Genomic DNA, 72,089 nt, shown 5'->3' with positions numbered 1-72,089 from the left:
GAACAAGGGATAGGCTATTTTCCTCTGTCTGAAATTATGCTTCTCTTGTCAGTGACCAGGAAGGCTGAAATATAAGCCAAATGTGATGACGGCATTAGGGCAAACAAGTATACATCATAAGCATCTGGCTTCCTGAGAAAACTGAGGAGATTCCAGCAGCTACTTTGACTACACTGGGTTAAATCAGATTTCAGTAAGTACAGGGTTTTCTGATTTGTGGGGATTGTGAGGGCTTGCAGGGTATAGATCATATTGAAGCAATTTGCAGATTGTGTTGACCAGCCACCCAGAATTCTGCCAAGACAGACAAAGATATAGGACAGAAGTTAAAGAAATTATATAATCTTATACAATTAGAGTATCGCATTCAGGGAAAGGCAATATTTCAGACCTGCCAAGACATATATACACTGAAATCTTCGGTCTTTATATAAAATGTACCTATGTCATTTTCTAAGTAAAACCATGTGTTATAAGTTTTAAGTCAGCTTTTTTACAGACTTTATGTATTTTAAATTTAAACAATAAACTTATAAATTGTGAGATACAGAGTTCATATAATAGTCTCATAAATTTTGAGATGAGGTTTATATCTTAGCACAATTCTAGATGACTAAATGAAATCAATGTTCTAATATTTGGGCTTCTCTGCTCAATTCTCTTTTCCTACCACAAAGTCATGTGGCTTCTGATATAGGGCAGAAACTATACAACTTTACAATACGGTAGAACAACATAGAAAACTATTTCCACATTGCCCATCTAGCAGACATTTGAATCACAGCTAAACTGAAGCTAGTAACCGTAAAAATGTTGGTCTTTGTATATTGAAGTAGCCACATCAAGAGTTGGTAGAGCATTTGACCCTGGGTCATGGGGAATACACAAAGCTTCCCCTGGTGGTATACTGTGTAGGAGCGTTTCTGAATTACTCCATCCCTGTCGTGTGTCAGTGATGGCAGCCAGAGCTTGGTCTGGCTCCAAATCTGCCTATATCACAAAAAAAAACAAGTGACAGAGATAGCAAAAGCTAAACCAATATACTAATTTTCCAAAACATGTTGTCAGGGAAAACAAAATCAATACATCAATAGGGACTATGACACCAATCATGGGAGACCTTCAGAGTTTCACCATTCGACAAAGAGGTTCTTTTTTTAAGAAATAGGAGACATTTTCTCAGTTGTTTCCTTGCACAACCCAGGCAGTGACCCACCATAGGCTTCCAAGTGTTGGGTTTCCTGGTTCTATTAGGCCAGGCCGCTCTACTTTCTGTCTCAGCTGTGAGTAATGACTGACATTCTGTGTTGTACATATCCAATCACTTGGTTCCCTGTATTACAGAGGCTCCTCAGTGCTACTGGCTGTTTTGTATGGTGTAGGCATTGAAATCCTGCCAATGCTTGCTCATATAGAAGGCTTCTATGATTTCTTGGGTCCCGACCACACAGAGGCATGCTCAGAGACACTGATCAAGTCAAAAAAAGAGCTTGTCATTCAGAATGAACTCACAAGTCACCAGAAATCATAAGATGGGCTTGAAGTATCTCGCTTGACTCCCTGACTGGAGAAATATTTCATCTCATCAGACATGTGCTTTCACATTTTACCTGATCCTGTTTCCACAGAACCAGAGCCAGAACAGAGACAGAACCAGGCTTCACAAAGAGTTAGAACATTCCCATGACTGCCAGAGTAATCTCCATGAAAAAGAAAAGAAGGTGCTTGCTCTTTTCCTTTTTTTATGGTGCTGCCATTTTTCCAGGCATTATGACAAACTGAAGGGAAGGCTAAGGAGCTTCAGATGTCCAAGGTGTGCCTGGCTGGGAGCAGCACTTCAGTCCTGATGAGACAGAGTACTCCTAAATTGTCCTAAAAGTTTTTATAGCTCAGGGGCTGGGGCTTTCTAAATGGGGTATTAGGCAGTGCAACATCATGGGGTTACAAAGACAGAACATAAGCAGAATACAAGGATAAGTCAAAAAGACCTTCTGAAACAAAGGCATGAGTACAAAGTGGTCATCAGGTAGTCCTAACAAAAGTTAGTAATAAGAATATTTTGAAACTAAAGTAGGTTTTGTGAGATGCATATAACTTTTCAATACAAATTCAAAGTTACCACTTTCTAAAAGAAGCAACACATGACCATGTTTTAGTTAAGATTGTAGGTGGGGTATAAGCCAATCTTTGAGAAGCGTATGTTTCAACATAAACAGGAATTAACCTAGTTTGTCTGAATCATAAGATGACTTTTGAACCTAAGAAGGAGGCACACCGCTTAATCATCTAATTTGCTATGGTAATTTGAACAGCTCCTGTAAACCTGAGGATTTTGCCCGACAAACCTCAAATCAGAAACCTCACTCTTAGAAACAGAAACCTTATCTTGCTGATATCCAAGGCTAAACTATTAAAACCCAACATGGTAGAAGGAAGCCTGTCCAAATAAGTCAAAAATCTCGGAAATGATTTGTTTTGCTTTCATTATTTTGGCTATGATGACTTAGGTCAGTTGTAGGTCTCTTTCCAACTTCAGGTTTAGAAATCCTTAGTAAGTGTGATTATTTTCTTTCTGACTTCTGTTAATGTAATTCAATTACTTTCATTCTCTTGTGCCTTTATTAAGAATTTGTAACAAAATACCTACTGTGTCTGTCTACTCCCCAGTATTTTTTCTGTTCGTTTTACATAGCAACCACAGTTTCCTTCCACAATTGTCCCCCCTCCCCTTGATCTACCCCTTACCTGCCCCATCCACTCTTCTAAAAGGGTAAGGCCTTCCATGGGCAGTCAGCAAAGCCTGGCACATCAAGTTGATGCAGGACCAAGGCCCCAACCACATCCTCATCAGGACTGAGCAAAACATCCATCCATATAAAATGTGCTTCAAAAAGCAAGCTCATGAATCAGGAATAGATCCTAGTCCATCTACCAGATGTCCCACAAACATCGCAGGATACAAAATTAGCACCCCAATGCAGAGAGCCTGGTTGGATGCCATGCAGGCCCCCAAGCTATTGCTGTAGAATTCATGACTTCCCAATAAAACAGATGAAGGAAACAGTACCCCCCAGCTTTTTACATGAGTGAAAAAGTGTGCATACCTATATCTGTGTCTCTTTCAATAATATTTGATACATACTGCTTTGCCAATTTCTCTTCTGACACTTAACCTTTATGGTTATTGCGTTTTCACTGTATAATAAAGCATTTTCTTATGGAAGAACAGAAATATGCTCATAGTTGTGGAGATACATATTCATTTTTGTTAATTTGAGAAATTCATGGGTTTCCTTCTTGCTGAAGAGGGAGCTTAAATTTGTTTTATCTTCAAGATGACTTTGAATTAAAAATTCATTTTAAATATAGAACCCAGCATCCATTCCATTTGCACTCTCTGCTCACTGTTTTTACAACAGCAACTTGGACTTGCTTCTAAAACTGTTAATTCACAGCAAAGTTCTGCAAGTACTTTCAGTAAAAATGCAACTTTGAAGATGTCAGCAGTCTGATTGCCAAAATATTTTTTAAATATTGTTCATGATATATTGGTGTGAGTTGAGGTCCTTTTTGTTGCTCATAGTATCTTTTCAGTCTTGAGAACACATGATATTTCTCACACCAATAATCAGACTTCATGATTTCAATTCAACTTTTTACTCAGGGAAGTGATTTTTTCAACTGTTTAAGGGAAGAAGTTTTAAATGACAGGATGAACCTCAATGATTTGACGATAGGAATAGTGTTCTTACTTCAGAGTGCAGTTGGAATTGTGGGGAATTTCTCTGTTCTTTCCTGCTACCTCATCCATTACTACAATGAACAGACATTAAAGACCACAGATTTGATTCTCACACACATGTTCACAGCCAACATCTTGATCATTCTCTCTAAAGGATTACTCCATACAATGAGAGCTTTTGGGATGAAAGGGTTCATCACTCATTTTGGATGTGAATTACTTTTGTATATTCAAAGACTAGGCAGGAGCATGTCCATTGTCACCACCTGCTTCTTGAGTGTTTTCCAGGCTATCACAATCAACCCTGGGAACTCTTTTGGTTTGATCCTTAAAGTCAAAGCTCCAAAGCATATTGTTCTGCTCACCTCCCTCTTCTGGAAGCTGTACATGTCAGGAAATATGATTTTTCCTTTGTATATGTATACTAAGCAGAACAGGAACATCTTGGCACATGAGAGTGATATGAAATACTGCTCCATTTCAGGTAACGATGCCCTTGGAAGCTTATTATATACAGTGTTGTTTGTTCTTCCTGAAATTTTGCTTTCTGTCATCATTGTTTGGTCTAGCTGTTCCATGGTTGTCACTTTGTATAGGCACAACCAACGGGTTCAACATATCCGCAGCTCCAGTGTTTCCTTCAGAACATCTCCTGAGTACAGAGCCACCCACCGCATACTGACCTTTGTGTCAACCTTTATAGGTTTCCATGCCCTCTCTTCCATCTTACAAGGTTGCATTGCTCTCATACACAATCCTCATTTGTGGCTGCTGAATATTAATGCAATTATTTCTATGTGTTTTCCTACTTTGGGGCCCTTCTTAATGAGCCGTGACTACACATTGCAAAGATTGTGCTTTACTGAGTAAGACCCAGTAGTAAAGCCCCAAATCCTGTAGTTTTACCACATCTGTAATGATTGCATGGTCTCTTTCCCTTAGTATTTACGTTACAGACTCTTTTTTATATAAAACATAAACATAAAACTAATGTCATTGTCACTTGTCTTTCTAAGGGAAGCTACTTAAAGTTTGGGTTTTATACTTTTGAAACAACTATTTATTTTATATTGTCATAGCACAGGTCAATGAAATGCGCTGTACTTTTGTGAGAAAATAGTACCATTTTTTACCAATCATATATCCACTTTCTTGTAGCAAATCGAAAAACTTAGACTTCGATACATTATTATCAGTTCTGGAGACTGAGTGACTCAGTAATATAGTCAATGAAAAACTTTTCCAGGAGGAAACAATAAAAATAATTGTGCATGTGTTGTAAGATAATTTTACAAAGGCATAGAGTATGTATATTTATTTACTTTCCCACATTTTTCTTACTACTGCCTGGAGAAAGCTTTGTTGTCACCCCTGGAAATGAAGCACAAATATTTTGTGAATGGAGCTCCTTCATGGAAGGTCCTTTGGAGAATCAAATCCCGCTGTCAAGGATCTCTGGAAGAGATACTGTAGACCTCTGTGCTGGTCCTAGTGAACTCATGGGCTTCAAGTCTCTATAACTTTTGCTAAGCTTAGTCTTATGGTAGTTCTTAGTTTTCCTGTGTCAGTTGTGATTTTATCTAAGTTTACTGGCAACAAAAGCTGATAATTTTTCTAAAACTTTCTGCAAAAAAATAAGCCTTTCTGCTGTCATTCACAAAATCCAATTTCTCCAATAACTACTGGCAGCCTTTGTCATCATTCTGAGTAAGCAAGAGGAACTCACCTAGGTTGATGATTCCTCCTTACTTAACTATTCTAAAACAAAAAGATAAGTATATTCCAAAGAACTTAAGAATGTCAGAGACAGCTTCTTAAATGATGTCATTAAAAATTTTAGCAATATATAAGGAAAGTATAAAGGATAGGAAATATCAGACATCTCTCTTAAAACTCCCAGTTGGAAATTGCCAGGAAAACTGGACTTAGTCCAAAAAGATAGGGTACAAGTTACTCATTCCCATTATGAGAATTTATAAAGAATAGTATTACAGTGGTTGTCCCCATAAAAGTGATATATGGTTTTTTATATAAAATGACTTACAGCTGCAAATAATATCCTAGATGTCATAGCATACCTTCAGCTGATTACAAACTATATAAGTATCACATTGTTAAGGACCATTCAGTGTGCTTGAATACTGGTTTTTCATAACTGCATGTTTGCTGCTGTCTAGAACACAACATTTATGAGATGTGCCTGGCTTGCAATAGAAAAGTTAATACTATGGGATAAAGGTCAATGATTCCAAGGGAGTGGGGACATGAAAAAGAAACTGAAATGGGTAAATGTCAATGAGTCTTGGCAAAAGATTATAGAGAAATTGTATTGAAACAGCTCATGCTTGAAATGCATTAGAACTTGTATAAACAAAAACACATTGAGTTACTCGATGCCATGTGTTTGAGAGACAACCAGTGATCATACTCTTCAGTATTCACAGGCTTCACACCTTTGTCATGTGGCTCAGAACCTGACTGGAGTTGGACTTGTGAAACAGTCTTTATGACATTCATGAACAAATTCATTAGAACACCGGTTCAATGTGAATTTCAGAAGTAGGGGTAAATATTCTTCTGCAGGTATATAAAATAAAACTCACATTTCCATATCAATCAGTATGTGTTAATTTTGCTTTTTCTTGGCTTTAAATGTTTGAATTTTTTGGAGATCCTCAAGTGAAGAGTACTTTCAATTGCAGGTACCCACAGCCAGGATTGAAAACAGCGATTAAAGAAATAATCAACATTAGAGTATTTGTGTTTCCAGGATTTCCCTGAATAGTAAACACCTTTGTTTGTCTTTTAAGCATCTTATGATTCCAAGCAAATATGTTGAAGACTTGAGAAATAATTTCAAAATTTCATGGTCTTGAAAATAATTACAGTTCCTATTCAAAAAAAGGAGCAGGCGTTAAATCTTTACATCTCTATATATTTGAAATTAATATAGGTCTCAGTCAGTATAGATCTTTAGGCTAGTCTGTCATCTAGAGAGAATCAGTTAATCTGTCTCACAATGCAAAATATTTCAGTTATTTGGAGACTTGGGATTCTGACAGGGTAAAGGATTTGATTATTGCAATAAAAATCGGTGAAATTTAGTAAGTAAATAATGTATAATTGGTACATTAAGGGGGAGATAGTCTGGTATTCCATCTTGAAACATCTGTGCTGTTTTATAAATAGAGTCGTGTTTTAAAGGAGGAAAAATTTCTATGTGATGATAAAATAGATACAAAGAAGAGAATCCATACATGAGTAAAGTGGCTACTATGGTCACAATGGAATGCAATTTCTCATATTAGAAAGTGGGTATGAATTGTGAATACCATTCTCATCAATATGGATTTCGAACACAGTGCATGCATGAAATGAGGGTGCATTGAGACCCTGCATATACTATGTTTATAGCTATACACACATAACTAGTTATGAGACAGTTTGTAGGATAGGCCTATAAAATAATGACACAAAGACCTTTTGGTAGTATAGAAGTTTAATAATTATATGAAAATCCCAAATGTTATGTAAGTGTAAAACCTATCTAGAAATTACAGTTCCATAAAATAGACAGAGGCAGCTGACATAATTCCCAATATTCTTCTGATGTGGTCTCTAGTCTAAATTGCTGTGAACTCACATATTATAACTGATCCAGTTGATCTGTCTAGAAAGCAAGCATGTCCTCTATCAGAAAAACCAAGCAAGCTGTTGTATTTTGTATTTTCACAACCCAACCCCAAATCTTCTGCCATAAGATGTCATGAAAAGCAACAATTTTAAAGGGAAACTACAGATCAACACCTTAACAGGCACAAAAGGAACAAAAATGAAGCTGGGCATTTGTGGCACATGCCTTCAATCCCAGCACTTGGGAAGCAGAGGCATGTGGGTCTCTGTGAGTTCAAGGCCAGCCTGTTCTACAGAGTGAGTTTCAGGACATGTGGCAAAGCAATACAGAGAAAGCCTATCTCAAAAAACAAACGAAAAGGAATCAAAATTATTGACAATACTACCAAACCCATCCACTGATCATTTTCTCTTATCACTCTGATAAGTAGGTGAAAATAATTACCTTGTTCTATGTTCTTCTTAGAACTTGCTTTATGTAATGATGATATTCACAACATCTGCAAAACATACACTGACAATCATTTTAAACTTGGAGACTGAGAGCCAAAACACAGGTTTGTGGCTAGAGGTCTGAGTGGGAGAGCAGCTTGAGGAATCAGGGAAGTTGAGGTTGAGGTGCTGTGCAGTGTCTGAAATTTTATTAACAAGTGGTCAAATAAGAAGAAAAATAACAGAAAGTGAGAAAGTATATTTCAAGTTTTCACACAGTTCAACATGACGTGTCTGAATGAGGAACATACTGAAGAACAGCAAATATGGTACATGAATAGAGTCACTGTCACAAGTATGACAGTCATGCCACACTATTGGGTTTTTCCAATGAATGAAGTGTTAGAGTGTGGGATAAATTTAATGGTGTAGTAAAAAGAATCTAGAAATGCAGAGAGACATCAAATGGGTGTATTCAGACTCAAGATTTAAAGAAAGTTTGAATAAAGCTATCTGAGGTTAATGTTATTAAGAGAATTTTATGGAAAGCAAATGTTTGCTATAGCTTTTCTTTCAATAAGCTGCTGAGTAATATGTCCCTTGGATCTACAACTGACAAACACTTGTCATTTCACACATTTGTGAGGTGTTGTCATTCAGTGGGTTCCCTGTCTATAAGAGGAATGTAATTGTGGATCCAGAATGCTTCAGCAATTTCACAGATATCTTGAGAAATATCTTCCAGCTTGAAATGCCAGTTGCACTATGACTGCTAAAGAGTCCACAGTATTCTCCTTCAAGAGGCCTTGTGCCATATCAAATCCACAGCCTGGAGGTTGTAAGAAATACCACTTCATCTGTGAACTAACATGACACTGCCTGCAACTGAAGTTACACCCTGTACATCATCTTCTTTGAATCTTGTCATAGGTGTCATTGGCATGGTGGTCTGTGAACCAAAAGTGCAACTCTCCTAGTGAACCACCAAAAAGTTTCTGATCCAAAGAAAGGCACATCATCATATAGGAACCTTGTATTTTGTTCTTATGTGAAGCTGGTTAAATAAATGTTAGCCAGGACATAGTTGCACAATCCTTTAATCCCAGAGTAAGGAGGAAGAGACAGGTTGATGTTGATGAGTTCATTGCTAACTTGATCTACAGAGATAGTTCAAGGACATCCAGCACTACACACAAACATGCATAACACACACACACACACACACACACAAACACACACACACACACACACACACACACACACACACTGTTGTATGAAGGAATATGAGTTACAACATTTACTAATCATGACCTAACAGGTTATTGCAATTACAGCTGTGTAATCACACTCTTTGTCTTGGTTTTTCTAATAAACATTCTTTATTGTTTTGTTTTGTTTTTGTCTTGCAATTGTTTTCTTGGCTGTCCTCTCATTGGTGTACAGAATGTTTCCTGAAGAACAGAAAATAATCTATAGCTCATGGCTGCAATAACATCAGCAAGGCTAATGGCAGCAAAAATTGAAGGGTTCATGTTGTAAAGCCACTTAGATGATACTGAGGAAAAGGGAACATGGCACAGATCCAATCTTTGAACTCAAATCATTGTGGAAGGTGAAAAGAGCTCAAGTGTTTGAAGCTAATGTTATCCCAACTTAAATCTAGATATCATAATTTATTCTATTTTCAGGTCCCACCTACTAATAATTCCACAGCTTTCTTAACTGTGTTATTATTGAGGAAACATTGGCTGAAAAAATGAAATTCTATGGTACATACGTGCAATCTACCTATATTCATGAAGGTTAACGACTGCTTAAGGAAGGAAAAATTTAGAACTGTAAGGAAATACAAAGGGAAGTGAAATGAACTAGAGGGACAGTGAGCATCAGATGGATTAAGGAATCAGGGCAAAACAAGGATTCACTCATTATTGCTGAATACTGAGATGTTTAGGGCAGTGATATAGAGTAGCTGTTGATGCTTAAAATGAGAGTGTGGTGCAGTGAAACAAAGAGGAGGCATGGGGTGTTGTGCAAAGCCTGGACCATTAAGATGAATTGTAAAAGGAAAGAGGAAATCTAAGAGAGACAAGTGCGTAATCATAATGAAAAGAGGATAAGGTGTCTGGAATTAAGGAACAGGGGCATTCATTACTTTCATCAGGAATTGGAGTGCCTGAAAGCTGATCATCAAGACATTCAAGGCTGTTTGACATAGAGAATAAAGGGGATTATATGGGTTGAGATAATTGAATTGGTAGTATACACAGGAGAGGAGCAGAAACCATGCTTGCCTACTTTGTAAGAGTTACTGACGATGAAGAAGTTCAAGACAGTAGTTCCAGGAAAAGTGATTCTGCACAAGTACTTGAGAAGATGACATGATGAAGTGTTCACACAAACTAAAGGAGTCTTCCGAATCATGGCAGTATTTGAATTTCTGAACTGGAATAAATGATCATATACCATGAGCCATTTGTAGGAAGAGATTGTTACTTACCTGTGGAACTGACCATGCCAGATTGGGCGTGGTCACAGGTACGTAGAAGGCCTGTGGAATAAAGGACTAGAGAGAGGGAACTCGTTCTTTTTTCGGGTCTGTCTGGTCCTGGAATGTAGCTGAGATTGTACTGACAATCTGGTTATCAGCTTCTCACGTGAGTAGTTCTTCTCAACAAGTTGACCATTAGTAACCATATCCTGTGTACTGTTGTGTTTCCTTAAAAACCATTTATTCCACATGACACTGAATCTCTTGGACAGGACAATTGCTAAGTTGACAAACACTGGTTTGTGCTACCTGAACCCAGATTAAGGACCTGACTAGAAACCAAGTAACTCCAATAATTGATCACCCAATGGAACTCAAAGGCACTAATGAGTTCTGCCATTAATATCATTCTAATCCTACAACAATATCTCTCATCTGAGGTTTCACTGAATGCAACATTTTTGCCATTACAGAAACTGGAGAAAATCAGCCTCTAGAAGGCACTAGTGGGCCAACCATAGCTTTGAAAACCTTGGAGAACAATTCCTGATAAAATTGTTTTGATTGGTCTGGTATCACAAAGAAAAATTTTGCTTTTTGTTCTACTCATAGATTCATTGATAATTGCTGAATACTGAGATGTTTTGGACAGTGACATAGAGTAGCTGTGAATGCTTACAATGAGAGTGTGGAAATTGAGCCACAAAGGGATAATTCCTCACTCTCACAGGTCAGTAGGCAATGTAGGTAAAATGTTACTCTAAGACCAGAATAAGGTCCACTCAAAGTATGGAATGAACTCTATGGTGTAGTGAAAAGAGACCCATAATCTAGAGCAGCACCCTAGGAAGTCATCTCTTCCTAGGTTTTAGATGAAAAGTTGAACATTGATAAATTGTTATGATGTTGAGACCTACTTGAGCTGTGAAAATTTTAGCATTTATTCAACAAAGGTGCTGAAAGATTTTGAATTTTTTGTTTTGTCTGTTTTAACTGTTCTTTTTATCTTCCCAGCACAAAGAACCTGGAGCTTCTAGGCATAGTGCCAACAGTAGTGCCACTGCCAGCATATATTGAAGAGTTTCTGATGAATGAACACACATCTTAGACTGGAAGGAGGGAGCTAGCAAATAGTCTGATACTGAAAACAGGTGGGTAAAAGGGACCATTGTAAAAAGGCAGTGATACAGAGTCATAAGATATGAGTCACAGTCACAGGCTAATGAACAGTGGCATTAAGTTTTTTACAAGGACCTAAAAATTCAGCATAATAGTGTTTGACGTTGTGGTCCATTTGAAACACATAGGACTGTTAAAGACTACAGTATTCTATGTGGGGGTTGGTGCAGGATGAAGGGGAAGGAAGACAAAGTTTATGGGTGCTGATAATTGGAAAAGTAACTGAAGATAAGGAAAATCCTTATCTTCAGAGAGACTGAAGATCCTGTGATAAAGAAAATGAAGGTACACCTCAGAAGAAAGAGAAGTAAATGGGCACATCACAGTGTTGCATATTTGTATTTAAGTCAAGAATGGCAGATTCATTAGAAACATAATAATACCATGACTCAGGAATTAGATTGTTCATTTAAGCTCATCATAATGAAACCTGACACCATTGAACAAGACACAAATTAAGTTTCCAAATGTGGAGAAGGATGGTGTAGAAGTTAATGGGACTCTATGTTGGTTGCTGATCTTGCAAGGTATTCTGGATACTGGGGATCAATGCTCCTACAAACTGTGCTTTTCCTCTTGACACAGATGTCCTTTGCATAGTCTAGGAGGCTGAAGAGATCCTCTGTGACCCACAAAAGTATTTCATCAACAAAAGTAACAGCAGAGCAACTGAAGGAAACCAGAGCTAAGAAGTTGTGTTTATTCCTCCACATTTAAAGGGAATTTTGAGGAAAACATCACTAAAAGCATGGAATAAAGTCTACAGTATGGGGAAAAGACATCTAGATGGGATAGAAAAAGATCAGAAGGATACAAGTGGCCCTAGGATAGTGGGTGAATAGTTGAACACATTCAAGTGGTATTAGAAAAGTTTGTGTTAGTTTAAAATCTTAATGGAGAGCAAACTTTAGTGTTTAGTTTTCTTCAATTAATCTACTAGGGAACTTGACCTTTTGATTTTATACTGTCAAAATGTTTCCTTGTGTCTCTCAGCCCAGAAAAAGTGTGAAAAGAATGAGGAAAAACAGAGAGACAGAGATAGATATAGAAAGGAAGGTAGGGAAGGAGGAAGGAAGGAAGAAGAAAATAGAAAGAAAGGAAGAAAGAAAGAAATAAAAAAAGAAAGAAAGAAAGAAAGAGGAAGGAAGGAAGGAGAGAGAGAAGAGAAGAGAAGAGAAGAGAAGAGAAGAGAAGAGAAGAGAAGAGAAGAGAAGAGAAGAGAAGAGAAGAGAAGAGAAATCAGACATCTATATATTGTAAGGACAGTCATAGTGGTATCCTTGACACCTAAAGGGTTTTTCAAAAATCTTGCAAAAAAATGAGCCTTGCTATAAATGTTCTGTGTATTGTCTATATGAAAGAAGTTTGATCAACAATAGACTGACCTTCATCAGCCTTGTGAATGTATCTTATGTAAAGCTTATAATTGGGCCAATAATAAGACTGGGAGGCCATGTGTATAGACTTGGAAGCCAAGAGTATACAGGAATATGACTGGAAAAATGTAAATTATATAACGGTGGATGACCTGTATGCTGTTAATATATGTTTATCATATTGGTTGTTGAATAAAACACGAGTTGGCAGGATAGCCAAAACAATTCTTTACAATAAAGGATCTCTGGAGGCATCACCATTCCTGACTTCAAGCTCTATTATAGAGCCATACTTCTGAAAACAGCTTGGTATTGGCACAAGAATAGACAGATAGACCAATGGAATCTAATTGAAAACCCTGATATTAACCCATGCACCTATGAACACCTTATTTTTGACAAAGGTGCTAAATATATACAATGGAAAAAATAACATCTTCAACAAATGGTGCTGGCACATTGGATTCGGACATGCAGAAGATTGATCCATACCTGTCACCATGCACAAAACTTAAGTGCAAATGGATCAAAGATCTCACCATAAATCCAGACACACTGAATCTTCTAGAAGAGAAAGTGGGAATTACCCTTGAACAAATTGGCACAGGAGACCGCTTCCTGAACAATACGCCAGTAGCACAGACATTGAGGTCTGCAATTAATAAATGGGACCTCCTGAAACTTAGAAGCTTCTGCAAGGCAAAGGATACAGTTAGTAAGACAAAATGACTGCCCACAGAAAAGATCTTCACTGATCCCACATCTGACAGAGGGCTGATTCACAAAATATATAAGGAGCTCAAGAAGCTAGCCACCAAAACACCAAACAATGAAATTAAAAAGTGGGGTGCAGAACTAAATAGAGAATTCTCAACAGAGGAATCTGAAATGGCTGAAAGACACTTAAGAAAGTGCTCAAAATCCTTGGCTATGAGAGAAATGCAGCTCAAAACAACTCTGAGATACCACCTCACACCTGTCAGAATGACAACCTATGCTGGAGAGGATGTGGAGAAAAAGGAACACTCATCCATTGCTGGTGGGACTGCAAACTTGTAAGACCACTCTGGAAATCATTATGGCGTTTGCTCAGAAAAATGGGAATCAGTCTACCTCAAGATCCAGCCATTCCTCTCTTGGGTATATACCCCAATAGTGCATGTTCATACAACAAGGACATATGTTCAACCATGTTCATAGCAGCATTGTTTGTAATAGCCAGAACCTGGAAACAACCTAGATGCCCATCAACTGAAGAACGGATAGAGAAAATGTGGTACATTTATACAATGGGGTACTACTCAGCAGAAAAAAGCAATGGAACCTTGAAATTCGCAGGCAAATGGATGGAATTAGAAGAAACCATCCTGAGTGAGGTAACCTAGTCACAAAAGTCACAAAAAGCAACCATGGTATGTACTCACTCATATATGAATTTTAGACATGGAGCAAAGGATTACCAGCCTATAATCCTTTTCAGCAAAGAAACTAGGAAACACAAAGGACCCCAAGGTATAAAATGGACCCCAGGAATGGGAAGTGGCATGAACTCCTGAGCTAATTGGGAACATGAGGGTTGGGAGAGGGAGCTGCCACAATAATAGCAGGAGGAGTGGAGGAGAGGAAATGGAGGAGCACAAATATTGAGTTGGGGGAAGAATAGAGGAGAGAGAGCAGGATGAGAGATACCACATTAGAGGGAGCCACTATAGGTCCGAGGAGAGATCTGGCACTAGGGAGATTTCCAGAGACCTACAAGGATAACACGATCTGACAATCCAGGCAATGGTGGAGAGGATAACCTAAATGACCTTCCCCTAAAGTGAGATTGATGACTACTCTTTATGCCATCCTAGAGCCCTCACCCAGTGGCTGATGGAAGCAGAGACCGACATCCACAGATATACACTGAGCTGAAATCTGGAACTTAGTTGAAGAGAGGGAGGAATGAAGATTGAAGGGGTCAGTACCAGGTTGGAGAAACCACAGAAACAGTTGGCCTGAACAAGGGGGAGCACATCGACCCCAGACGCTGTCTGGGAAGCCAGTACAGGACTGATCCAGACCCCTGAACATGGATGTCAATAAGGAGGCCTCTGCACTCCAGGGAGCCCCTGGTAGTGGATTAGTATTTTTCCCTGGAATAAGAAGGGACTTTGAGAGCACATTCCACGTGAAGGGTTACACTCTGGCCCTGGACACGTGGGGAAGGGACCAGGCCCAGCCCAAGAAGATTTGGTGGACTTTTCAGGGCCCTTGTTGAGGGCCCTACCCTGCCTGGGGAGTGGAGAGTGGATGGGGTGGGGGGTAGTTGGTGGTGGGGGAGGAGGGATGGGAGTGGGAGAGGGAGAAGGGATTTACATGTGAAACAAGGTTGTTCCCAACTTGAACTAATAAAAAAAATTAAAAAAACACGGGTTGGACATTAGTCAGGCAGGAAGTATAGGTGGGCCACCAGAGGAGGAGAATTCTGGGGATAGGACGTATAGAGGAGCAGAAAGAGAGATGACATGTAGCCACTGGTAAGACAGGATGCTCTGGGCATTCTCCATTAAGATAACATCATGTAAAAATACATTGATTAATAGTCATGAGTTAATAATTGAGAGAGAGCTAGCCAATAAGAAACTTGAGCAATGGACCAAACAGTGTAAAATTTATATAAGACTCTGTGAGTTTATTTGGGGCTAAATGGCTGTGGGACCAGGTGAGACAGAAATCAGTGTCTACATTTGTGTGTGCCAGGTTATGTCTTAATGATAGACAAACAGGCTAATATCAATGGGTTTGGCTTGGTCAAAAAAACCTCTCTCTCCAATCTCTGGTGAGTTTCATCATACCATGTTGTAAGAGAGTTTTCACACATTAAAAGCCAGGATCTACCTTCAAGAATACCACTGACCCAGAACCATCACCTCAAGCTATCTCCCACCTATGAAGTTCCTAAATCTCCACAAAAATGGGCAGCTACTTGGTGACAAGGATCCAAAACTTGAACCTTGCGGGGGAGGGATATTTGATGTTTAAATTGTAGTAGTAAAGATAGTGGCTTGCTGGAATATTTAGAAATGAAGAATGCAGAAAAAAGAGAACAGGAAATTGAAGGAGTTTAAGGAGAACAAGAGGTAGTAGAGGATTTAAAGAGGCCAGGGGAAATGTCACAAACTCTATGCACCTGGAGGCATGGTCAAGGACTCGGGCAGCCATTAAAGTCATGAGCAATTGAAAATTCCTGAAAGTTAAACAGAGTTATAGTCTATATTTTCAAGCCAAAAGGACATGGTTGGTAGGATGAGATATCTATGCTGAGGGCAGATACAGAGTAAGAAGAAGACAACTCAAATTGGCATGAATGGAGTTGACTGGAGGAAGTGAACAAAGATGCATCTCAGAAGGACAGCACAATGGAAGGTAGGTATTAGAGTAGAATAGCTATAGGGAAGTCTGGAGTGTTGGGTTGTCTGAATTTCTTTTTTTAATTCATTTACTTAATTTAGAAGCAAGCATATTTCACGTATCAATCCCAGTTGCCTCTCCCTACCATCCTCCCATGCCCCCAACCGACCCCCAATCCAACCTCCCATCCACTCCCCATGTAGTGTGGGGTCTTCCGTGAGGGATCATCAATGTCTGTCACATCATTTGTGGAATGACCTAGGCCCTCCTCTGTGTATCTGGGCTGAGAGATTATCCCTCCATGGGGAATGGGCTCCCAAAGTCCTGTCCAGTATATATCCTAGGGATATATACTGGTTCCACTGTGAGAGCTCTGATGGACTGCCCAGGCCTCCTAACTGGCACCCACATTCAGAAGGTTTCTTTCAGTCCAATGCTGATTCCTGATGGTCAAAGGCCTAGGGTGATGGGAAATTCAGGAAGTTGTCTCCCAGCAAAATGTCTACATAAGGACTATGAACCATCAGGCTGGCGTTGCTGCCTAACTTTTCTGAACACGGTCATCATAAATGACCTGTCACATTATCTTATGCAGCATGTCTTGAGTTTCTTTTCTGACCTCTGCTCTCTCTATATGGAGTAATGAGTGCTGAAAATTGAGGTTTTTATTATACATGATACCTGTTGGTTGAGGTTGTGCCATGAAATGCTCAGCTTGCTGCTGTAAACAGTCCATTAAGCACAGCACCAAATAACAAACCCATAATTCAACTAAAAATAAATAATAAAATTGCTCAAAAAACCACAGCATAATTTGGCCAAAATCCTTTTTTGTAATTTTTGTTATAAGAAGTTGTAGATAGCTGAATACAGACAAGATTCGTATTCGGCATATAGAAAATTTTCAAAGAATACATAAAAATACCATTATTAAAAGTTCAACGCTTAAGTTGGCAATTAAACATAAATAGAGGACACAGAATGTTTCAGAAGACCAATGTAAAAAAATTTAAGAAAAGGCCAATGTAGTTTGGCAGCATGTAGTGGTGGTTGACATGTAGGATACTTGTTTCATTCTTGGTTAGTTCAAAAGTATCACTGCAGTTCATCAAGCAGCTTGTTAGATGATCCAGTCTGAAAGAAACAAGAGATACAAATGACTTCAGCCTATAATTTCTTAATTTATTTAAAGTTGATACTTACACTAAGGTAGGCCATATAAAGAAGTATTATAAACACTGCTAAGCTCACCTCTGTGTCCCTCAGATTTATAGAATTCTTCTAATACTTCTCAGTGCATCTGATGGAAACCAAATTTTTGGATGCTCTTAGCCCTGTGTACCCACTATGGATAATACACCACACTCTATGCTTTATCTGTAATACTAGATGCTCTTACTGAAAGCTAGTCAACAGAGATTGGGACCTTTCCTTTCAAATCTAGCAAGATCCACACCACCAGGAAGATGTTATAGCTCTTGGTACCAAATAGCTGCATCTGAGATAAACCATAATCATGTAAGGTTAAAGAACTACTGGCAGAGGGCCCCTGGTACCAACTTAGAAAACCTTGTCAAGAGTTAGTCATAGAGTTGAAATAGGACAATGGCATACATCCTGGTTCACTGTTTTTCAATTTTCCAACTAACAATGTGCTGCATATTTCCAAAGCTCAGAAGGCTTTGGGTGACTTCAGTGATAGTAGAGTCTCCTTTAAGTGGTCTATTTCCATTCATTTGTTAAGGACTGTAGAGCTGATGGTATTTAATTTATCTTTTAGTGTCATTCCCAGTACATAAAGTCATGATGTACTAGGGTGGCACAGTCTGAGATGAGAATAACAATTAAGGCTCAAAAACAGTCTAGCAATATGTCTTGCTTATATATGACATGTTCTAAGCTGATGCCAATGATGATGTGTGGAAAATGGAATAATTGCCCATTACTAGTCAGCAAGCAATCTGGTAGAATCAGTACCAATCAATGTGGAGGTTCCTTAAACCCTGAAAATTGATTTACTATAAGATCAAGTTATCTGGTTATTGATAAGCAAAGCATGTAAGCAAAGCATCCTAAACAATACTATAGAAGTTGTGCTTATTCTATGCCAAGCAATGTCAAAAGAATAAGAACTCACGTTTCAAAAATTTTACATTATTCTTAAAAGCCCTATAAACACTTACCTATGAACACAACACTTGCAATATTATAGGGTGTGTTAATCCACAAAGGACTTTGTGCTATCCTAATTGACTCTGATGTGGTTCACATACCTTCCCTTGAATGTCCACCATCTACTCTTAGGACCCATTTCGTAAACAGACTCAGAATAAGAATTCCCCCCCCCAAGATGGAGGTTGGTGGCTCATACCTTTAATCCCAGCACTGAAGAGGTAGAGGCAGGAAGATCTCTGTGAGTTCACAGCCAGCCTGATCTGCAGACTGAGTTCCACTACAGGCTCCATAACAATACAGAGAAACACTGTCTCAGAAAAGAAGACAAGAAAATAGAATTTCCCCCAAAAAATCAAATGCCTTAAATGTTGTGATGCTGTCATCTTGAGCCTTCATCCAGTTGCTGAAAGAAGCAGAAGAGATTCACAGCTAACTCCTGGAATGCCATTGTAGAGAGGGTGGAATAATGAGCAAAGGAGACAAGACTATGCTATGGAAACCCACAGAAACAGCACACCTCTGTAAGGGGAATCTTACAAAACCCCAGCCAGACAGCTTGAGAATCAGCATAGTGTAAGGAGAAAGCATGATTAGTGGTACCGCTGACCACGCCCACCCAAGTGGGCATGGTCAGAGACGTGGGAAAGGTTTAAAGGGTTCTGGGGTGCGCATATGCTTCCCTTCTTCCCTTACTGCCTGCCACCTGGCTAAGCGGTCTGTGTAAGTATTATTTCTTAATGAACTACCCCTTATCAATCTATATGTGGCTCCACATTGTGTTCCCCATTAAGCATAGGACAGAACCTGGATCTCTGAATGTGTTTGTCTCTTGGGGAATCTGGATAGTCAATGGGGCCTCCAGCAGTGGATCCAGTATTTATCCCTAGTGCACGAATGGGCTTTTGGAGACCATCCCTATGGAGGGACACTCTTTCAGCCTAGATAGATGGGGGAGGGCCAAGGCCCTGCCCCAAATGATGTGGCAGACTAGGATGATCCACCGTGGGAGTGGATGGGACTGGGATGGTGGGTTGAGTGGAAATGAAAGTACTGGAGGGAGAGGGAACTGGGATTGGTGTTTAAAATAAGATCGTTTTTAATTTTAAATTAAAAACGTTGGAGTGCGAATGTTTAGGATATAATGGGAATATCAGAAAGTAGAATGGAATTAGAAGAAATGGAACATCACTGTGTCTTTGTATGTTAGACTATTAGCTATCTAACACCTTTCAGAACTCTTTTTTACATATATTATTAATTATGTATTTTATATTTTATATTCTTCTACTTTATAATTCACATGTTATAAATTTATGTTTCATAGCAAACTTGTATTATTTTATTTTTGCTATAATTTTTTATTTTAATTGCAAACAAGATTGTATTACATGTTAATTCCAGTTCTCACTCACTCCCCTCCTCCCCTACCACCGTGCAACTAAAACCCTACCTATCACATATACTTCCTGTTCCCCATGGAGGGTGAGGCCTTCCATAAGGGGTCATCAGAGACTATCATATCCTTTAGGATAGGGCCTAGGCCCACCCAGGTATGTCTTGGCTCAGGGAGTATCCCTGTATGTGGAATGGGCTCTCAAAATCCACACCTATGCTAGGGATAAATACTGAAATACTAAAGGAGGTCCCATAGATTTCTGAGGGCTTCTCACTGACACCCATGTTCCTGGAGTCTGGATCAGTCCCATACTGGCATCCCAGCTATCAGTCTGGGAACCAAGAGCTCCCCGTTGTTCATGACAGCTGTTTCTGTGGGTTTCACCTGCCTGGTCTGGACCCCTTTGTTCATTGCTCCTTCTTCTCTGCAACTGGATTCCAGTTCAGTTCAGTGATTAGTTGTGGGTGTCTTCTACTTCCACCAGATGCTGGATGAAGGCTATAGGATGGCATATAACAGAGTCATCCATCTCATTATCAGGGGAGGGCATTTAAGGTAGCCTCTCCTCTGTTGTTTAGATTGTTAGTTGGTGTCATCTTTGTAGACTCCCTGAGCCAAGACATACCTGGGTGGGCCTAGGCCCTATCCTAAAGGATATGATAGTCTCTGATGACTCCTTATGGAAGGCCTCACCCTCCATGGGGAACAGGAAGTATATGTGATAGGGTTTTAGTTGCATGGTGGTAGGGGAGGAGGGGAGTGAGTGAGAACTGGAATTAACATGTAATACAATCTTGTTTGCAATTAAAATAAAAAATTATAGCAAAAATAAAATAATACAGACCTTTCTTTAGTGCCTGATTTCTCTGTAAATGTAAAATGTCTCCCTCTATTATGGTATCTCCTTTCTTGTTTTCTTCTATTCTTCCCCCAACTCCAACTTTTTGCTCCCTCATGTCCTCCTCACCCTTCCTATTCTCCCCTTCTCATTCTCCTAGCTCCCTCCCTCTCCTCCCATGCTCCCAATTTGCTCAGGAGGTCTTGTCCCTTTCCCCTTCTCCAGGGGAACATGTATGTCTCTCTTAGGGTCCTCCATGTTTACTAGCTTCTCTGGCAGTGTGGATTGTAGGCTGGTAATCCTTTACTCTATGTCTAAAATCTACAAATGAGTGAGTACATACCACGTTTGTCTTTTTGTGATTGGGTTACTTTTCTTAGAATGGTTTCTTCTAGTTTCATCCATTTTCCTGCAAATGTCAAGATTCCAGTTTGTTTTTCTGCTGAGTAGTACTCCATCACCACATTTTCTCTATCCATTCTTCAGTTGAGGGGCATCTAGGTTGCTTCAAGGTTCTGGCTATTACAAATAGTGCTGCTATGAACATCACATCGTTGTACAGATTTCCTTGTATGAATGTGCTTCTTTTATGTATATGCCTAAGAGTGGAATTGCTGGATCTTGTGGTAGACTGATTCCCATTTTCCTGAGGAATCGCCATACTAATTTTCAAAGTGGCTGTACAAGTTGGCACTCCCACTAGCAGTGGAGCAATCCCATAGTAATGCAGGAATAATCTCACTTCTTTGCAATGTCTTCTCCCATTGACTCAAGTACCTGCTATTCATGGTCACACTCTTTCTATCTTCACCCACAGTCAGACACTTCCTTCTGTAATTACTGACATTGTTGTTAATCTGAGACACTATAGGAAACTCCAAAGAATTGTCTACTCATTGTGGAAACAGCTCAACCTTGTCCATTGATGATGATAAGGCAGCATCTTCCAAAAGTTGGAATGTCACATCATTGGTGTGTGGAGGAACATAGGATAAAAGCAGGCTTGATTAACCTAAAAAGAGTGCAAAATAGATTGCTGCATATAGCTTGAACTGTTATTATAAATCTCTATCAACCCTTGTGAAGACAACCTTACTCTTTCTCAATACTGTGTCTTTCCTTAGTCTCATGAGAAGAATGATTCCAACTTTCACATGTGGTAGAATGTAGCTAATACCTGGCTCATGGCAGACAATGGCTCCTACATCTGTATCAGCTGCAGGAAAGGTAATCAGGAGCTTATATATAACATGTTTTGGGGGCAGTTAGGTTATGGAAAACATGTGAACTAAATGAGTTTTCTGTGTGAAATTTTACAGCATAAATAGTAGCAGGTTCAGGTCCCTTCTTGGTTGCCACAGTCCTGAAGGGTTTTGGCTTCATGGAGATGTCTACCAGACACAGTGTGGACTATAGGCTGAAGATGGATGCCCCAAAGTTACAGAGGAATTTTGTGTGACTGTCCAGGTAGTGAGATGTCTCTGTAAGATCTAGAGTTTATATATTTTCCTTCTCTGTTCTTTGATGGAGTTGAAGACAGATAGTTATGGTTGTAGTTTTCTTTAGTTACTATAAAAGATAAGTTACATATAAGACCTTTGACTCACAAAGATAGGATAGATAATAGAATACTTTCCTTAAATCTTGCTAAATGTTAATGGACTAAATATTTTAACTATATTTGATAACATTTTGTTATATATTTTACTATGTTAATGTTAAAACCCTTCTTTTTATTTAGACAGAAAAGAGGAGATTGTAGGGAAAGCTGTAGCCATGCCTTCTTATATAGAATTGCCTGGACTGGAGAGATGGCTCAGCCGTTAAAGGCTAGGCTCACAACCAAAAATATAAGAATTGCCATATTCTTTAATAACTGAATAGAACCCAGAATAATCTAGTTGGTTTTGTTAACTAATCAGATAAGGAATATTCATTCCTTATCATCTAATGAAAGACCATAAAATTATGCATTAAAAACATATCTTCTATCAATGAAGCATCTGGCTTTCAGTGTTTTGGGCCAACAATGAAGTGAGAGAAATAAAAGATCAACATCAATTCTAACACACAAAATATCTTTGGTTTGCAGTTTTCTGTGGGCTTCAGTAATTCTTTAGAATAAATTAGGATCACAGAAAACTTGTGTAGTTGTTATGGGGAAAGAATAGATTTCAAAGTATCCCAAGTATGAGAAGATAGAGTAAAAATCAGGATAAAAATTCATGCATAACATGTTCTTGCCCGTTTGGACTATGCTCTACTACATGTCCAACAAGGACATGCCTCCTGATGTTTCTAATTCTTTAAAATTGTACCATATGCATTCAAATATATGAGCCTCTGGGAACCATTCTTTTTCAACCTGCCATACTCTGTGAATAGAAATATTTACACAAAGTGAATTCTGATTAACACAAATAGAGAAAAAGAGAATTGTTGTTTTCATCACACTACCAGTGGGGTTAGAACAATTTCTCTGGAGACACATTTTGAGCTTCCCCTAATGGCTGTTAGCAGATATGTCAAGCTGTAAACAGGATGATTGCAATGACTCCTGAGAGAAGACAATTTGGGGTGGGTTGGGCATGAGAACAGCAGAGCTAACTCCTGGCTGTCGTTTCCCTTGGCTCCTTAGCCAGAGAAAGTTCTGGATTTCTTCCCATGTTCATAATCCTGGATCCTGGCAGCATAAGGCAGTGTATATCACTCAGACCATATCAACACAGTAATATAGCAAGTGTGGTTGGTTAACAGTGATATCACCTTCTGAATGGAACATTCTAGACATCGTGATATTTATAGGATATGTATTTTGATATGTCATTATTATCCTTCTATTTTGTTACCAAATGGTTGTGTTAATCTCTCACCTGTCTAGTTTATATAATGTCTTATTCATACTATGTTTCGATAGTAAAAATCATAGTATATATGAGGTTCTACTTTGTCCTTGGTGTCAATCATCTGTTGTGATTTTTAATATATTCCCTACTGAAAGATGAGGGTCTAGTAAGTTTCTATGCAATGTAAAACAGTCACAAGTTCCAGCCTTTTGAGATCAGCTTAAGGACATTTTTCTTTGGCTACTCTTTTAAAATATTTTCTACCATGTAGAAGAGATTCTGTTTTTAAAAAATGTATTCTACACACAAAACATCTGCACAAATAGTCTATATTCAACACTGAATATCTTTCTTTTACCATTGCATCTCCATATCCTTCAGATGTTATTACTTAACAGTAATTTATTTCATTTTATTTTATATCAGAGTCATAACTGTGTATAAATAAATGCAATCTTTTGCACTGCAATGTAAATTAACTGGCTGTCTCAAGAAGAGACTCATTCTAAAAACCTACAATGACTATAACCTAGAGAGAATTATGCCCCAATATCTAGAAGACTGAGGATTTATCAAACCAGTTTGTTTGAAACTGCAGCTTTAATTATTTTTACTTGTTGAACATTTGATATTATTCTACAAATCTTTAACACAACTTGATTGGAAGTGTAAGATTCTTAAAAGAGAAAAAGAGGTGTTGGCTATTTGTGGAGGAATTCCCAACAAAAACTGCCTGATGAGAACTGTTCCTTTTCTCCAAAATCTCCCATCCTAGCAGAGTGGAGTGGGCAAAGTGGAGACATGAGGTTATGGATTCCTTCCATTAGGGTCCCTGAGAAAAACGTGTTATAAAGATAAAGTGCAGGAATACTGTCATAACCCTTGCCTTGGGAGAGATGGGAAACTTATTACCTTTAGTGTTAAAAATCATTTTGTCCTTAATTCTAGAGATGGACATAGATACTATCTTCCACTGATCTTGCTTATACCATAACAATGAAGTAGACAGGAGAATATTGTATAAGTAATAACAGGAATGATAGGGTCAACTCAATTTATTGGTAGCAGCTTGTATCACTCCACAGCATTGTGTTTCCTACTGACAATGTTTTTAATTCATATACTGCTGAGGTCTGCTTATTGCACAGGCCTGTGGGGGTACATACAGGTGAAAACTGGTGTTCATCAAGCTGGCAGACCAGATGAGTGATTCTGTGATGGAGAGTTCCACCTGGAAATGCCGAAAGCTCACTCGCTGTAGATAACTGTTTGCCTTGGTCTGTAATTTCTCTCATGAGTCACTTCATCTCTTCCCTAAGGATATCTTTCAGTGCATTCCCACTGCTTGTATGTTTATCTCATGAAAATGTTCCATCTATTGTCCGTACCTATATCTTTCAATGGTCAGGAAGATGATTACAGCTTCAGCTACATAAATTTGATGAATACAAATAATGCTAGGATATTTTACACTACTCAGAATGAAATAGGATTCTCAGTCACAAAGACAGACTTTACACAGAGAGGTAATTTTAGACTCCAGAAAAATTCAGAGCAGTCTGGTGGCCCCTGGATACTAATATCTGGATGCTCCTAGAGATAAAAACATAAGGTCATTTCCCAGGTGTTTCACAGATTCAAGGTCAGGATAGATGCAATTTTAGTAGACATAACTTTCTCAGTAATCAAATTGTTTACTGTCTGGGAACCTTTACCCACTTAGGTTATGTGCATTGCCACAAGTTACTCACTGAATGATCATTGTGTCACATTTAGCTTAAGAGCAACTCTGTGATATATTTGTTTTATGAAAATGGGTCAGGCATGGAAAATGTACATTGTAATTGTCCAGAGTTTTGCTGTGAGAGGAACAGTGGCATTGGTGAGAAGGTGGATGTTTTGAGCTTGTACACAGCTGCTGAATAAGAGCTGTGCAGAATGTGGGTGATGTGTGTGAGTGAGTGTGTGTGTGTGTGTGTGTGTGTGTGAGAGAGAGAGAGAGAGAGAGAGAGAGAGAGAGAGAGAGAGAGAGGCGTAAAAGATCTTTGGCTCCAAAGAAGAGCTGTGCCTAGCAACTGTGTAAAGTGCTGCACAGTGAGAGTGCAATGTAAAACAAATGTAAAGCTGTTGCTGTGTGGGTATTTGTAATAACTGTCTGGAGGTTAGGAAGGTGAAACTGTATAAAAAGAGATGTAGAAGAGAAATGTATGTAAAAAATGTGTAGCCATGTGAAGATACATATAACTGTGTATGTATCTTGGCCATGTAGGAGAGTGATGTATGTATGTAAAGAGTGATATGTGACTGTATGTAAATAATATAGCCAGGTAAAGACAGATTTTCAGGGAGCATTTTTAAGCATGAAGTAAAGAGGAAGTTACCATCAGAATGCCCATGTTTCCTTATATGCCCCTCAGATCAAAAAGTGTACCCCTCACACCACTTGTGGATTTGTTTTTAGAGGCTGGGGCCCAGTTAGCAATAATATACTACTACTCTAACATACAGAATGCCTGAGTTCTAATTCATTTAGTTGACTTAAACAGCAGTGTTTATGATTTCTATCAGAAACAGAACACATTTTCTCCCAGACAGGTCAATATGTTTCACTTACTTCTTATATGATCCCATAGTTGTCAATATAAACAAGATGAGACCAAACATACATTACATTTTATGTAGAAATGAAAAGTGTTTTCTCTACTAATTTGTATGTTGATATTTGAAGGAGATTAATGAATAGATACAAATCTTTGTTCCTATGATGCAATTATGTGATGTTTTGGTTCCTCATGCAGAAAAAGTGGAATTTGAATAAAGTGGAGGTATGACTCACAATAAAAGGTCCTAAGGTGGGAAAGCACATAGAAATGACAGCTGTGATGTTCATTAGCCACCATCCACTATTATATACAAGAGCATTCCAACCCTGTAAGATGGAGGAGAGAGCATAAAAACCTAGAAAAGTGAACACCAGGACAACAATGCTCCGGGAGGCTCTGGACACAGGGGATGTAATATTTGAAACATGAGTACTTCGGATATGTTGAACTCTTTGCTTGTGCCTGTACAAAGTGATAAACATGGCTCCACCCATCCAGGCAATGATGACAGAAAGCAAAATTTCAGGGAATACACAGAAAGCCATATACAATGAACCTCTGACTGCATTATATCCTGGAGTGGAGCAATGTATCAAATTTTGTTTAAGTGTCATGTTTTTGCTGCTTTCCATTGCATATGTATGCACAGGGTAAATCATATTTATTCCCATGCACAGAACCCAGCAGAGGGAAATGGAGAGTCCAGTATACTTTGCAGCTTTTATTTTCAGATCCTTCCAACGAGAGACACTGGGACTGATGGTGATGGCCTGAAAGACACTCAAAACACAGATGGTGCCAATGGACATGTTCCTGCCAAGTCTTTCAATATACAAAAGAAATTTGCAGCCAATATCACTGACAAACCATTTCATCTCAAAAGCATGTGTTATCTCTAGCACTCCTTTAGAAAGAATGATCAAGGAATTGGCTGTGAACAGGTGTGTGAGAATCAAATCCTTGGTCATTAACTTCTGTGCAGTGCAGTAGTGAAGGAGGTAGTAGGAAAGAAAAGAGACATTCCCCAGAATTCCAAATGTGCTCTGAAATAAGAACACTATTCCTATTGCCACACCCCTGAAGTCCATTCTTTCATTTAGAACTGATTAATTGTACAAATTATTGCAAAATTCCCTTGGTTAAGAAAAGTGATTAAATGAAATTTCCATATCTGTAATATGGGTGTGCCAGAATAGTGGGCTTCATATCGAAAAGTCAGTATATACCACACACCAAGTCATTGCCTTAAATAATATTTATTTTGGCAACAATAATAACACTTTGTAGGACTGCTAAAGTATCCACATGTGCACACTCAGTAAGGAATCCACAGAATGATAATATCTGTGCTTTCAATACCTGGCTCACGATGCCAGGGCAGATGTAAAGCAGGATACAGCAAGTATGTGTAATCATTGGGACAAGCAGGCATCTTACAGAATAGAAACATTGATCATATTGTAGCCAATATTTAGGGATCTTGGAAGTATCTGAATTAGGAAAGAAAAGAAATTTACATGTCAATCTAAGGCTTTGCCTTCAAAGTTCACAATTCATTCCTAAAAGACAGTATGTGACTTTAGATTCCCCCACACTTTCTTTAACAGCAGATAATCAGACGATGCTGTCCTCTGCAGGAGTATAAATGAATGACCAAAGAATTCAAAAATTTCATATGTAGTGAAATACCAATAAAATAGGAAGAATAGTTTTTTCATTGTGGCACAATTAGGCAAAGCACAACACAGTTCGCAGTTACCTAGTTTGTAACAGTCCAAAATAGATATGAACTCATCTTCCCACACTCCCCATACAGTAATACAACAGAACACTTCTTATTGACAACGTTTTGGATTGTACAAGGGTAAATGGCAATTTCATATTTCTATTTATTGATGTAGGGCTTTAGTAATGGACATACCCTATAATGTATGATGTCCACGAACTTTCAACAAATCTCCAAATAAGCTCCTGGATCCCCAGGTTTATCATTCATCATGAATTTTTGTTTGCTTGATCTATATTGAATTTATTTGTGAGTTCCACTGAGAAGGCTATTTATGTGTTCTATGTGAATTTTTGTTTCTTTGTTATTGTTATTAGAATATCATCTATCACAAAACATGAGGAGATTTTTGGAAGAATTGTTGGGATGTGATTGATACGAATTGGGATTATCTACAATACAAACATCATGTAAACACTGAAACATAACATGACTTAACTAAGAAAGATCCATGGATATAGATGTGATACAAATTGTGACTTCAGATTCCGGCCCCCACAGAGTGCGGAGAGTCCAGAGATGAGCTGATTCGGCTCCTATCTTGGGCCCAACTTCCACCTGCCTGCCCTGGCAAATCTGGCCACGGGAAAGAATCGGTCCCTGAGATCCTGTCTCTGCTGAGATCGCTGGGCCATTCCGGCCCCCACAGAGTCCTGAGAGTCCAGAGGTGAGCTGATTCGGCCCCTAACTTGGGCCCAACTTCCAGCTGCCCACCCTGGCAAACCCTCCCCAGGAATCTTTGACAGGACGACTCAAACACTGAGGTCCAAGTAACCCAGAATCTGCTGACATCTCTGAGCCAGTGCTGCTCTCACCCACCTGGGGAGCGAGTGCCTCAGACCTGCCTGCACCCAACTTGAAACCCATCAGAGTATCAAAGTCAATTGCACACACCTGAAGAGAACACCAGAACCATGCACACCAGGAAAGGAACTGACACCAACGGCACCCACTGGAACAAGAGATGGGAAGAAGACAATATAAGAACACATCCAACTACAGGAAAACCAATATGATACCACCAGAACCTAGGGACTCTACACTAGCAAGACATGAACATCCAAACACAGAAGAAGCAGAAGAGAGCAACCTTAAAAACAACTTCATGGAAATGATAGAGAATCTAAGAGAGGAAATGAGAAAATCCTTCAGAGAAATGGAAGAAAAGACAAACCAAGGATGCAAGAAATCAAGGAAAGCCAAGAAAATACAATTAAACAGCTGAAGGAAACAGTTCAGGACCTGAAAACTGAAATAGATACAATAAAGAAAACACAGGGAATGCTGGAAGTGGAAAAGCTGAGTAAACAATCAGGAACCACAGATGCAAGCATAACCAATAGAATACAAGAGCTGGAAGACAGAATCTCAGACGCTGAAGACAAACTAGAGGAAATAAACTCATCAAGCAAAGAAAATCTGGTCTAACAAAACCATAACACAAAATATTCAGGAATATTGGGACACCATGAAAAGACCAAACCTAAGGATAATAGGTAAAGAAGAAGGTAAAGAAACCCAACTCAAAGGTGCAGAAAACATATTCAACAAAATCATAGAAGAAAACTTTCCCAACCTAAAGAAAGAAATGCCAATGAAAGTACAAGAAGCCTACAGAACACCAAATAGAGTGGACCACAAAAGAAAGTCCCCTCATCACATAATAATTAAAACACCAAATGTACAGAATAAAGAAAAATATTAAGAGCAGCAAGGGAAAAAGGCCAAGTAACATATAAAGGCAAACCTATAAGAATTACACCAGACTTCTCCATGGAACTCTGAAAGCTAGAAGGACCTGGATAGATATTCTACCAACTCTGAGAGAACATGGATGCCAGCCAAGACTACTATACCCAGCAAAGCTTTCAATCATTATAAATGGAGAAAACAAGATATTCCATGACAAAACCAGATTTAAACAATATGTAACCACTAATCCAGCCTTACATAGAGTACTGGAAGGAAAACTCCAACCTAAGGAAATTAACTACACTCACATAAACATAGGCAATAGATAATCCCACTCTACAAGAACACAAAATAAAAGGCAGGATAAATCCACATACAATACCAGTACCAAAAACAAACCAAAAACAAACAAGAATAAACACTGAATGGAACTTAATTTCCCTCAATATTAATGGTCTTAACTCCCCTATAAAAAGACAAAGGCTAACAGATTGGATACGAAGACAGAATCCATCCTTCTGCTGCATACAAGAAACACCTCGAATTCAAAGACAAACATTACCTCATAGTAAAGGGTTGGGATAAGATACTCCAATCAAATGGACCCAAGAAAAGAGCTGGGGTAGCTATCCTTATATCTAAAAAGACAAACTTCAAACTAAAATCAATCAAAAGAGATGAAGAAGGTCATTTCATATTCATCACAGGAAAAATCCATCAGGAAGAAGTCTCAATTCTAAACATCTATGCCCCAAATACAAAGGCACCAACATTCGTAAAAGAAACATTATTAAAACTCAAATCACAAATAAGGCCTCACACAGTTATAGTGACTTCAACACCCCAATCTCACCACTGGACAGGACCACCAGACAGAAACTTAACAAAGAGACAAGGAACTAACAGAAGTTATGACCCAATTGGGATTAACAGACATTTATAGAACTTTCTATCCAAACACAAAAGAATATACCTTGTTTTCAGCATCACATGGAACCTTCTCAAAAATCGACCACATTCTCAGCAACATAGCAAATGTCAACAGGTACAAAAAAAATTGGAATAATCTCCTGTGTCTTATCAGACCACCATGCTTTAAAGATAGAAATCAAAAACAAATCAAAGTGCAAAAAAACTATCAACTCATGGAAATTGAACAACACACATTTGCAACATTCCTTGGTCAAGGAAGAAATAAAGAAAGAAATTAAAGACTTCTTAGAATTCAATGAAAATGTTGACAAAACATACCCAAACTTATGGGACACTTTGAAAGCAGTACTAAGAGGAAAGTTCATAGCTCTAAGTGCTCACATGAAGAAACTAGAGAATACCCACACCAGAGATCTGACATAACAGCTGAAAGCTCTAGAAAAAATGGAAGGAAATTCACCCTGGAGGAGCAGACACCGGGAAATAATCAAACTGAGGGCAGAAATCAATAAAGTCAAAACAAAGAAAACAATTCAAAGAATCAATATAACAAACAGTTGGTTTCTTGAGAAAATCAACAAAATAAACAAACCGTTATCCAAATTAACCAAAAGGCAGAGAGAGATCATGAAAATAGACAAAATCAGAAATGAAAAGGAGGATGTAACAACAAACACTGAAGAAATCCAGAGAATCTTCAGGTCATACTTTGAAAACCTGTACTCCACAAAATTGGAAAATTTAAAGGAAATGGACAGTTTTCTGGACAGTTATCACTTGACAAAATTGAATCAAGAACAGATAAGCAACTTAAACAGACCTATAACCTCTAAGGAAATAGAAGCAGTCATCAAAAGTCTCCCAACCAAAAAAAGTCCAGGGGCAGATGGATTCACTGCAGAATTCTACCAGAAATTCAAAGAAGTGCTAATACCAATACTCCTCAAATTGTTCCACACAATAGAAGCAGAAAGGACATTGCCAAACTCTTTTTACGAGGCTACAATAACCTTGATACCCAAGCCACACAAAGACACAACTAAGAAAGAGAACTACAGACCAATATCCCTCATGAATATCGATGCAAAAATTCTCAATAAAATCCTAGCAAATCGAATGCAAGATCATATTAGAGAAATCATCCAACATGATCAAGTAGGCTTCATCCCAAGGATGCAAGGATGGATCAACATATGAAAATCTATCAATGTAATCCACCATATAAACAGACTGAGGAAAAAAAACCACATGATCATCTCACTAGATGCCAAAAAAGCCTTTGACAAAATCTAACACCCCTTCATGATAAAGGTCTTGGAGAAATCAGGGATAACAGAGACATACCTCAACATAATAAAAGCAATATACAGCAAGCCAACAGCCAACATCAAATTAAATGGAGAGAAACTTGATCCAATTCCTCTAAAGTCGGGGACAAGACAAGGCTGTCCACTCTCTCCATACCTCTTCAATATTGTCCTTGAAGTCCTAGCTAGAGCAATAAGACAACAAAAGGAGATCAAGGGAATACAAATCGGAAAGAAAGAAGTCAAACTCTCACTATTTGCAGACGATAAGACAGTCTACATTGGTGACCCGAAAAACTCTACCAGGGAACTCCTACAGCTGATAAACACCTTCAGCAAAGTGGCAGGATACAAGATCAACTCAAAAAAAAAAAAATCCGTAGACCTACTATACACCGATGACACATTGGTGGAGAAAGAAATCAGAGAAACATCACCCTTTACAATTGCCACAAACAACATAAAATACCTTGGGATAACACTAACCAAAAATGTGAAAGACCTGTGCCATAAGAATGTTGAGTCTCTAAAGAAAGAAATTAAAGAAGATACCAGAAAATGGAAATATCTCCCATGCTCTTGGATAGGTAGGATCAACATAGTAAAAATGGCAATCTTGCCAAAAGCAATTTACAGATTCAATGCAATCCCCATCAAAATCCCAACCCAATTCTTCACAGACCTTGAAAGAACAATTCTCAACTTTATATGGAGATACATAAGACCTAGGATAGCCAAAACATCCCTATACAATAAAGGAACTTCTGGAGGCATCACCATCCCTGACTTGAAGCTCTACTACAGAGCCACAGTCCTGAAAACAGCTTGGTATTGGCACAAAAATAGACAGGTAGACCAATGGAATAGAATTGAAAACCCTGATATTACCCCACACACCTATGAACACCTGATTTTTGACAAACAATCCAAATTTATACAATGGAACAAAGAGAACATCTTCAACAAATGGTGCTGGCATAACTGGCTGCAGACATGTAGAAGACTGCAGTTAGACCCAAACCTATCTCCTTGTGCAAAACTTAAGTCAAAATGGATCAAAGATCTCAACATAAATCCAGCTACACTGAACCTATTAGAAGATACCCTTGAATTATTCGGTACAGGAGACCGCTCCTTGAACATTACACCAGTAGCACAGACACTGAGGTCAACAATTGATAAATGGGACCTCCGAAACTGAGAAGCTTCTGTAAGGCAAAGGAGATAGTCATCAAGACAAAACGGCAGCCCACAGACTGGGAAAAGATATTCAACAACCCCACATCTGACAGAGGGCTGATCTCCAAAATATACAAAGAACTCAAGAAACCAGTCCCCCAAACACCAAACAATCCAGTTAAAAAGTGGGATACAGAACTAAATAGACAATTCTCAATAGAGGAATCTAAAATGGCTGAAAGACACATGAGAAAGTGTTCAACATCTTTAGTCATCAGGGAAATGCAAATCAAAACAACTCTGAGATACCATCTTACTCCTGTCAGAATGGCTAAAATCAAAAATACCGATGACAGTTTATGCTGGAGAGGATGCAGAGAAAGAGGAACACTCCTCCACTACTAGTGGGAGTGCCAACTTGTACAGCCACTGTGGAAATCAGTATGGTAACTCCTCAAGAAAATGGGAATGAGTCTACCACAAGATCCAGCAATTCCACTCCTAGGCATATACCCAAAAGAAGCACATTCATATAACAAGGACATATGTTCAACCATGTTCATAGCAGCATTATTTGTAATAGCCAGAAACTGGAAGCAGCCTAGATGCCCCTCAACCAAAGAATGGATAGAGAAAATGTGGTACATTTACACAATGGAGTACTAATCAGCAGAAAAAAACAATGGAATCTTGAAATTTGCAGGAAAATGGATGGAACGTGAAGAAACCATTCTGAGTGAGGTAACCCAATCACAAAAAGACAAACATGATATGTACTCACTCATATGTGGACCTGGTTTATGATACATAGTAGTGACCATGCTTTATCAGAGCTGTTTTTAATGATGTTGTTCAGAATGGTTTCCTCCCATATGATGACTGAGAAGCTAATTTTAAAAAAAATGGTGTCAAGTACCACAAGAGTAACAGAACTGCGCTGTTTTCTGGAATTTTGTTTTTTTGTTGTTGTTTGGTTGGTTGGTTGGTTTTTTGTTTTGGTTTTGGTTTTTGGTTTTTGGTTTTTAAATGGAGTGTGCTGGACATCTCTACAATTTTGTTCAAATGACTGCAGAACCTGGAAAAACTGTTGCTGCTATTGATGTATAACATATTGCCATTATTGCTCTCTCTCTCTCATATATATATGCTAATTGAAACTCAAATATGTGGTGAATCCAAGGTGTTTCAGAGAGTGCTCATCTGTGCATGCAAATTTGATTTCATTTTTAGTAAGTAGTAAAGTTATATGCTTGCCAAAAAAAAAAATAAGTGACACACTGGAAGACAAATGTCACACAATTTCAATTTTATGTGTAACCTAGAAATGATGAACTTATGGGAACAGAGAGCAGAATTGTGGCTATTAGGCTTCAATGTAGGTCTTTTAACAATGGGGAAACGATTGGTTTAAGGATATAAAACTGCAGTTGGACAAGAGGCATAGACTCTGTGAAGTCTTTGAGGTCTACTGAGAGCATGATAAATTTGGTTGATAACAATATGCTGTATTTTAAAAGTTGTGAGATAGTATACTTTAAGTGTTCTCAAAACAAAAATGATGAATATGTGTGATATAATATGTTAATTGGTTTAATTTAGCCATGCCATTGTGAACATACTGTATTGTGTATCATAATTGTGCATGGCTTTATTTATGAACTAAATAAATGAATGAAAAAATAGAAATAGAATATATGTAGTACAATATCCCTGAATTAGCATGTGTCTCCCAGGCAATCTTTTATAGTTCCAGCCTCAATGTGACCGAATAATAAAAGGCACCAATTTTTGTAAAAAAAAAAAAAAAATTGTGACTTCATTATGATGCTCATTGGAATGGCATCCAGAGACTTCTTTATACTTTTTTGGCAGCACATAGGCCTTTGCAACCCTAGATCTCCAGGGAAACTAGGCACACTAAGAAAACAGGTTTGTATTTTAATTGTAAAGATATGAAACATATTCTTCCATCCAGAAAGCTGGAAATTGGAGGTGATTAATAACCTGGTGAATTACATTATCAGTTGAACCATGCCTTACAACCAGAACCAGAGATACCTAATAGTCAGACAACTTACATTATCTGTACAGCCAGAAGCTCGCCAAACTCCCCCAACAAGAAACAAAATGGGACTAGTAGACCAAATGTCCTCTATGCTATCTGTGTGACTGATTCCAGCCCAGATACTTCCTAAGGTACCTGAACTAATGGAGTCAGAATGTCTCCAGAAGCCATCATCTTGGAAGAAATGACATGTAAAATTAGTTTCAATCCAATTAAGTTTCTTTCTGCACCAGGAATTGTGTTACACCAGGAAATGTTTTACTAAATCATATTGTGTTTGAATACACCTGAAATAAGGCATCTGATACCAGTCTTTCCAAGGTTTGTTCCAAGATGGCTAATTCAATCTAAACTGAGATTTATTTCTCACCTGCTTGTATATGGCTGCCTGCATTGATACCTGAAGATAATCCTTTGTTGATTGATGCTTTATGAATTTTATGATGTTTGATAATGAAATCAAACAAGAATATTCACCAGAGTACAAAGTTGTAACAAGGACAATTTAAAACTCAATATATTTGTGAGCTTCTTAGGTTTACCTTCCTGGAGTATTTGGCTGGACACACTAACAAGACAATAATGACAATGTTTGAGGACAGAAATGAATGCTTACCATCACAAAAATTACTCCAACACGTGAACGTAGAGTCAACTGAAATCAATGGTGATATGGAAAGAAGAGTCCATTTGAAAGTCTGGTGGAAGAACCATAAACTGTAGAACCATAAATTGAAGAACCATAAACTCTACTCATTGTAGAGAATGAAGAGACAATGGGAAGAGAGAATTGTCTGGATCAAAATAGATATGTTCAGCATCCATAGTTACAATATCTGGAGTCAATCCTTCAGATTTCAGTGCCTAAAACTTCCTTCCAATTACATGGGATTATTTACAAAGACACAGAGTGTGGCCACATTGGTCACAATAACTGAAAACATATTATAAATAATGAGTAATTACTAAAGATTTCACTGAGCTTAGAGACTTCCTGGAGTTAAATTGAAAACTGCAAACAGAGTAGAAACTAGAAATCACTGCATAAACTTACTCATTTTGCAACTAACTATTTGGGGTGGACAATGGCATTGTCTTCTTTGTTAGGATAAGACCTGAGGAAAAGCTTAGCAAATGACCCACCAGGTTTAAAAGGTTATGGCATGGAGACCACTTAAAATGTAAACATCTATAGGCTGCTTATACATCATTGAAGTTCAGCTTGATTTCATAATTGGCAATTGTAAACAAATATACAAATATCCTGGAATTATATTAAAATGTCAAGTTCAAAGTATAGTCTGTGAAACATAAACTGCCTGTGGTCAAGTAGGGTGAATTAAGGCATGACAGGCTCAATATCCATTTTGGCATCACACATGTTTCTGAGGGACCACACACTACTACCTATCAAATTAAATATTGAAATACATTACACTGACACTCTCTTACTGTGTACAAAAATGATATTCAATATAACAGTGCATTATCAATACTACCAGGTTAAGGAGATAGCTCTGGTGCTGATGAGCTTACATTTTACATGTAAGAGCCTTAGTCCTACCTACACAAGTAATAAAAAGAATACGGTGGCAAAACGGTTATTCTTGATGTCCAGTTTCAGGTATCCTCGAACATTCAGAGTGTTAAGAGATATCTCAACAAAATTCAAACAAAAACATAAAATAAAAATCTGAGCTAAAACATCTGAGTTTCTCCTCTGACTGCTCCCAGAGAGATTCACAAGATAATCAACAGACAGACATATGCTAATGCACATGAGCAGATACATACTCATAAACACAAACACACAGACACATGATCCCACAATCACAAACACATAAATATTCATACACTTGCACACAAAAATCCTCTGTATCACACTCATACACTCAGCCCCCAACACAGATTCTCACATAGTCTCTCTCACACAAACTCAAAAATACAATGAGAACTCACTGAAAATCACATATGTACCTTCACAGAAGTGCACATATACACAGAGGAAATTTCATTATGAATTTCAAATTACAAGCCTATTTGCTATTAATTCTGTGATCAAGTCAAGGAATTTATAACTTACCAAGATTTTATAAACACACTGAAGTAAAATAAATTCAGGGAGTATCATCTGAACACAATGAATTGTCATATAGTGTATTAATTTAATTTAAAAAGACAGCTTACAGGATTGGTGGAGCACCGTGGTGGCATCGTTTTCTGTCAGGTTCAATTCTCTCCATTGCCTCAATATCCACCACTGAAAACTGAAAACCTCATCCTGATGTTGCAGTGACAGAAGAATGTTTCTAAAGAAGAAATAAGAACATACATTTGTCCCTGATGAAGGATTACAAGAATCATAAATACAATATCAGTTTTCACACAACATTGTGTTCCTAAGCTCAAGAGAAAAAGCAGAAGGCAGTCATGATTAGAGACTCTGAGAAGCACAGCTCATGCCTAAGTAGTGTTGCCTAGAAACAAGTTTTTCACCACAAGCAGGTCCACACTGAGTAGTTTTCCAGTGTCTATTCTGTTGTCCCAATAAAATCTATGTTATTCAAATTAATCTGTTATACTAGAATCTATGATTGCCATAGTGAAAAGTATTAGTCTTTGATTCATGTAAATGGTGGATAAATGCAGACTTCAGTGAAAGTAACGATCTATAATGCATTAACACCTTCTTAGTCAGATTTCTATTATTAATTAGATTATTAATAATAGTCAATAATCACCTGAGGTTTTGTTTTATTATACTTGGTAGATTGAGGATTTATTTTAGTGGGGAGGTAGATCTAATTAGTTGCTTCTTACAGTACAGAAAGTCTTCCAACCTGCTGAATGAAGTTTCACTGCATCTGTTTCTGCCCCAGAAATACTTTTGCAGACATGATAGGATATCCACCTTCATCATTGGCTCTGCTTCATATAGGGCATAGCAAAAGCTCACCTGAATCATCTAGGCTGAACTCCCTGCTCCTTTGCAGCTTCTGACATCCAGAAATCCAGTCCTGGATGATAGGTAGGCAGCACAGCTCTGAGATAAATGTCTGAGGCTCTGTGACTCACCTCCCTTCTGAACTGCAGTTTTCTTTTAAACAACAGTGGTAATGACAGTCCTCACTTTGGGAAAATTACCAAAGCTTATTAGAAGTTTCTTCTAAGTGTCCTCAAAGAGGAGGTTTTTACATTCCCATGACAGCTGAAAGAACACAGTAATACGGATGGTAAGGAATGCCAAAGTTTCACGTGTGAGAATTTGCAAAGAGGTTTGGGTGTTTCCCTGACTCCAGCTTTCTCTGAGTTCTCATATACAAAAAGAAATGGATAATTAATCATCAGATCTATGTTTTGTCTTACTTTGCAGCACTCACCAGAACAGACTTGGTAATTCAAGAATACCTACTGAAGTGTCTGCTAAAGGAATACTCAATGTCACAATATTCACTAGAAATAATCACAATCTTTCTAAACTGCACACGAACTAACACCAAATAATGATATTCAAATACACTAGGAAATTTTACAAATATCACCCCAGCAATGACACAACTCCTGAACACAGTCTTCTTCATCATAGAATTTACTTGCACTGTTATTCACAAATGTAATCCATAGTTTTCATTAAGTATGCTGTAACGAGGTGATATCTTTTCAATGTAAAAGCATTGAGTGGAAACTAGAATCTCCCAGCACTATCTTTGCTAGGAAAATGCAGAGCTATTATTTTAGTAGTCAGTGAAGAAACTGAAAAACTAGAAAAACCTTTACTATCTGGCCAGAAAGCATACATCTTTGGTCAATTTAGGACAATAGAGACACAGAGACTTACAATTCACACAAGATATTATTTCTTGTTCATTTACAATATTTCAGTTCCCAGAACTTGCTGTGTGATGATAATTAGACTCAATGAAGTACAAAAAAACATGTTCTGCTTATGGCAAGGGTTTATTAGATGAAAGTCAATATGTTTTGAATGAAAATTATCCTTCACAGGCTTAGGTATTTGAGTACATGGTGCCCAGTATTTAAGGAAGGATTGGAAGGTTGAGGCTTGCTGGAGAAAGTGATTTTCTGGACAGGGATTTGACATGAAATGCTTATACATGCCCTGGATGCTCTCTATTTCATTTTCATCATAAGATGTGATCCACCCAATCTTAATTGGATTATTTGACGCTGTGGTGACTACCTTCTTGAGTTCTTTGCATATGTCTGTCAGATGTGCGGTTGGTGAAGATCATTTCCCATTAAGGGGGCTGCTGTTTTGTCTTGTTGATGTTGTCTTTAACCTTACAAAAGCTTCTCAGTTTCAGGAGGTCCTATTTATTAATTGTTGAACTCAGTGTCTGTGCTACTGGTAATATGTTCAGGAAGCAGTCTCCTGTGTCAAATCATTCAAGGGTACTTCCCACTTTCTCTTCTAAGAGGTTCAGTGTGGCTGAATTTATGTTGAGTTCTTTTCTACATTTGGACTTAAGTTTTGTGCATGACAATAGATTGGGATCTATCTGAAATTTTCTACTTGTCAGCATTGATGGCAGCATTATTTGTAATATCCAGAACTTGGAAGTAACCTTGAGACCCCTCAGCCAAAAAATGGATAAAGAAAATGTGGTACATTTCCAAAATGGAGTACTACTTAGTAGAAAAGAAAATGAAATATTGAAATTCACAGGCAAATACATGGAACTAGATTGAACCAACCTGAGTGAGGTAACCCAGACATAGAAAGTCAAACATGGTATGTACACTGTCATAAGTGAAGAGTAGACATAGAACAAGTATAACCAGCTCAAGACCAAAAATGGGAGAGATGCTAGGAAACAAGTAACTAAGAGTAACTATATGGGCCCCCAGAGAAGGCAAAATGGATAAGAATTTTAAGTAAACTTGGAGCATGGCAGGGGAGGTAGGAGAAGGAGCAGGTGAGAATGGGAAAGGGCAGGAGAACATGAGGGATCAGGAAGGTCCAGTTGGGGGAAGAACAGAGTAGTAGAACAAGTAAAGAGATATCTTAAAAGAGAGAGTCATTATGGGCTTAGTGATAATTGTGGCAATAGGGAAATCTACAGGGATCCACAAAGATGACCTCAACTAAGAATCTAAGCTATAGTGCAGAAGCTACCTTAGATGATCTTCCCCTATAGTAAGATTGGTGACTACCTTTAATGCAATCATCCAGTAGCTGATGGAAATAGACTCATACACAAAGTGAAAAGCACTGAGATGAACTCCTAGAATCCAGTTGTAGAGAGTGAGGAGTGATGAGCAAAGGGGTCAAGACACTGCTGAAGAAACCCACAGAAACAGCAGACATGAGCAAGTGGGAGTTCTTAGATACCAGTCTGACACCTGGGGAATCAGAATATGAAAAAATCAGGGCCCATGAATGTGTGTGTCAGTTGGAGGGCCTGGGCAGTCTATGGGGTCTCTGGCAGTGGAACAGTATTTATCCCTAGTTAATGAATGAATATTGGCAGCCCATTCCCCAGGGAGGGATACTCTCTCAAACTGGATAAACAGAGGGGGGCCTAGATCCTGCCCCAAAGATGTGACAGACTTTGATGATCCCCATGGGAGGCCTCCCACTCCTTGAAGAGTGGGTGGGTTAGGATGAGGGTTCGTGTGGGAAATTGGAGTTCAGGAGGGAGAAGGAATTGCGATTGCTATCTAAAATAAGGTTGTTTTTGATTTAAATAAAATTAATTTTAAAAAAGGATCTAATATCTGGGACAGGTAGATGCAAGCCAGAGGTCAGTCCAGAGCCTTGAGACCTGGGAAGTGTTGTGCCTCTAACATCAACAGGTATGTGTGGAGAAATGGGAGAGAATGAGAAGCAGAGAAGTCCATGTGCTGGCGAGAGAAACAGGACTGAAAAAAGGGATGAGAAACTGGCTGATATGAGTGCCCTAGCTGCTACCTTGGACTATTGGATGTTATAGCCTGTTCTGCCAACTAGAGCCAAATGTGGGTCCATGACTCTAACACATCTGGAATCTAGGTTGATATCATGTTAGGTATAGTGATGGGAAATATACAGTGCATGTTCATCTTATTGATTATTGAATAAAGTACCTGTTTGGCCAATGAGGCAACAAGTCAAAGAGGATTCTGGGAAATGTAGTAAAGAAGTGGTGATTCAGGCAGGAAGTGACATAGCAAGGAGACTCATATTTAAGCAAGGAGAAACAGGAAGTGTTCTTTTTCCCCTTGGCACCTCCTCCAGCAGCGCAATGTGAGCCATCGACAAGAGAGGGCGCCAGCAGAAGGCATCCTCTATAAGATAAGTCTTATAAAATATATAGATTTATGATAATTAAGACTGAGCTAACAGATGAGAATCCTAGTCATTGGCCAAGCAGCATTTGTACCTATTATGTCTCTGTATTATTTTGTCCATCCACGCAGCGGGCAGAACTTGGGTGGCTGACAGAGACCACCCACGTGGCAGTAGCGCTCGGGCTGCTTTGGCGGAAAGATTTATCATAACAGTATAGGGCCATTTAGAGGCCCTTGTTCTGGGCTCCCACGTGAGGCCATATTGGTGTACAAGTGCCAAGCTGACAACAGGGCCTTGGTGACATCAGAATCAAACTGCAGCCAAGGGTATTTATAGTGGGAAATTACCAATATGGAGCCAGGTAGAAATATAAGGGTATTTAATAGGGAAAAGCCTTACTTACAGAGTGACCTAGCCAGCCGGCACAGCAGCAGTCTGTACAGCAAGAAGCAAAGAGAAACCGAAAGCGCAAAACGCAGTCACACTAGGTCACTCTGACCACACCCTCACAAGCGTGGTCAGGCACACCTGTAGCCAGCCCCTAAGTAGGCGTGGCTACAGCTTCCCCTACAGGTATTGTCTGGATCCATTGCCCTACTACATCCAGGTTTGTGATGATGTGTGGCTGTGTTACCACCACAAGATTAACAAATGTCTGAAGTCTGAACCTCCACCTGAGACCCTGATGGTGTCCAACAGCCACAATGACACCAGAGCCACACAGATCTGAGGAGCCTGTGCTGCCACTTAGGCCATGGTAATATCTGGGGCTGGCCTGCAGCAGAAGGCCATGTCTGAGTCCATGATTCTACTGAAACTGGGATTTGTGTTGTTTTCAACAGCCCATGTTACCATCAGGCATTGACAGAGCTGACCCCATTGGCCTGATCCACAGGAATGTGGTCCCACCCCTCCCAGGCAAGTTCAAGGGAGAACTGCCTCCATGCTGAGAAGAGGCACCTATCCTCCATGTCGCTGGAATAAATTTTTTCTTTCCAGTTGCCATAATAAGAAATATGGCCCCACATATTAGTTACATATCCATCCTTTCTCATGTGTATAACAGGTCTTGTCCCAATGGTGTGGACATGGGATAGTGGGCCTCCTCCCTAATCTCACAGGGTGGTCCCAATGCAGAACTGAAATGACTATCTCAGCTAACCCCCAGGCCCACATCCAATGCTTTGAGTTGGCCCAACACAACACCTACTGCATCTATGACCTACTGCAATAAGTGAAGAGACAAATCCTGCAGAATATAGCCAAAGGATCTCTATGACTAGGGATCACAGCAGGATATCCTAGAGAAGTTTTGGTGAGGATTCAATATTGATGGTACATTAAAAGATATAGGCCTTTAAACAGCCTGATACAACATTACAATGATCATTTTCAAGTAAAGCTGTATGAGTAATAGGGCACATTGCATGACACATCCTGCTCCCAAAGGTGATAAAAGAAATGGATATGTGATAGAAAATCAAGATAGACAGGGGTTTTGTTTATTCATATTATTTAATTTTATTTTGGGGGAGGAGGCTACAAGGTTTGATGGCAGGCTTGGAAAGAATTGGAAACAAGTGGGGTTAGGGTCCATAATGTGAAATACTCAGAGACAAAATCTAAGAATTAGGTTGAAAAAGGATAAAAAAGAATCTGATGTGTTACCCTGAATGAACACTACTGAAGATTTCTGCACATAAGATATGCTTACACAGGGTAGAACACCATGTTGCATTCACCTCTACTTTGCTGCTGTAAGTGCCCAAACCCCTAGGGAGTACCTTGAAAAGACAAGTGGCCAATATCACAAATTTAATATTCTTTTTGAAACATTGAGAAGTTCATGCAAAGTATTTTGATCACATTCAACATCTCTCCACCAAAATTCTATGAGGTTCATCCCTACCCACCTACTAACAAAATTTCAAGATATTTTATTTGTAAAACTGTCACATACATTTTTAGTTCAACTAGTATTGTTGAGTGTAGGATGTATCCCTGAATGTGCAAAACCTGCAAAGCAACAACACTGTTTAAGGAAACTGACACGCCCCTTTCCCTAGCAGTTGTCAAATGCCAATTGTACTTCATGGAGTGATTGGACTTAATGTGTACTTCCCCCCTGCCCATAAGTCTGGTGTATTTTCAGACTTGAAAGTGTCTGTGTATGCTGTCACAAAATGACTATGAGTTCAAATTTATGACTGCATAGTACTCAAGACATAAAATATGGAAACCAGCAGATACTGACATGGAAGTTTCATCTCAATTGTGTGAACTTTCCTACTGCTACAAGGAGCTATGCTCTCTACTGGAGGAAAGCAGTAATCAATATTACCCAGCAATTAATAACGTGAGCTACAAAGGAAAGAATGGCCTGGCAAGATAGGCTCACCTATGAAACAGTGGAAGAAACATGACGTAAGTAACCTACAATATTATGATAGTATATACCACTTAATGAAGTGTCCAGATCTACAGTAGTTAATGTGGATAAGAACCTGTGGATACCCTGGCTTTATGCTACAATGAAGAATATACCACTCTTATTCTGTGAAATGATCTTACACTTAAAATAATGCATACCATTTTAGATTGATATTTGACAAATACAATGATAAGTAAGATGATGAAATGATAAATTATTACACTGATATATTTAAGGACATGAGTGTATAAGTTTTATATACACAATATTACAATGGTGCAATCTATTCAATTATTATGAAATTATTTCCCTTTCCTATTCCTTATACAGGAAAAGCAAAATCCAGAAATAATAGATTCATGACTCATCACAAAGGGGCTTAAAGTAGGAAAACACATAGAAATGATGCCTGTGATATTCACAAGCCATGAATTGAGATTAAAAGAAAGAGCCATGTAGCCTTGCAAAATGGAGGAGATGGTGTAAAAAGCTAAAAAGGTGCAAACCAACACCAGGATGTTCTGTGTGGCTCTGGATTCAGGGGAAATTCTGGTGGATGCATGAGTGCTGAGGATGCACTGAACCCTCTTCTTGTGTTCATAGAGTATGACAATCATGGAGATGCTGGAACAAACAATGAGTATGGAAAATAAGACTTCAGGGAACACCCAAAATACTGTATACAGTGACTCTACTATCTTGTCTTGATTGAGAGCAGGACAAAATTCAAAATTTCTCATTTTTGTCTTGTTTTTGCTATTACTTTTGGTAGCCGTATACATGGGGAAAACCATATTCACTATCATGTACAGGATCCAGAGGAAGGAAATGGAGAGGTGAACATATTTTGGTAATTTGATTTTCAGTTCTTTACAATAGGAGACATTAGGACTGATGGTGATGGCCTGGAAAACACTCAAGAGGCAGGTGGAGGTGATGGACAGGCTCCTGCAAAGTCTCTGAATATATAAAATAAGTTTGCATTCAACATCATTGAAGAACCTTTTCCACTCAAACATTCTCATTATCTGAGGCACTCCTGTAGAGAGAATGATTAAGGAATTTGATGTGAAAACATGTATAAGAATTAAGTCTACAGTCTTTAATGTGTGTTCATTGTAGTAAACAAGTAGATACTGGAAAAGAAAAGATACATTTCCCAGAATTCCAAGTGCACTCTGAAGTGAGATCAATATTCCTATAGCTAAGTTTCTGGACTCCATTCTGTCAGTCAGCACTTTTTCTTTAAAATTATTACAACAACTATGTTTCTGAGCCAAATCATGCATTGAAAATTTCTGTCCTTTTATGCATGTGAAGGACATTCATTTGAGTCCAAGATTGCAGAACCAGAGTGAATACATTTACAAGACTGTCTCAAAACAAATATTTTGCCAGCAGTAATAACTTTCAATGAAATTGTTTGTCTGTAATTGTCCACATTTAAGGTGTGCATTCCTAGTACATCTCTATACTTCTCAAACTCTTCAGCACAAAAATAGCATTGATTTTACTGAAGAAGCAATAACCAGTTGAGTTCAAGATGAAAGATGAACATTCCAGAATGAATTGTTCTTACACAATAAATTGCTGGAAAACAGACTTCGTTCTGTAGCTTCAGAGTGAAAGGCCTTCATGCTGTCTTCACCCAAAATTTAAGCTTAAACAATGTACATTTTACCACAGCAAAGTGAATATGTTTATGTCCTAATATGAGAAAATACATGTAAAATAACATAAAAGACTCTAATATAATGAAGTTCACATGATGAGCTAGATAAAGTTAAATTCAGAGATAAACACATTATATTTCATACACACACATTATTATTGTGCTATTGTGGAGCAGATAATAAACAGATGCATTCATGTGAAATGTACAGCAACCACATTCAGTGTGGAATAAACAGGGTAAGGATGTTGAATATTCTAAATAGATCCACTGCCATATGTCATAATGCAGTAGGGGAAATATAAAGTAAATCTAGTATGACACACCAGCCCTTAGTAAGAATAAGGATAAGGTAGGTATGTGACACCAAGTCAAAAGTATTCCAATTGAATTAAATGTTTAACTGGAGTAGCTGTGCATCTATTTGTTCACAATTTCACTCCTGTGGAAATGTTTGTAAGAAAAAATTTAAATATGTGTGCAATAAATAGCTTCTAATTGAGGACCTCCCAATTCATGCTTTAAGAACTGACTCCCTCAATTAGAAATGGTGTCATGTGCACCTCCTTCTTGCACCTAGGAGGGAGAAATAGACAGGGCATTGTGGGTTCAAGGCCAGGCTAGTCTACTTAGTAAATTCTAGGACATTCAGAATTACATAGTGATACCCTAAATCAAAGCAAACAACAAACAAAAGGAATGTACTGCTTCTGCTTATCTTCACAGTGCTGTCCTCTGTAGCAGCAGAAATAAGTAGGGAATGCATTAACAAAGACCAAATGCATAAGATATATGAGAGTTCATATATCATTTGTCTCTTGAGGCCTATCCCAATACAAGTTAGCAGTGATCCATTCTCTCACAGGATAATACAAATATGAACCTATGTTCCCAAAGTCCTATCCTACCAAGACCCCTAAAGGGTGTACAGTGGACTTATTAACTAAAATTGTAACAAATATAGTTTTCACTGTGTTAATTCTATTTCATAGAACATAGGAGTTCAGACTGGGGTTCACTCTATAATCTAGGCTGACATGAAACTTCTGGTACCTCATTCCTTGACCAGTGGATTCCTGGGATTTCCATATTCATCCAAGCATCTTTTTCTTCATATATGTGTTATATACTAAGTGGACTTTTATTTGTTAATTCCAGTGAACATTGTGTGTTCTACTTACTTTCTTTTATAGAAAAAAAGTCTGAACACCTTTCACAAAAACAGAAAGTGACTTTGTTGTAAGGGTTTCTTACATATTATTGATATGTAATATATCCTCTACAGTAGGAACTTCATAGAGCTATAGGTCCAGGTCATGATCCGAGCCAAGCCACTCATGAATATTCACTTGCTGAATATTGAAAGTTCATCATGACACACATTGGAACACTATCCTAAATCTTATTGTGGTTTATGATATTTTAGTTTTTATTTTAGATAAGAAAACCACACAAAGAATGTCATTTTTTTTAGAATAAACCAAGCCTTGAAGAAAGGAGTTTTAAAAACAGTACACTGGACAACATCTTAAATTCCACTTGCCTGGAGGAATTGGTTTGCTGAGGCTCTGGACATACTGTCTGAGGACGGTGTTTTAAGATGGCAGGTCTGTCAGGACATAAAGTAATTCAAAGTCACAGATATTTCTCCAAAGGAACTGCCAAATACTTAAAGAAAATTATTAGGAGTGGTGTACACCGAATTTAAGAATCATGTATAAGAATCTGAGTGGTGTTTCAGTGTACAGAAGAAATAGGACAGAAAGAGAGAGAACACACAGGAAACAAATGTCATCTAGACAGGTGTGAGGATCCCTATTTTAGAATTACTGCAGATACCCTGCCAGTTTCCGGTGATTTCAATTTGTCTTCAAAGCCAAGAAGGTGTATGCATTATAATCAAATTTATTAAATCAACTGAAATCAATTTTTCTCATAGAGCAGTACTTACTGAAAATTTTATTGCCTTGAATCTCCCTGAAGCTAGACTGAAAACTATAAACAGAGGTGAGAATGTATGAATCATTGTTACAATACTTTTTCCCTACCACCTACTGTGATTTCCATAGAGCATTGATTTGGACATCATTGTTTCCTATACAGTCAATACAAATCCGAAGTTAAAACCTTGCAGATGATTGTGGGGAAAAAAGGTCATCCTGAGGAGTTTGGACATTTATAAAATGCAAACATGGCTGGGTGATTTCCACTCAGTCACTTAAATTTTTAATCAAGTACCACATTTTTTAACTTACTAATAAAAATTTTATTTCTATTCTAACCTAAATTACATCATGTAAAAATGAAATTTGTTCCTATAGAAACTGCCTGTGTAGTCAGCAAGACGAAACGGCAGCCCACAGACTGGGAAAATATATTCAAAAACCCCACATCTGACAGAGGGCTGATCTCCAAAATATACAAAGAACTCAGGAAGCTAGTCTCCAAAACACCAAACAATCCAGTTAAAAAGTGGGGTACAGAACTAGATAGACAATTCTCAATAAAGGAATCTAAAATGGCTGAAAGACACATAAGAAAGTGTTCAACATCCTTAGCCATCAGGGAAGTGCAAATCAAAACAACTCTGAGATACCATCTTATTCCTGTCAGAATGGCCATTTGAATATCACCAAACCAGAAGAAATAGCAGAAGATGTATTCTATGGATCTGGAAATGAGTGTCATTCAAGATACACAATTATAGTGTCAACTTCCATTCAGTACCATGTTCCCAAGTTCAAAAAACAAAGCAGCATCAATCAAACAAAGGTCATCAGCACTGAGTGTCAGGACACACCCAGCACCTGAGCCATCATAGACGGAGTGCTGCACTGAAATGTGTTACACCCAGAGGCAGAACCAGATCTCAACTCCTCACCAGGATGAGATTATTTTGATAATATTCATCACACCCTTTAATCTTTTATGCCAGCATCTACGTTTGTCACCTTGAGATGTTATCATATGGTTCATGTATAATATGAAGAGTTGGAAGTGGGAAAAACATAATCACTGCCATCCCTCATCACCTTTGAGTCAGATTCATTATCACTGAAATGATTCATCAGTGGTCTGGCAGGGATTTTGTTACATTATTTTTATACATCAGAGATTATCACAAATTCAGTGAAGTTGCTGGCCTCAGCAATTTTGTTCATATCCCCGGAATCCTTTCTCTTAATTTGATAGAATTCACACTCTTCTGTTTCTAACTAGAATACATTTCCAGACATGAGTGCTTACCAGGTTTCCCATCTTTGGTTGCCCTGCCTTCCATACTCAGGTACACAATGATCACTTGACACATTCCCTCTGCACACCATCAATTCAGGATGCAGCTCCTGACCTAAGAAGCAGCACCATGGAAGCAGGAATCAGCTTAACCATAAGATAAAGGATCACAGCTCCATGACCTCACCTCCCTTCAGAACCACAAACCTCTGACCTGTATTTGAAATGATTTCTCTGACTTTGGGAGTCAGGGGATTTGCTGAAACATTTCTTTTTTCCATTTGCTAATTAACAGTGATGAATGTCCATTTTCCAAACGGAAAAGGTGTTTGGGGAGGCTGCAACTTTTTCATTATCCCTAAAGGCAGTGTGTGAGGGATTGTTCAAGGACTATTAAGCTCTCATTTGATATTTCTCATTGGACATGATTTCTCTGGGTTCTGTCACACAAAGAGACATCAATTATTAGTTTTCAGTTCCCAGTGCTGACCCATTTTCAACTCTCAGCAGGGCAGAATCAGTCAAGAATTTGGGGAGATCTAATGGGGTATCAATAAGAAAAAAACATGATAGTATAATTTGCACTAAAACTCACTGCAATATTGGTATAATTCTGTGCAAATTAACTAGAAGTGATGGTAGGAAATAGTTCAGGATAAGATACAAATATCATGTAGCATTGATAATAATGCATCAGACCCTTATCCTAGAAGAAATTATACATATATATGAAACAGTTTACACATAAAGGCACATATATCCAATGTATTGACAAAAATAAGTGCTATTATTCACATCTACAGGCAAAGAGGGAAAACACAATAAATCATTTTTTCCCACTATAAAACATTTTAATACCATGTAATAGGTGGTGATTATGTTTTCCAGGATGGTATAGCTGAATTTTGTGGTATATCAATTCCCACATTCCTGGGGGAACCATCATTTTGATTTCTATAGTGACTGTAAGTTTGAATTTTAACCTGCAATGTTTAAGTCTTCAATTTTGTTTTATTGATTTGCATTTTTGTGTGCCTATACTGTACTGTGAATATTACTATAGATTTGTAATACTGTTGTAGAATAGGGATGATAAAAACTTCAGTAGTTATTTAATTATTCAAGAATCATTTAGCTATTCTGTTTTCTTGTTTGTGTTCCATATGAAGATGTGTGTAGGGTCCTGGCCATTATCTCTTGGGGTAGGGGAAATGTAGGCATGGAACCAGCAACATGGGTACCAGAAACAAGTGGAAACAACAAGCTTACTTTAATTGAGGAAGGGGTAAGCCTTATATAACCCCCACTCTATGTCAGTTGTGGGGGGGCAGATAAATTGAGCTAACCTCTGCTAAGGTAAAGTGGTCATTGACCATGGATCCATGTCATCTCTCATAAGACTTAGCTGTTGTTGTCAAGGCCATCTGACCAACTTAGGCTGGATATCAGGAAAGATCTACTTATTATTGGTCTAGGACAAGTGTCAGGATATATGTGTTACACATTATCTTGCTATCAGTCTAAGCCAAATGGCTGTCATGCCCATTGACGCTTAGCTATCCTACAAAAATGAAGTTTCCTTTCAGAAACAGTGAATACTTGTGTTGGAATTTTAAATCAGATTGGGCTTATTGTGTTCATTGATTTTCATAAGATGGCCATTTTTATTATACCAACTCTATAAATCCTTCAAATTCTTGAACATTGAAGATCTTTTATTAGAATATAATTTTCCATCATTTCACACTGATATAATGCCTAATCTTGGTATTAAAGTGTGTTTCTTGTACACACCAGAAGGACAGATTCTGTTTTATATTAACTCTGTTAGTCTGTGTCTTCTTATAGTAGAATTGAGATTACTTGTGTTGAGAGCTATCAATGAGAATGGTTTGTTGATTCCTTTTGATTTGATATGGTGCTGTGAGTGTTTTTTCTCCATCTATTGATTTAATGGTCTAGAATGAAGTATTCCTTGTATTTTCTTGAGTGGAAATGGTTAACCTATTCATGTTAACTTTTTTCTCTTAGTGAATTGGTAGGGCTGCATTTGTGATAGATATCACACATTTTCTTTTTTGATTATTTCTGGTAATTGAATATTTTGCTGGATATAATAGTGTGTGCTGGAACCTTTGGTCTCTGACTTTGTGGAAAATTTTCCATTGTTCTTGTTGATTTTAGAATCTTTATTAAGAAGTCAGGAGTTAGTCTAATAAGTCTGTCTTTACATATTACATAGACTCCTAAGAAACAGAAAAGAGACCAGAATCCAAGTAAGAAAAAACCCAGCCAACAAAGAGAAGATCAAAACTAGAACCTAAAATTATGATCTTCCAAAACCAAAACAAATGTTGATCAACCAAGGTGAGACTTTTGAACGGTGCTTTAATACAACTCCTGATAACATCTGAGGGCTGGATCACTTTACATCTTCAATTTTTGAACATAACATACACCTCTTTCTATGGTAGGTATACTCACTGTATGTGTCTTTTTGCTCAATATTCCAACATTCTGACATGATGAATTGTGTTCTACACCACAATATAGCCTCCATGGTATCAGCTATAAGTAATGGCTTTTCATGCATGTCAGGAACAATGTTATGCACACAGCATGTCATCCATGGTTCTCTAACATTCTATAGGAAGACTCATTGAACCACTTGTTCACAAGAAAGTAGATGCCTTGATAGAGGGAACAGTATTGTGACTTAGATGGAAAAAACACAAGAGTTGGATGATTCACATGTAGCTTTATTCCCAGCACTCGGGAGCCAGAGGCAGGCAGATCTCTGTGAGTTCGAGGCCAGCCTCCAGAGTGAGTGCCAGGATAGGCTCCAAAGAAAAAGAAAGACATGTCACATGTAGTTTTATATACCTTCTATAATACAACCTCAGTTTCCAAAATGGTTACTACAATGTGATCCCACTTTACTCTGTGTGAGATGAATGCTGTGTTGTTTGCCCCAAAGATGCAAGGAGGAAAACAACTGACCTAAATTATGATGGCAAAATTATTTAAAACAAGCAATTAATTAAAGTAATCTATTTAATTTATGTACTCAAACTATCTCTTTCTAAGGTGATGTTTCACATGGTCAGCCTTGGAAATCAGTAAGATAATGTTTTATAGCTCATTTGTAGCAGGATTCATAATGGGGAAAGGACAGGATAAAGAGTTGGTATTATCGGTGGAGAACATAAGAATTACAAGTTAATACTAATTATCTCATGAAACAGAGACGTGATTGCAAGGCCATCACAATGTCATAATAACAAAAAGTAGTCATAAAAAAACTGGAAATGAAGGTAGTGTTGCAAGATGTTTATAACATTTGAAACAAACAAGTGGTTGGTCTTTCCCAGAACAGGCAGCACAAAAATCAGTACAGAGCCATTTGGTTACAGATGGAGCTAAACCCAATCCTTGAGAAAGAGAATTTTAATCAGAATCAGGAATGGAGCCAGTTTGTCTTCATCACTAAATGGTTTTTGAGAACATTGTGCAGGCAGGCTTGTTCATCATTCCTAACTTGTCTTACATCTCTTTCAAATACTTGATAAGGCTGTGACATTCCTTATCTGTGGGGTTGAATAAAATTTGTAATGCAGAAAAAGGCATGACCTGTTTATGAATTATGTATTAGTTTGGAACCAAAAGAAGAAATGTAACATAGGAATCCATTTGCTGCCCTTTGCCAGAGAGTTTTTGTTGAATATAACATTCAAGTACTTTTTTTAGAACAAAGGGTAAAATATTTTCCTCTGTCTGAAATTATGGTTTGGTTGTCTGATGCCAGGAAGGCTGGAATATTAACTAAGTGTGGTGAGGTGATTAGGACAAACAATTATTCTTATTTATCATGAGCATCTGGTTTGCTGACCCAACTGAGGAGACAAGTAGCAGGTATATTGACTGCACTGGGTTCCATAAATTTCAGTATATACAGGTCTTTCTGTTTTTGTGGGACTTGTGAGGGCTTACATTGTATAGATCATCTTTGGAAAACTGTGTAGTCTTCAATTGATGGCTAGATTGTGTTGAAAAGCCAGTGGGAACTCTGCCAAGAAAGATAGAGACAAGGGACAGAAGTTAAAGAAATTAAGGAAACTAGTACAATTGGTGTTTCCCATTTGGGAAAAGGCAATAAAAATAAAATAAATATGTCTGCAGGAACCATGACAACAATCACTGGAGACTTTCAGAGTTTCACCATTCATTCAAAAAGTTTTCTTGTTTTGTTTGTTTGGGTTTTTGTTAATAGAAGGCTTTTTCTCAGGTTCCTCCTTGTGCAACCAGGCAGGTGTTGGGTTTCCTGGTCCATTAGGCTAGGCCTCTCTGCTTTCTGTCTCAGCTGTGGGTAATGATTGACATTCTGTGTTGAGTGTTGAGCCTATCCAGTCACTTGGTTCCCTTTACTGCAGAAGACCCTCAATGCTACTGGCTGTTTTGTATGGTTTAGGCAATGAAACCCTGACAATGCTTGCTCATTTGGAAGGCTCCTATGATTTCTTGGCTCCCAGTCTCACCAGGGAATCCTCAAAGTCTCTGTGCAAGTCAGAAAAAGAGCTGATTTGTCAGAACTAACTCATATAACCAGAAATTATGAAACGGGCTTTAAAAAACCACCTATTATTTCCCTCGATGGTGGGATAGTGTATCTCCTCAGACATGCCTTTCCACGTTTTCGCAGATCATGATGCCACAAATCAGAACCAAAGGAGAGACAGAACCAGGCTTGACAAATAGAACATTCCTATGGTGTACCAGAGTAGGCCCATGAAAAAGAAAAAAAGTGCTTGCTCTGTTCCTTTTTTATGATGCTGCCATTTATCCAGGCAGTACAACAAACAGAAGGAAAGGTTAAAAGATGTCTAATGTTGATTGGCTGGTAACAGCTCTGAATCCAGGTGACCCAGAGTACTCCTAAATGATCCTAATGGTTTCTATGGCTCAGGGGTTGGGGTTTTCTAAATGGGAGTATTAGGCAAAATATGAGTATTACAGGGACAGAACATAACCAGAATACAAGGATAAGTCAAAATGAACTTCAAAACAAAGACATATTTGCAAAGTAGTCACAAGGTAGTTATAACAACAGATAGCCCCAAGAACATTTTGAAACAAATGTAAGCCTAATGAGTTGAATAACTTTTCAAAGCTAATTCGAGGTTACCATTTAGTAAAAGAAGCAATACATGACTATGTTTAGTTAAGACTATAGATGGGGTATAAGCCAATTATTGAGAATGACAGGTTTCATCATAAACAGGCATGAACCTAGTTTGTCTGAATCATAAGATGGCTTTTGAGACTAAGTAACACTTCATATTTCTCTCTATTCCCCAGTTCTTTTTGTTCACTTTACATACCAACTGTGTGCCCTCTCCTCCACCATCTCCAGTTGTCCCTGTAACCCACCACCATTCACTCTGCAGAAAAGGTAAGGCCTCCCATGAGGACTTAACAAAGCCTGGCATATCATGATGAGAAAGGACCAATCTCTACACACACACACACACACACACACACACACACACACACACACACACAAAACACATCGAGACTGGACAAAGTATCTCACTGTATAGAATGGGCTTCAAAAACCTAGCTCATGTACCAGAAATAGATTATATTCCTACAAACAGACCCGGCTACAAAACTGTCCAACACATGCAGAGCACCTGGATCAATTCCAAGCAGGTTAAATGGGTGTTGCTCTAGAGTCCCTGAGCTCCCTATAAAATGGTGAAGGAAGCAGTACTACTGAGTGTTTTATCTGTGGGAACAGTATGCTTGCCTATGTGTGTTTCTTTTTCTATAAAATCTGATACCTAGTTCTTTGATAATTCTAATTCTGGCACTTAACCTTCATGGGTATGTTATTTTCACTATAAAATAAGCATTCTATTGTTGAAGAACAAAAATATCCTCATTGTTGTGGGCATACATATTCATTTTATGTTTAAATTTCAGGTGAGAAATGCATGGGTTACTTTTGTGCTGAAAAGGGTAAATAAAGTTGCTTTATGTTCAATATGACTTGTAATTAGAACTCCATTTTAAAATCTAGAACCCAGATTCCTTCTCATTTGCACTCACTGCTCACATTTTCTGGAAGAGCAACTTGGACTTGCTCATAAAACTTCTCTTTCAAAGCAAAGAACTACATGTACTATCAATAAATATTTACCTATGAAGACTTCACCAGCATTACTGACAAAATAGCTTTTGCAAATATTGTAGATGAAATAATGTGAGTTGAAGTCCTTTTTGATCTTCAAATAATATATTTTCAGTCTTGAAAATATGTGATTTTTCCCACACCAACAATCCAGTTTCATGATTCCAAGTCAACTTTTTGCTCAGAGAAGTGTTATTTACAAGTGTTTAAGGAAAAAGTTTTAAATGACAGAATGAAGCTCAAAGATTTAACAATAGGAATAGTGTTCCTACTTCAAAGCACAGTTGGAATTGTGGGAAAATTCTCTCTTCTTTCCTGCTACCCCATCCGTTACTACACTGAACAGACATTAAAGACCACAGATTTGATTCTTGCACACATGTTCACAGTCAACATCTTGATCATACTTTCTAAAGGATTACTCCATTCAATGAGAGCTTTGGGGATGAAAGGGTCCATCAATCATTTTGGCTGTGAATTTCTTTTGTATATTCAAAGACTAGACAGGAGCATGTCCATTGTCACCACCTGCTTCTTGAGTGTTTTCCAGATTATCACAATCAGTCCTGGGAACCCTTTTTGTTTGGGCCTTAAAGTCAAAGCTCCAAAGCATATTGTTCTGCTCACCTCCCTCTTCTGGAAGCTCTACATGTCAGGAAGTGTGATTTTTCCTGTGTATAGGTAAACTAAAGGGAACAGCAATAGCCTGACGCATGAGAGTGACATGAAATACTGTTCAACTGTAGGCCATGATAATGTTACAAGTTCATTATACACCGTATTTTTTGTTTTTCCTGAAATTGTGCTTTCTGTCCTCATTGTTTGGTCTAGCTGTTCCATGGTTGTCATTTTGTACAGGCACAACCAACAGGTTCAACATATCCGCAGCTCCAGTGTTTCCTTCAGAACATCTCCTGAGTACAGAGCTACCCACCGCATACTGGCCTTTGTGTCAACCTTTATAAGTTTTCATGCCCTCTCTTCCATCTTACAAGGTTGCAATGCTCTCATACAAAACCCTCATTGGTTGTTGTTGAACATAGATGCAATCATTTCAATATGTTTTTCTACTTTTGGACACTTCGTTTTGAGACATGACTCCATATTTAAAAGGTTGTGCTTTTCCTGAATAAGGAAACTCAAAATCCCATAATGTTATCATAGCTATAAGGTAGAGGGGACAGTGTAAGCCATGCCTGCTAGAGCTGGGTACAGATGTGCCTGACCACGCCCTGACTACAATAATGATTGTATATTCTGTTTCCTTTAGTTTCTAAATATCAGTTTCTCTTTTTATAGAAATCATAAACATAAAATTAATGTCATTGTCACTTGTCTATCTAAGGGAAACTGAACTTTGTATTTAGCTTTTATATTTTTCAAACTACTACCTATAATATCATAGCAGAGGTCATTGAAATGTCTTGTTGTTTTGTGAAAAAGTAGTACTGGTTTTACAAATCATATATCCACTTTCTTTTAAGAAATTGAATAACTTGAACTTCAGTAAATTAAGAACTGTTCTGGACACTGTGTGACTAATATAGTCAATGGAGAAATTTTCCAGAAGGAAACACAGTAAATAATTGTGCGTGTTTTGTGAAATAACTTTTAAAGATATGTATCATGTATATTTGTTATTGTCCCACAACTTTTCTTACTACTCTCTGATGAATGCCATGATGTCACTACTGGAAAGGAAGCACAAATATTTTGTGAATGTAGCTCCTCCTTGTAAGTTCAAGGATCTGTTAAAGAGATTCTTTTGACACCTCTCCTGTTACTAGAGAGCTCATGGCTTTCAGGCCTCTCCAAATTTTGCTTTGCTTAGTCTTATGGTAGTTCTTAGTTTTGCTTTGTCAGTTGTGATTTTACCTAAGTTTATTGGGAACACAAGCTGATAAATTTTTCTAAAAATTTCTGCAATAAAATAAACCTCTCTGTCTTCATTTACAAAAACTGCTATATTCAAAAATCGCTGGCTGACTTTAAGCTGGAGGAACTCATGAAGGTTGATGATTCTTGCTTAATTCACTATTTTTTTTAAAAAAAGAGATAACTATATTTCAAAGAACTTAAGAATTTTGAAGACAGTGTCTGAAATGATGACACTAATAACTTATGAGAACATATATGGAAATCATAAAGGATAGGAAATATCAGACATCTCTCTGGTGCCAGGACATGAATGGTTAGATCTACTTTTTTCAGTTAAACTCCCAACTACAATAGATAAACAAATAAAAGATAGAATGTGTTATAGTAAAGCTTGTGGGGAGCTGGCAGGATTCCATGACAGGCAAGAGTGACCAAGGTAGAACAAACATGCCAGGCAGAAAGAACTTAAGGGAGAATTTTGTTAGAAAGGGGAGAGAGGGGGGAAGCAAAGACAAAAGAGACACAGAGACAGAGAGAGGACAGAATGTGGGATCCCCCAATAGACTCGGTTTCAATCTGGAGTCTCTTCTGACTTATAAGACATTAGAGTTCAAGCTTGCTTCCTCTAATTTCCTTGAGAGTCATGAGAAAGTTCTGACTAAGCCCATGGGATAGAGTATATAATCTAATATTATCTAATATTATCTAATGAGCTACTGATGCCAACTGTAGGCACATAGATAGATAATGCAGCTGCTTGCTGCAATGAGGACCCACATGATAGATAGTAAGCCTGGCTGCTCCTCAATTCAAGGACAGTGCAGGGAGCTGGTTACCTGATTATGCTGCTGTTTGTTCTTCATTGCATGTATTCTACATATAAGCAGGGTCTAAATTAAACTCGGGCCCTTCTGGTATGCTGAAAGGCATGGACCTGGCAGTCCTCACAAATCTGTCCTTTGTTTCTGTCTCTTTCTTTATCTGCCATTTCTCAATCCTCACGTCCCTACTCAGATAACCTAGCTGAATCTTTGGAGCAGACTGCAGCAAAATAACAGAAGACAGAGACTGGAAAATCCTGGTAGCCCCAAAGGAACAGCAGGAAAGAAATGAGATGGAAAGAGAGCATAAGTGAGAATGGGTCTTTCTTTAAAAGGGGTCCTTTGCACCTACACGCAAACTATGCAATCATGGAACATTGGGCTGACCTGGGTACTGACTGAGTGCATTCTGCCAGGTTACAAGGGCAGGCGAGAATAATGCTGGAAGTCTTACACAAACTGCCAGAAAAGTTGGAAACTTAATGAAAAAGATCAAGTTTTAGGCAATCATTACATTTTTGAAAATTTCTAAGAATATTATTACAACTGGTATCCACACAAAAATGATATATGGGTTATTTAGAAATTGACTTACAACTGAAAATAATATCTTAGCTGTGAAATCATATATTCAGCTGATTTAAAAATATAAAAGTATCACATTGCTAAGGAATATTCAGTGGGCTTGAATCCCTGTTTTTCGTAATTGCAAATTTGTTCCTGGCTAGGACACAGTTTATATGAGATATACCTGGCTTGCAATATAAAATTAATGATATGGGGTAATTTTCAATGACACCAAGGGAATAGAAAAGATGAAAAGAAACTAAAATGGGTAAATGTTAATGATTCTTGGAAAATGATTAAAGAGAAATGTGTTGCAGATGCTCATGCTTGAATGCCTTAGAACTTGTATAAACAAAAACAGAATTGAGTTTATGATACAGTGTGTTTGAGAGACAACTGGTATTCTAACTCTTCAATTTTCACAGACTTCACACCTCTGTCCTTCTGCTCATAACCTGATTGGAGTTGGACTTGGCCAACTCTCTTTATGATATTTATAAACCAATTCATCAGAAAACTGGTAAAATGTGAATTTCTGAAGTATAGATAGATATTCTTTTGCAGGTCAATAAAATAAAACTCACATTTCCAGATAAATCAATGTGTTACTTTTGCTATTTGTCTTCTTTTTTTCTATTTTTTATTTGAATTAGAAACAAGATTGTTTTACATGTCAATCCCAGATCCCTCTCCCTCCCCTCCTCCCCTACCACAGCCCCAACTAAAACCCTATCTATCACAAATCCTTTCTGCTCCCTAGGGAGGGTGAGGCCTTTTATAGGGGGTCTTCAGAGTCTGTCATATCCTTTGGCATAGGGCCTAAGACCATGCCTGTGTGTCTTGGCTCATCGAGTATCCCTGTATGTGGAATGGGCTCCCAAAGTCCACACCTACACTAGGGATAAGTACTGATCTACTACATGAGGGCCCATGAATTTTCCAGGTCTCCTCACTGACACCCACGTTCCTGGGGTCTGGATGAGTCCCATGCTAGTTTCCCAGCTATCAGTCTGGGGAACAAGAGCTCCCCATTGTTCAGGTCAGCTGTTTCTGTGGGTTTCAGCAACCTGCTCTGGACCCCTTTGCTCATCAGTCCTCCTTCTTTGCAACTGGATTCCAGTTCAGCTCTTTAACAGAGCTGTACTAACTCTTCACCACCGTCTTAATGGCTCTAGTAATTTTCTCAAGCTTCAGAGTACCAGTGCCTCCTATGTATGAGATGTAAAATAGCCCCATATACAGAGCAGACGTCTCACTACAGAATTGTAGTATGAATCACAGTGTTCTCCCAAGTGACCTGCTTAACCTAGATGTCAAATGTATTTGAGAGGTGTTTGAATGCATCTGTGGTGAATGCTGCAGAGCTTGTGATTTTTCTCAGAAGTAATTTTAACTGGACACGGGTATACAGACACTAAGGGTATTTTTTTGGTGCTGATCCAAGAGAAAAGCATTTTTAAATATCCCACACTCTGGGTCTTTGTTCAGTGTTTAGTGTATTGATGTGTATTTTTATAAGCTAACTCCAAATTTTCATCATCAACATACTGGTGCACTTTGGCTATCTTCTCTGCATCTCCAGTTGCTTTCATTCTGAACAAGAAATACTAACAAATCAGTGACGTACATCTTTGTAAGTTTAAAAATGTGGAACGTTTGGATGTTTGGTAAGATGTAGGCCATTCTGAGGAAAGCAGTTAGGGAGATGTTTAAGCCTTGAATGTTTTACACTGCCTCCCCCACCACATTCCTCATAATCCTATGGACAGTCCTACCTCACCCAGGTCAACCCATGTGAACCTTCTTGCTATGGCCAGTCAGTGTCTCCTCTTTGACATGCACAAAACTGTGCCTTGGTTCAAGAGATTAAAACTGCCCTCCACAGGGTTCACTTGTCTCTCTCTCCCTGCTGGATTGGGCACTACTACTTATACCCATGAGTTCCAGGAAATGTCCACCACCACCCCCACAGCCCTCATTTTCTACAAGCCATGACAAAGGCAAAGGGACAAGAAATTGTAACAGTGAGGAATGATTATCATATGGGACCAGAACAACAAGTGGCTCAGGCTTTCTTACAAAACAACAACAACAAAAACCATAGTATGGATAGTGACACTGTAAATAGAAATAGAGTATAACCTTTGACAATGCAAAGGTCATGAATTGCTTTTTAACTTGAGTATAACTTCACTGGATCTATGAAACATTTGTTCAAACCACATTAACTTTTCTCCTCCTAGTGCCTGCAGCATAGTTGGGATGGACTGACTTTCTAGCCCCTCTGTATTCCCAAAGGTCTTCTCAACATGAGAGCTTGAGTCCTAGGGAAAGACCACTGGGGCTCATCCTCATTGTCAACTTAGACTCAACTGGGAGATGCCTCTAGCATGTCTGGAAGGGAGTTTCTAGAAAGGTTTAACTGAAGAGAGAATGCGTACCCAAATGTAGGTGGCACCATCACATGGGCTAAAGTCCCAGATTAAATAAAAAGGAGAAAGCAAGCTAAAAAAAAGAGCCAGGATGTACCTTTAGGGACATACTGCTTACCCATAACCCATTACCTCAAGTTAGTTCCCTAAAATCTCCACACACAATGGAATCAACTTAGTAACTGTAGATGGTGGAGGGAACATTTAATCTTTAAAGTGTACACACAATAATAAGCACTTGTTGGGATATTTAGAAATTATGAGAGAAGAAAGGGGGAATGGGAATATGACTGACACTAGGGAGAACAAGAGGTAGTGGAAGATTAAAAGAGGCCAAGTGACATATCAAGAACTCTAGAGTCATGTATTGGGAGTCAGGTCAAGGGCACAAGCAATCATTAAAGTTAATAGCAATTGAAATGCCTGAAAATTGAGCACAGTTATATCCTAGGTTTAAAGACAAAAGGACACAGTGGGTAGGATAAACTATTTATGCTGAGGGCAGACACAGAATAAGGAGAAGGCATCTAAATTGCCACCAATGGAGTTGACTGGAGGGAGAGAACCAAGATGCATCTCAGAAGGACAGCATGATGGAGAGTGCATTAGAGCCTAGAAGGTCTATGTAGAAGTCAAGGATGTCTGAATTTCTAAAGGTCACAGGAGTTGGGTGATAGATGATAAGGAAGTTTTCTCTCAGCAAAATGTCTGCATCAGGTCTATGAACCACCATGTTGACCTAGCTGCCTAACTGTACTAAACTTGGTCATTATCAATGACCTGTTGCATTAGCTTGTGCAGCTCCTGAGATTATAGCCTGGCATCCACTCTATAATGGAGTACAGAGTGGTGAAAGGTCAGGAGTCTAATTTACCAGATACCTGTTTGTTGAGATTGAACCAAGAAAGGCTGGGCTGCTACTGCAACAGTCCATTGAGCACAGAACCAAATAGCAAACCCATTATTTCAACATAACATAACATAATTAAAATACTCAAAATACTTCGCCATAATTTGGTCACAATCCCTTAACTGTAATTGTGCTACAAGAAGTTCTGGAACGATTGGAGAGAGGAATAATCAAGATGAATTTTAGGTGTGGAATATCTTTTCAATGAATAAAAATCTACTATTTTAAAAGGATAAAACCTCAAGATGACAACCACTCATATATATGGGATAGGTGGCCAATGTAGCTTGGAAGCAATGGCTATGGTTGAATGTAGGTTGAAAGTTTCATCATTCGTTAACCTGCTTGGTAGATGATCCAGAAATGATTCTGAAAAGAAACAAGAGATTCAAATTACTCCAGTCTGAAATATCTTCACTTATTTAAACTTGTTGCTTATGATAAAGCTGTCCATATAAAAAGGGACTTTGAAATGGCCAATCTTACCACAGAACCCTATGGATTTATAGATCTCCTCCAATATTTCTCTGTGCATCTGAAGGAAGCCATACTTCTGAGTGTCCTTAGTCCTTTGCATCCTGTGTAGAGGCTGCATGCCACAGACTTGCCTGAACCCCAGGCTTTATCTGTAATACTGGATGCTCTTAGTAGAAACCAGGGAATGGAATTTGCTATCTTCCCTTTCAAAGCAGCAAGACCTACACCAAGAAGAAGATGTTATAGATCTTGATGGCAAATAGCTGCCATTGAGATCTAACAAATTTATGTAAGGTTAAAGAACTTCTGAGAGAGGGACACTGGTATCAACTTCAGAAGGAGGTGACAAAAGTTGCTGCAAATAAAAGTAGGACAATGGCAGCCAACCTTTATTATTGCTTTTTTTTTTATTTCACAGTTAAGCAATGGGCTGCAGGTTCCAAACCTCAGAAGGCTTTGCGAGAACTCAGTGATGATGGGATCTCCATTAAGTGGTCTATTTTCATTAATTTGTTATAGCCTGCAGTGCTAACAGTATTAAGCTCTCCTTTGGTGTCATTCCCAGCACATGCAGCTGTGATTGTTTACAGTGGGGCCGTCTGTGATGGAGATGAAAATTAAGGCTCAAAAGCAGTCTGGCAATATATCTTGTTTATATATGATTCATTCTAAAATGGTGCCAGTGTTGATTGTAGAAAATAGAAATTTTGTTCATTGCTAGTGTCCATGCAAACTAGAATATCCAGTTTCAATCAATGTGTAGGTCCCTCAAACAACTGAATAACGATTTACCATAAAACCAAACTATGGCACTCTTGGCCATATCCCCAAAGCATCTTGTATCTTACTTCAGATGTTGTGTTTTTCTATAACAAGCAATGTCAAAAGAATAAGCACTCAATTTCCAGAAATTATACAATATACTATGGAAACCCTATAAACAGCTAACTATGAAAATAAAAATTGTGAGTTTATATGGTCTTAGAATCCACAAAGAACATTTGTGGTACCTTGCTTCATTCAGTTTTGTTTCATTTACATTGCCTTGAATGTTCATCATGTCTACCTAGGACTCATTTCTTAAACTGACAAAGAATAAAATTTCCCCTGAAACCAAATATTTTCAATGTTGGGGTGTCAATATTTCTGGATGTAATGGAAATATCAGAAAGTTGGATGTAATTAGAAGAAGAGGAACATGGATGTGTTTTGTTGATTAGACTCTTGGCTCTTAACTCCTTTCAGAAATCTGGAAATATCACATTAATTCATGAAGAATCTCACAATTTTTCAGTGTCTTCTTCCAAAGTCTCAAGTAGCTGCTAGACATAGCAACTTTCTTCTTATCTTCACTCACCTTCAGGCACTTACTGGTATTGCTACTGATGTTATTAGGTTGCTGATTTGCAGCTAGAAAGGCAAAGACTTGTCTGTTCTTTATGCCTTGGAGTTTTCTATCCATAATGAAGACCAAAAGGAGGCAGTAACCTCCACATCATTTTGGGTGGAGGAGCAAAGGAAAAATTTATTTCTGATTAACCTAGAAAGAATGATACATAGATTTCTGCATATAGCTTGAGCTGCTATTATAAACCTTCCATCAAGCCTTGTGAAGATACCCTTACTTTTTATCAATCACAGGTTTTCATTAGTTCCATGAGAGGTATGATTCCAATTTTCATAATTGGTAGTGCATAGCTTCAACCTGGCTCTTTGAAGACTGTGGCTGGTTATTCAGAAGCACAAGGTGATCAGGAGCTGATCCATAAAAAGACTTTGGGGTACTGAGGTTATGGAACAGTTATGAACTGAATGAAGATTTCTGTGTTGAAAGTTTATATTTAAATAGTATCTGCATTTGCACTGTCTTGTCCATGTAGAGTTTAGCCTCTATAAAACACATATGTAAAGAGCATCCAGGAAAACATATTTCAGGCTATCTGATATCAAAAGTGTGAATAATTTGTTGGAAGCATATTGACTATCTACTCTTCAAGGCAACATGCACAAAAGAAAGGGTATGAAATGAGTCAAAGGGTAAAAAGACTTGGATTCCAAGAGTTTCACTAGAATTGAATGAAAGTTCCAGGAGTGGAAGAAACCTGAATAATCCTTAAGGTTTGACTTACACAGAAAAAAAGTCTTCCACAAAGAATCTTCATACTGTTTCCTTTTTGCAAAATTGAACTCTGTAATACCATGCAATTTAAATAGTTACAATACTATTAGAGGTTTATCTGTCCTTTATCAAAAATGAGCAGAGTCTGAAGAGATGGAAGGATTGACTCATGAGCAAAATTGGGCTCAAAGTGGTAAAACACAAAGAAATAATGATTGTGATCTTCATCAGCCACCAACTTTGCCCAGAAAATAGAGCATTGCAACCATGTGAAATGGCAGAGAGGGTATAAATAGCCAGAAAGCTGAACACTCGGGCAAGGATGCTCTGGGTGGCTCTGGATTCTGAGATATTACTGTGGAAAGCACAATTGCTGTGAATGTATTGAACTCGATGTTTGTGCCTAAGTAAAATGACAATCATTGAGCTGCTGGACCAGGTGATGAGGACAGAAAATACAAGTTCGGGAAATACAAATAAACCTATATATAAGGAAACTGTGATTTTGTCATTATCTACAACAGTATTTCTTTCAAAATCTGTCTCTTTTGTTATGTTTCTCCCTAATTTTATGGACACATACAAAGGTAAAAGAACATTTACCATGATGAACAAGACCCAGCAGATAGAAATGTAGAGACCAATGTCCTTTGGAGATTTGAATCTAAGATTATTCCAACAGGAGTTTCTAGGGCTGATGATAATGGCCTGGAAGACACTCAAGAGAAAAGTGGTAGCAATGGACATACTCCTGAAAACTCTTAACACATACATAAAAAGCTGGTAACTCCAATTATTGAAGAAATGTTTCAGCTCAAATGCTGTCATCGTATTTCCCATTCCTTTAGAGAGAATGATCAAGAAATTAACCATGATCAAATGCATGATAATTAAATCCAAGGGTTTTACGCTGTGTTTCTTGTAATAAATTACTAAGTAGTAGGAAAGAAGGCAGACATTTCCCAGGATTCCAACTGTATTCTCTATCAAGAATATAATTCCTATTCCCAAATTCCTGGTGTCCATTTTGTTACTCAGCAAAATTTACTTCAAATTTCACCAGCAGTCATTTCTCAGTGAAAATGTTAGGATTTTTTGCTAAAAATATCCTGTTAAGAAAACAAAAGGATATCAAGGAGATAGAAATTGGAAAGGAAGAAGTAAAACTTTCATTATTTTCAGATGATATGATAGTTTACATAAGGGACCCAAAGGATTCTACCTGGGAACACCTACAGCTGATTAAAATCTTCAGCAATGTGGCAGGATATAAGATTAACTAAAAAAATTAGTACCCTTACTACATTTAGCCAATAAAGGGACTGAGAAAGAAATCAGAGAAACATCACCCTTTACAATAACCTCATAAAACATAAAATATCTTGATAACTGTAACCACACAGGGGAAAGACCTGTATGACAAAAACTTTGAGTAATTAAAGAAAGAAATGAAAGAAGATACCAGAAAATGGAAAGATCTCCCATGAAGGTAGGCAGGATCAAAAATGGCAATCTTAGAAAAGAAATCTACAAATTAATTGCAATCCCAATCAAAATGCCAGAACAATTATTCACAGACCTTGAAAGAACAGTACTCAACTTTATTTGGAAAAAAAGACCAATGATAGCCCAAACTTCAGGAGGCATCTCCATCCCTGACTTCAAGCTCTACTATAGAGCCATAGTAATGAGAACAGCTTTGTATTGGAACAAAAACAGACTGGTATACCAATGGAATTGTATTGAAAACACTGATATTAACCCACACTCCTGAAAACACCTGATCCTTGACAAAGAAGCTAAAACTATACAATGAAAAAAGAAAGAATCTCCAACAACTGGTGCTGGCAAAACTGGATATGGACATATAGAAGATTGCAGATAGATCAATATCTATTGCATGCACAAAACTTAAGTCCAAATGGATCAAAGACCTCAACATAAATCCAGCCACACTGAACCTCTTAGAAGAGAAAGTAGGAGGTACCCTTGAACAAATTGGCACTGGAGACCACTTCCTGAACATAATGCCAATAGCACAGACACTGAGATTGACAATTAATAAATGGGACCTCCTGAAACTGAGAAGCTTCTGTAAGGCAAAGGACACAGTCAATAAGACAAAACGACAGCCCACGGAATGGGAAAAGATATTCACCAACCCCACATTAGTCAGAGGGCTGATCACCAAAATATATGAAAAACTCAAGAAGCTAGTCACCAAAACATCAAGTAATTCAATTAAAATGTGTGATACAGAACTAAACAGAGAATTCTCAGTAGAGGAATCTAAAATGGTTGAAAGACACTTAAGATATTGCTCAAAATCCTTAGCCGTCAGGGAAATGCAAATGAAATCAACTCTGAGATATCATCTTACACCCCTCAGGCTGGCTAAAATCAAAAACACCAACAACGATTTATGCTGGAGAAGAGATGGAGAAAGTGATCACTTCTCCATTGCTGGTGGGAGTGTAAAATTGTATACCAATTTGGAAATCAGTATGGTGGTTTCAGAAAATGGGAACCCGTCTACTTCAAGATCCAGCAATTCTACTCTTAGTCATACACCTAAAGGATGCATATTCATACAGCAGAACATCTGTTCAACTATGTTCATAGAAGCATTATTTATAATAGCCAGAACCTGGAAGCAACCTCTATGCCCTTCAACTAAAGAATGGATAGAGAAAATGTGGTACATTACAATGGAATCTTGAAATTTGCAGGAAAATCGATGGAACTAGATGAAACCATCCTAAGTGAGGTAACCCAGTCTCAGAAAGTCAAACATGGCATGTAATCACTCATATATAGATATTACACATAGAGAAAAGGATTACCAGTCTACAATCCACACCTCCAGAGAAGCTTGGAAACAAGGAGGATATTAAGAGAGATATGCACAGTCCCCCAGTGAAGAGGAAAGGACAAAAATCCCTGAACAATTTGGGAGTTTGGGAGGAGCAGGAGGGAGGAAGGAGAAAGACCAGGGGAGAATAGTAGGGGAAAGTAGAACATGGATGATCAGGAAGATTGATTTGGGAGAGAAATATGGAGGAAGAAAAGAGACACATCAATAGAGGGAGCCATTAAACGTTTATCGGGAAATCTGGCACTAGGAAACTATACAGAGATCCACAAAGATGGCCCCAACAAGGAACCTAAGCAACAGTGTAGAGACTAGCTTAAATGTCCTTCCCATATAATGAGAATGATGACTAGCTTAAATGCCATCCTAGAGCCTTCATCCAGTAGCTGAAGGAACCAGAAGCAGAGATCCACAGCTAATTACTGAGTCAAACTCTTGGAATCCAGTTTCAGTGAGGGAGGAGTGACCAACAAAGGGGTCAAGAAAACTGTGGGAAAACCCACAGAAACAGCTGACATGAGGAGGTGGGAACTCAAAGACCCCAGTTTGACAGCTGGAAACAAACATTTGATGAAACCAAGCCCCTTGAACATGGGTGTCAGCTGGGAGTACTGGGCAGTCTATATGGCCTCTGCAGTGGAACCAGGAAGTGTCCCTAGTGCAGGAATGGACTTTGGGGTCCCATTTTCCATGGAGGGATACTTTCTTAGCCTAGATACACTGGGGAGGGCTTAGTCCTTGCCCCAAATGACTTGACAGATTTTTGATGATCCCTCATGGAAGGCCTCATGCTCCTTGGAGAGTGGATGGGGTATGGGGTGGGGGATAAGGAAGGATGGGAGGGAGAGGGAACTGGGATTGATATGTAAAATAAGATTGCTTATAATTTAAATAAAATTCACTTTAAATGTGTCCTGAGTATCAGATTTCATAAAGTCAGTAGGATCACATTAGCTGAAATGAAAGCACAAGGTGGTCTTCAAAACACTATCTTGTCCACACCACCTCTCAGAGTTATTTTCACCCAAATGACAACATTCAATAAGAACTGCTAAAGTTTTCAAATGCACATATTTATGGAGCAAATTCCCATTATCCTTCTCACAAACATCCACACTAGGAATAAGGCAAAGTTATGCTGTTAGAAGCAATGACCAGTGAGTTCAAAATGAAAGAATGTTCAGTTTTACAAGTTGACATATGGGAGAAAAAGTCTTCTCTTGTCATCTTCTCTTCAAAGGAATTCTACTATGAATGCCTTTCACCTGTCAATATTACCATTAAAATTGAAAGATTCTAACAGGAAATAGAATGTTTTCTGTCCTTTGATCACTATGTTTATTATGTAGCACTAAATACTAGGTGAAAATAAAGACCACTGGATTCTGAAATCTAAAAAAAAAAAACATATTAGGTGAAATTGGTGAATTAGATAATGTTACATTAAGAGATACCTCCTTAAATCCCACCCCCAACAAAAACCCATGTAGGAATTGTGGTGCAGATTTAAGATGAGCAGATAGAAAAATGGTAGCACAATCTGAATAAAATATTATTAGCCATCACAGTGTATAGAGCATAGCTAAATAATTGCAACATAAATTGCTTAGAAGAAGGCAATGCTCTACAAATAGTACACACAGTAAAAATGTCCAGTGTTCCTATCTGATACATTTTCTTGTGCCTTAACTTACATCCATGCTCATAGCTTACATCCAATGTATTGTGTTGAAAGGAAAGAAATAAAAACCTGTACATTAGCAGTGCAGTGATTTCACTGCAATGTTTATGCAATGCTGACCTATGCAGCAATGTAAACGAAATCAGTAATGTATTCATGAAACTCAAATGTACTGAAATTAAGCTGTAATTAAGGCTGTAAATTAAGCAGAATGAGATAAAAAAAATCTGAGGAGCTACAACTGAAGTTTCCTCTGACTCCACACTCTCACACAAGCTCATGCTCCCTGGAACAAATGATAGCTTGTTCACACAGACACAGGGATATGTACACAGCAAGACATTAAGTTGGAAGCATTTTTCATTGAAGAAATTTATTGACTGTCTTTGTCAAGTAAAACTATTAGTACTGAATCAGGACCTAGGAACATCTTCTAAACAAAGGTAGGATTTGTAAAACATGTAATCCTATTGTGTGAATACAAGACTAAGAAATAAATATGATATGAACTGTAGATTTAATGAAAATATAAGCCTTGCCTGATGTGTATTAAGCTCCAAATTCTGGAAAATAAACAATGAAAAGGGGGAAACACATCCAGAGGTTACAGTGACCTCAGAAAATACCCAACAAGGAAAAATGACAAAAATGTTTGTGTGTTATACGAGAATATTGCAAGATATACACTGACATTGCCATCTAGATTTTAACACAGCATTCCCAAGTTCAAGATGGAAAATAGTAACTTTAGGAAAGACAATGGGCCTGCCCAGTCACAGATGTAGTGCTCCCTAGAAACATTCCCCTGAAACATGGCTAAATGCTAACTCCTTCCTAGGATTAAATGTATTTCTTAGTCACATTTCTACAGTCTATTTGTAAGCACAAACTGATTTACCAAAATTTGTGATTGTCATGCTGCAAAGTTAATCTCTGATACAAGGTTAATGATCGGAAACCACAATGATATAATTAACATAAACCTTAACTTACATTTGAAATGAGATTCTATTGGGCTTCCAAATTTTCAATAGCAATCTGAGGAAGAATTTAATTACACTTTTGCTACATCAAGTTTTGGTATATCTTTAGGCACACTGTCTTCTCTAAGTTAATCGGCCTACAGTCCAGAGTGACTGAATCTCTACTGTTCTGATTCTGCCAAGAATCAATTTGAAGAGTTGTGCACTTACCAGACCTTGTTTATTGCTTTCTTTGCCTTTGCAGATGACAAACAATAAGCTCACCAGATTTTCTCTCAGAAAAACTAGCAACTCAATGTGAAACTCCTACATGAAAGTCAACCCTGTGGATGAGAGAAAATGTCCAATGTTAAGTAAGATAGAGCTTCATAGTTCTGTCATCTCATTTCCCTTCAGAAATGCAATTTTCATCTCAAGCATAGTCATGTGACAGAACTAGCTTTGAGATTCAAGAACTTTTCTGCAACTTTCCAGTTGATTATTACTAATAACACTGGCAAGTTCTTTGTTAGTGTATCCAATGAAACAATTTGTTTGTAGAGGTTCTACAATTTCTTGATTCTCTGATGGCTGATTAGGGGGGAGGTACAGTGAGGATGATAGTCCCATGTGAGGGATTCCTGTAAGAAGGTTTGTTTGTGTCTTTGGATGTGACTAGTTTAGGAGATCTCAAGTTATGTTACATTAACAACTCAAGTTAATGATTAACTTCAGGATTGTATTGTTGCTAACTTTCCGAATACCCCATTCAACAGAGTCCATCATGAGTTTTTAGATTTCACAGCAATACAAGTAAAAAGAAATGAGTGACATCATAATGCATGCTGTGAATCATTGTTTCAATCAAACACAATGCAAATATACAGGAAACAATGATAAGAAAATATGATTTTATAAATGAGAATTATAAACCAAGAAACAATTGCAAGTCTGAACAGAGCCCTATCCTAGAAAAAATATATAATCATCCTTACAAATAACATCAATAAATTGCATGTGAAAATTGGCACTATCGCTTTCTTCCAGCAATGAATAGAAACTAGAAAAATATCATCATTTTTTACTATTCAGATAATGAGTATCCTTTCATTAGCATCTAATGAAAAGGCATTAAAAATTAGAGGTTGACACCCACTCCTTGAGATCAGCTGTTTCTGTGGGTTTCCCTGGCATGGTCTTGAATCCTTTGCTCATCATCCCTCCCTCTCTACACCTGGATTCCAGGACTGCCAGTCAGTGCTTACCTATGAATATCTGCTTCTGCTTCTATCAGCAACTAGTTGAAGGCTCTCTGATGTAATTTAAGGTAGTCATCCATCCCATTATAGGGGAAGGACATTTAAGATAGCCTCTCTACTGTTGCTTAGGCTCTTAGGAGGGGTCATTCCTGTGGATACCTGGAGGTTTCCATAGTGTCAGATTTCTTGTTAAGCCCATAATGGCTCGGTCTGTCAAGGTAATTCTTTCCTTGTTCTCCTTCTGTCTCTTTCCCCCAACAATATCTTCCTGATTTCTTTTTTCCATCTTTTTTTTTTATTTGAATTAGAAACAAGATTGTTTTACATGTAAATCCCAGTTCCCACTCCCTCCCCTCCTCCCCAACCACCCACCCCAACTAAAACCCTACCTATCACATAACCTTTCTGCTCCCCAGGGAGGGTGAGGCCTTCCATAGGGGGTCATCAGAGTCTATCATATCCTTTGTGATAGGGCCTAGGCCCACCCCTGTGAGTCTTGTCTCAGGGAGTATCCCTGTATGTGGAATGGGCTCCCAAAGTCCACACCTATGCTAGGGATAAGTACTGAGCTTCTATAGATTTTTGAGGTCTCCTCATTGAAACCCAGTTCCTGGGGTCTGGATCAGTCTCATGCTGGTATCCCAGCTATCAGTCTGGGGACCAAGAGCTCCCCGTTGCTCAGGACAGCTGTTGCTGTGGGTTTCACCAGCCTGGTCTGGACCCCTTTGCTCATCACTTGTTCTTCTCTGAAACTGGTTTTCAGTTCAGAGATTAGCTGTGGGTGTCTGCTTCTACTTCCACAAGCTGCTAGATGAAGGCTATAGGATGGCATATAAGACAGTCATCAATCTCGTTATCAGGGGAGGGCATTTAAGGTAGCCTCTCCTCTGTTGCTTAGATTATTAGCTGGTGTCATCTTTGTAGATCTCCAGACCTTTCCCTAGTGACTGATTTCTCTGTAAATCTAAAATGTCTCCCTCTATTATGGTATCTCCTTTCTTGTTTTCTTCTATTCTTCCCCTGACTCAACCTTTCTGCTCCCCCAAGAGCCTAGGTCCTGCCCCACATGATGAGACAGACTTTGGTGATCTCACATAGGAGGCCTCACCCTTCTTGAGGAGTGGATGGGAGTAGGATGGGGAGTTGGTGGGGGGAATGGGAGGATGGAGGGAGATTGAACTGGGATGGGTTTGTTAAATAACATTGATTTTAATTTAAATAAA

General features: G+C 38.2%; 3 protein-coding genes and 1 pseudogene across 3 annotated transcripts; 2 read left to right on the top strand and 2 right to left on the bottom strand.

Moving 5' to 3' along the window:
* The first annotated feature begins 3,712 nt into the window (after positions 1-3,712).
* On the top strand, positions 3,713-4,612 carry LOC103161389 (vomeronasal type-1 receptor 4-like). The gene has a single exon (XM_027398673.1). It carries the CDS (start codon positions 3,713-3,715, stop codon positions 4,610-4,612), a length of 900 nt encoding a protein of 299 aa, XP_027254474.1.
* A 39,482-nt stretch (positions 4,613-44,094) lies between these two features.
* On the bottom strand, positions 44,095-45,077 carry LOC100771714 (vomeronasal type-1 receptor 4-like). Its single transcript, XM_027398672.1, has one exon. It carries the CDS (start codon positions 45,013-45,015, stop codon positions 44,095-44,097), a length of 921 nt encoding a protein of 306 aa, XP_027254473.1. The 5' UTR covers positions 45,016-45,077.
* Positions 45,078-55,120: 10,043 nt separating this feature from the next.
* Positions 55,121-56,017, top strand: LOC103161386 (annotated as a pseudogene).
* Positions 56,018-64,206: 8,189 nt separating this feature from the next.
* LOC100772286 (vomeronasal type-1 receptor 2-like) lies at positions 64,207-65,190 on the bottom strand (the record flags this gene model as incomplete). Its single annotated transcript, XM_027398670.2, is given in 1 exon segment — positions 64,207-65,190. A coding segment is annotated over 1 exon segment (984 nt), but the record flags the coding sequence as incomplete, so codon positions are not given.
* Between the last annotated feature and the right edge of the window lie 6,899 nt (positions 65,191-72,089).

This window comes from Cricetulus griseus, unplaced genomic scaffold, assembly GCF_003668045.3.
Source record: "Cricetulus griseus strain 17A/GY unplaced genomic scaffold, alternate assembly CriGri-PICRH-1.0 unplaced_scaffold_45, whole genome shotgun sequence".
Taxonomy (NCBI): Eukaryota; Metazoa; Chordata; class Mammalia; order Rodentia; family Cricetidae; genus Cricetulus; species Cricetulus griseus.
The sequence above is the reverse complement of the archived record's forward strand: the minus strand, read 5'-3'. Positions and strand labels throughout refer to the sequence as shown.

Bases quoted from the DNA above. Each gene is read 5' to 3' on its own strand.
- LOC103161389 (XM_027398673.1), top strand. From the start codon at position 3,713: ATGAACCTCAATGATTTGACGATAGGAATAGTGTTCTTACTTCAGAGT.
- LOC100771714 (XM_027398672.1), bottom strand. From the start codon at position 45,015: ATGGAGTCCAGAAACTTAGCTATAGGAATATTGATCTCACTTCAGAGT.